This window comes from Gymnoscopelus braueri, assembly GCF_963280865.1.
Source record: "Gymnoscopelus braueri genome assembly, chromosome: 17".
NCBI lineage: Eukaryota > Metazoa > Chordata > Actinopteri > Myctophiformes > Myctophidae > Gymnoscopelus > Gymnoscopelus braueri.
Genome location: NC_137617.1, coordinates 5,922,513 through 5,994,601, shown reverse-complemented (window position 1 = coordinate 5,994,601; position 72,089 = coordinate 5,922,513). Strand labels below are relative to the sequence as shown.

General features: G+C 39.1%; 4 protein-coding genes across 4 annotated transcripts; 2 read left to right on the top strand and 2 right to left on the bottom strand.

Annotated features, from left to right (window-relative positions):
• Positions 1-20,096: 20,096 nt before the first annotated feature.
• LOC308104029 (myosin heavy chain, fast skeletal muscle-like) lies at positions 20,097-37,270 on the top strand (the record flags this gene model as incomplete). The annotated part of the gene is made up of 39 exons (XM_080454284.1): positions 20,097-20,303; positions 20,393-20,536; positions 20,808-20,964; positions 21,071-21,098; positions 21,189-21,291; positions 21,399-21,491; positions 21,575-21,638; positions 21,903-22,001; positions 22,085-22,188; positions 22,717-22,855; positions 23,126-23,244; positions 25,649-25,798; positions 25,892-26,062; positions 27,528-27,831; positions 29,233-29,297; positions 29,593-29,680; positions 29,787-29,904; positions 29,990-30,113; positions 30,210-30,346; positions 30,500-30,755; positions 30,935-31,177; positions 31,565-31,741; positions 31,834-31,979; positions 32,064-32,154; positions 32,242-32,631; positions 33,366-33,492; positions 33,644-33,762; positions 33,862-34,058; positions 34,519-34,702; positions 34,841-35,006; positions 35,167-35,291; positions 35,390-35,698; positions 35,807-36,010; positions 36,107-36,232; positions 36,323-36,493; positions 36,584-36,688; positions 36,797-36,892; positions 36,996-37,124; positions 37,230-37,270. The coding sequence occupies 39 exons, from the start codon at positions 20,097-20,099 to the stop codon at positions 37,248-37,250; spliced, it is 5,796 nt and encodes a 1,931-aa protein (XP_080310410.1). The 3' UTR covers positions 37,251-37,270.
• Positions 37,271-45,192: 7,922 nt separating this feature from the next.
• On the bottom strand, positions 45,193-47,438 carry LOC308104417 (P2Y purinoceptor 3-like; the record flags this gene model as incomplete). Its single annotated transcript, XM_080454824.1, has 3 exons — positions 45,193-45,544; positions 46,518-46,805; positions 47,428-47,438. The coding sequence occupies 3 exons, from the start codon at positions 47,436-47,438 to the stop codon at positions 45,193-45,195; spliced, it is 651 nt and encodes a 216-aa protein (XP_080310950.1).
• Positions 47,439-48,256: 818 nt separating this feature from the next.
• LOC308104416 (E3 ubiquitin-protein ligase TRIM39-like) lies at positions 48,257-49,579 on the top strand (the record flags this gene model as incomplete). The annotated part of the gene is made up of 1 exon (XM_080454823.1): positions 48,257-49,579. One exon carries the CDS (start codon positions 48,257-48,259, stop codon positions 49,577-49,579), a length of 1,323 nt encoding a protein of 440 aa, XP_080310949.1.
• Positions 49,580-55,331: 5,752 nt separating this feature from the next.
• On the bottom strand, positions 55,332-56,987 carry lrrc18b (leucine rich repeat containing 18b; the record flags this gene model as incomplete). The annotated part of the gene is made up of 2 exons (XM_080454822.1): positions 55,332-55,847; positions 56,724-56,987. 2 exons carry the CDS (start codon positions 56,985-56,987, stop codon positions 55,332-55,334), a joined length of 780 nt encoding a protein of 259 aa, XP_080310948.1.
• Between the last annotated feature and the right edge of the window lie 15,102 nt (positions 56,988-72,089).

The following is a 72,089-nucleotide window of genomic DNA, read 5'->3' as shown; positions in this document are numbered from 1 at the left end:
TGATGTCTGAGGTGGGCGGGTCCTTGGGTACCTTCAGGATGCTCACTGACGTCATAGAAGGTAGGTTTGTTTCCCTGCTCCTATCCCTGTTTTTTTCTACAGGCAGGTCTTTGGGTGAATTTAACCCAACGTTAGTGATAGAGGGTAGAAACAAATCCCATACTCTCACAATGGTCAGCTGATGCAATTAGACTGAGCCTTCACTGGACAAGGCTCACATGTCCCAGGAATGAGTGGATCAAAGGAAAAGTTCCAAGCTCCATGGAGTTAGTTCCATGGATCTAAGCCGGTACACATTTGATTGATTGATCATTACAATAAACATGCTCTGAAAATGCTTTCGAGCTTTTCAAGTGGGCCCTGATCCAGAAAAGGTTGAGAACTACTGCTTATAGGTATTAAAGGAGCCTCAATCAATGAATAGTTGTCCTCTTAAAATAGCAGTCACATAAAACCTTTAAATTGATTAACATTTTATCCAGGGATGCATTTTCATAGCGGGTAATCCCATGTGGTTAATAATTCAAGTTGGGATAGCTTTTATTTTGGTCTGAGAGACACAACAGTAGCCTATCACAACAAACCATAGTGAAATCTACTGGTATGGAATAAAGCTTTTACAGCAACATGTAGTGCCAAGGTTATTATTACAGTCATACATTTGCCATGTAGAATATAACTGCTGTTATTTTATGTTAACAAGCTGAACGTGTGAAGCTTGTTGCAGGCTGGTGATTAGTAACAATTAATAGATACCATGCTTAGTAATGCAATCCCTATAGGAATGTGCAAAGTCTTTAACTCAATGCATTCAAAATCAAAGTTCAGACAATTTACCAATATCTAGACTTTATTTATATGTGTAGACCATTGGTGTGTCAACATAGCATAGTTATTGTCCATCTTTAAATAAAGATATGAGAAAAGAAAATCCACTTCATCATGACTATGAATCAACTTCATAATTACCAGAATTACGTAATTTCAATGTGTTTGATCAATCACGTGCCTGGATTGAGTACCAGCCATGCAGTTGGTGATATGTTACAGTAATGAACTCCATATAGTTATGAAGAAGAACAAGAACAAGGTGCTGCTGTCAAAGAGCAACGTTTTCGATTTATCGAAATATCGAGAAGTGCCTTAAAATAAATATATACATGCATGCATACATACATAGCTATATTTTTAAATAACGCATCTATTAAGTATTACTTTATACTTCATTGTACAACAGTGTCATGGAAGAATAGTGAAAATAGCCGATCTACAAGATCACAATCACCACGTGTTAATTGGCTATTTTCACAGTTTTTCAAAGTTTATTTTTACTTTTAATGACATACCCAACCCAACATAGGGATTGATTATTAATCAATTATTTTACTAAATGATCGATTATCATATAAGCAGATATTGTAGCAGCATTAGTAATAGTAATAGTAATATAGACAAACAATTACTATGCAATTACAATGAATACAAATAATTTACATAGTAGTTTTCGTTCCCTACCTATGTTGAATGCACTTATTGTAAGTCGCTTTGGATAAAAGCGTCTGCTAAATGACTGTAATGTAATGTAATGTAATTTACATAAAAATAAGCAGCATTACACCAATCTTGCCAGTAGAGGGCAGTGTGATTCCACGCATAACTGTTAGCTCACTCTTTACACAAAGTGAGCAATGTGAGTCTAGACAAATTGTTTACTTTCAACACACTTCCTTTCTCCTATTTAGTGTTGACACCAGTATCCAAAAAAATTGCTAATGCTGCCTAAAATGCTGGTAATGCTATCGGCAAGTATGCCCGTTTATGCCAATCCAATACCATGTTATTTATCACATGATGATATTGAATTTACAGTAAACAATTATTTGTATTTTATTTTCAATGCTCCAGTTGATGTTGCACTCACTGTAATACCTGTTGTACTGTTTTAGAACTGCACCAAATTAATGCCCTCTATACCTTGTCTACTAGCTCTGGTCCATAGCTTTACTTTTCAGCCGTTGTCCGGCATGCCCGCACACGGCACACCCCCGGTTGTGCAGCCTCTTATCTCTAGTAAAAATAAAAAATACATTTTTGCTACTCACCAAAAAAATATATTGTTTTAAGATGTTGAAAGCCTACTCTTCTTTGTGGGAACCCTCGGAGCTGCTCACCTCACGTCTAAACTACACTTTCTGGACAGAAAAGAAAAAAACACCTGATAAAATGTTGACAGATCTTGTCAACAGAAAAATTCCATTGACTAAATCTGTAAGGGGCGCAGTGGAGTAACTAAATAATTTTTCCATCCGGTGGAATATTTTCTTTTCTGGCCAAATAGTGTTTGGCCAGAGTGTTCCCACTCTTTGTGTTGGTGAGTAGCGTTATGATCTATGGACCGTTTGTAAACACAAACAGTATCAGTGGCCGTCCCCCAGAGGGAAAAAAAATCATCAGCAATGGTGCCTTACCTTGTCCTGCAGCACGCCGAAAATAGCATCTTTATTGCCTGTCGAATCAGCGTCCGTGCATGTTAATTCACCGCACCTGAAAGAAGGGCTTTGATCAAACTAAAGAGGGAGAGAAAGAAAAGGAGAAGAATCCTCCGCAATCCTCCATTACAAACTAAAGAGTGTCCGTCCAGCACCAGCGACATCGTGCTGAAACACATCAAAAGAAGCAGCACTCGTGCAGCCATAAAAAGGTGGAGAGGCGGCCAGTGAGAGACAAACTGTTTGTTTAAGAGTCATAAAACTTGTTTATGGCGCACGTTAGAGCGTGCGTTCTAGTTCATGGTCATTTATTTGTTTGATGTCTTGAAGCGAAAGCAACACGATTGTTTGATTTAAAAAAACAAATGTGATTTATTTGTTGATCTCTAGATTGATAAAGAAATTGATAAAATTCAGTATTATATTTGCATTTCATATGAGACTGCATAGGTGAAAAACTGACATTAATAAGTAAAACAAAACATATTTACAAGTGTTAAAAAATATATGCAAAGCATGTATTTTTGTATTTTGTATTTCATGTGCATTTCATTTACAGTAGTCATTTAAACATTTTCATTGAAGGTTTTTCACCTTACAACCTTACTACTTACATACTGCAACAACAAAAACTAAAGTAAAGAATAACTAAAAAGAACCAAAGTTGTGGTCATTGCACAAGTGAAACCCAGTTAAAACCTCCTATACAGACACATGGGAACTACAAATTTCACGCCCACTTTTGAGACAGCGCTGCTACTCGAGGTCCCTGAGAACTATGAACTGCAGCTGCCAATGCATTCCCTATGAGAGGACATGAGAGTTAGCCTACTTTTAAAATATTCCTACATTAACTGGAGACGATATTGATGACTACACCATGAATTTAAAAAATCATAATAATATTTAATATCATATTGTTTATGTCCCTCAAACGTTTTTCAAAAGGTTTGAGCCTAAATCAAGCCTCAGATATAGGCTACTCATTCCAACTAACTTCTCTCTGGCTTATAAAGCACTTTCACCTGCAATACCACATTGTCCTGTTTGGCACGGGGCGCTATTGAGCCAGTTTGTATGCATGTTGTCTCCTGATTCTGTGTGTCAGTTTTTTTTTTTGGTTGGAACTGAAAAACGGGAGGGATTGTACCCTGACGTGACGTCACGTCAGGGACCAAATCAGTTTGGCCTGTTTTGAGACCAATTTACAGAAAACCCGAGATTTGCTGTGAAAGCCTGAGTGTTATGGTATTTTTGTGGATAGAAGAGAGGTAGGGGAGACCAAAAACACACAAAAAATATGAAAAAGTTCAAATTCATGGTGTAGACCCTTTAAATAAAAACATGTTTCCAAATGTATGGAGTGTCTTTGTCAACATATCTACTTGTTTTCACATTTAATTTGCCACTTTAATGGATTACTCATAATGTTAACACAGCAGAGGGTAGACGGCAGACAGACAAGTAGTCGCATTTCAGTGAAATCTTTACGAGCACCGAGCGCTGATTATGAATTCTCATCCAAATCCCGACTGACTTTGTTCATGTCTATATTTTGAACATCTCTTAGGCTTATATTAATTTTCTACCTACCGTGGAGCTCCGACGGTACATGAAAAATTAAAACGTGTGGGTTTACTGCTGTTGTATTAACTTGCCTGAATGTAAGTTACCTGAAATATCCCAACTAAATGGAGGAGTGACGTATCCCCGCGCCCACGTAGCGCATATCAGTGGCGTAGCGTCATGAGGGCCCTCTAGCGCGTCTGATATCTGGCATAGAGGGGCGGATTCTAAATCTCCAGAGAAAACATCCGTGGGCTCCCATTGGTTCACCGATCTGTGCGCCCCCTCTTCCTCCCCCAATGTGCAGTATTGAGAGCCCTGACGTCACAACATTTGGAGCGATGGCCACTGTACTCTGGTTGGTTGGGGTACACCTAGGGCCCAGGTAGAACCCACTTAAAGCCTGCATGGGCAAACCCAGTTAGGACCCGCCTCGGTCCCACATAAACTTGGCTAGTTGGGGCCCACCTAAGGGGCAGGTAGAACCTACTTATAGCCCACAAGGGCATCCCAGTTGGGACTCAAGTGGATCCCGCTGACATTGCCGACATGGGGTCCATATGGTTTAGCCCACCTTGAAACCATATGGGAACTACGTTGGCGTGCTGGCTGGAATGCAAACGCTGCGTCATAGCTGTAGTGTGTAGTTTAATGTGTGTGTAACAGACATACCTGCAGTGTGTAGATCGATGTCCATATGAAAGTCAATGTCCAGCAGTGTCTTTTGTTTCTCCAACAGAGTTTCTAGTGTCTCTATCTCTCTCTAGCCTGGGAAGCATACCTTTTCGGGTCTATGATCCGGTCGGGAGCGGAATTAAACCTACGTCACCAGGCGCGTCATCCGCGTCATCAGGTGGCTGGAACAGCAAATCCGGAAAGACTTCACCCCAAAATAGGTCCGTCCGCAGGCCTACCTAATAAAATCCCTGATGCGGCGTAGTTTAGCTTATTTTTTAAATATAAATGTGAGTGTACTTTCCGGAGACTATTTAGCATCTGTCTACCTTTGTTATCCCACAGGGAAATTATATTTCATTTAAATAGGGATTGGGGAACAAACAGGGAGAACCAAAACAAAGCGGCTCTGCCAAACCGGAACGGCATATTCCGGAAAGAGGAATTGCTTCTTTTTTTTTTCAGTAGGCGAGGCCTAGACCGGATCACACGGGGCAGATAAAGTCGTGATTATTTTTTTGGTTTAAACTTTGAAACTTAAAATCTTAATATAAACTAGAAAAAGTGCTCCTCGGAGCACAAGTCTCCGCCAGGTCAGGTAGGTTATTATGGCCTCCTGGTGGGGCTATAATAGGCCAATGTGAAAAGGGTGCCATTTATTCCTAGGCCGTGCACAGCAATCGGACACTGCATGCATGATTTGAGGCATTTTGTTCTAAAATGTGTTTTGCTAAATTTGACCTGCTGGTGGCGCTATAACAGGCCAATGTTAACACATACAGTGCCAAGATCGCATCGATGCGTTCTTTCAAATCCATCGCTTGAGTGCCAGGATTCCAAAGAACGCATTGATGCGTTCTTTTGAATTTTCATTGTTTAATCTGTGATCGCACGTCTGTGTTTATTTCTCATCAACACTTTCGTTTTCCACTTACGTCACACTTACCCGGAGCCGGATGTAAAAAAAATAATTAATTTCCGGGTCACGTTGTTTTTCTCCGGTGATTTTCGGCCAGAATAAGGAAAAACACGGTTTTTCACACGGTATAAAAAACGAACGGACAGCTCAACTTCTATTTTCTTTGGTCCGGGTGACTAACAGTCATCGTCGTAGTGTATCACATCGTTTTCAGGCCGATCAGCGGGACAGGGATTGTCGAAAACGTCACATCCTGTGAATGACCGGATATGACGTGGGCCTGTTTGGGAGGGGGCGAGCGAGGTGATCAATGTTTGGATTTGCTGCTCTCTACTGGTGGAACTGTCGTAGGTGCTTGACAACACAATCAGAGAATTTATTTGAATGAAAAATTACAAAACAAAAAAAATAAAAAACACGCAAATTGCTGGCACAGGGGTGAGTACATTATGAATAAACACTGGCAGTCAATGTGTTAAAAGGGTGGCATTTTTTCCTCAACGTAGTGCAAATATGCATTCAAAGTTTCACCGCAATCGGACGCTGCGTTCATGATTTGCTGCATTTTGTTCAAAACGGGCCACTCCTGCAAACATTACATGTCAATGTTAGCCAATCAGGATGGAATATGAAAAATCAAACAGATCCGTCTTGATCACATGACTATAGAGATCATGTGTACCGATTTGCGTGAAATTTGAATAAAATCTGAAGGCTTAATATCAAAAAATGTGTTTTACATAAGTCTGCCTCCTGGTGGCGCTATAAAAGGCAAATGTGAAAAATGCAGGGCAAAGGTTTTTCCTTGGCCTCTAAAGAGTGTGCATACAAAGTTTTACACTGATCGGTGCAGTTATAGGTAAAAACACAAATCGGCCTGTTACAGCGCCACCATGAGGCTGATTTGAACATTTTCAAATGGCATTTCTTCCCCGGCCTAATGGGAATGTGTGTGCAAAATTTCACGGAAATTGCATGCTGTGTTCATGATTTGAGGCATTTTGTTCGAAACGGAGTACTCCTGCAAACTTTGAGAGACAATTTTTGCCAATCAGGATGGAATATGAAAAATCTGAAATGAGCCGTTTCTTTTAATGACTATAGAGATACTGTGTACCGATTTGGGGGATTTTTGGCCAAAATCTGTAGGAGTACTGTTCAGAAATGTGTTTTGCACAAATCGGCCTCCTGGTGGCGCTATAAAAGGCCCATGTGAAAAAATTGGAGCAGAGGTTCTGCTCTGTTATCCAGGGAGTGTGTGTGCACAGTTTCGCTGCAATCAAGCCAACGGGGCCAGAGATTAGCTGTCCACAAAATGACAGAATGACGGACGGACACACACACACACGGACAGACGGACGGACAGGGGGTAAAACATACTCTCTCGCCATGCCTTTCGGCCTGGCGGAGACAATAATGTAAAATGAAAAACAGGGGGATATTTACTCATGATGACCCATAAAAATTGGTACACGACCCAAACATGGGTCCCGGCCCACTCATTGGGAAACTGTGATGTAGATGATGAGATCACTGCTTGGAAAGCTCTTTCTAATTGCAGCTTGGTTACAATGTAAACCGCTTCTGTTTCCATTTGTTAGCCTTGGTCATGTCCATAAGTAGTGGGGCGGGAAATTTATACGATAGTGCACTTGGTGATACAAGCGAGAAATTTGGCACAGATGACCTTCATATGACCCTAATTGATAATCAACCTCTGGCCACGCAGAATTCCTAACATTTCAAGATGGCCACCACCAGTTTTCAAAATGGCTGTAACTGGGCCAATATTTTGGACTATATCGCTTTGCTGGGGCTTATTTTAATATATGAGAATATGTTCTGAAGGTATTTCTACCAAGTAAGACAAAAAAATAACATTAGGTTCCAATATGGTGGCATGTTTTCCAATATGGCTGCCAATAAATTGCAGAAATGTGCATCTGCTTATGGTTTATCCACATGAGCTTGTAGTACATGTATTTGTATTAATTACCATACACAGAATCCATTTATGGAACATTTTAAAGTGATTTATTAGCTTGGTAAAGCTTAGTGCTTACTTTTTGTTTTGTTATTAAGTCATTATAAACACATTCTCATTTACAATGGTGGCTAGGCAAGTGACAGTCCAGTGTACTAGCAACTGCAACCACAGAGGGGTGTGCAGATAAGTCCAAACTTAAAGCATTTGCAGTGGCCAGAACATGCCTTTCTACATCCACATCGTGTCAGCTCTTGGCATGATTTGGCCACTGCCGGAAGATCTGTCCAGTGTGGAAGCCAGGTTCTGTCCTTCTGGTGCCATCCCCAGAGGATTGGACTTGGCAAAACTGCACAAGAGTGACTGGCCCCATATATGTCCTGCTTGGAATGCAGCTCTCTTGCAGTGTTCCTTCAGAGCAGCACTTGTTGGTGGAATGCAGTCATATGATTGCTGCTTTCTTGCAAACAAGTCCAGTCGTGCCTCATTCACTTCCTTGTAGGAACTACTTCTATCGTACATGAGTACTATGAACTCCTCAATGACTTGCATAGGTTAATCATTTACTGCAACAGGTGTTGAACCTAATTTGGAGAAGTCTGTCTGCCATGCTGACCTTTTTCCCTTTCCATGGAAGGACGAAACTGTATGGTATCCGCTGAATGCATGAAACAAGCAAAGACCTGATGACTTTGATTCAATAGCTGATTTCATGAAAGGGGATCCATCTGAGGTCCTTCCCTCCTTCCAAAGGCAATCCACAGCTAATTCAAGCCAAGTCTTTGAACAAGTAAAACTGTTATGTCAGCAATGCCAGTATCTGAGGCAGAGCTGCAGAGGATAGCATCTGATACACCATGATTCGCAGCTCAGATACTGACGTTGTTGTCATAGCAGTTACACTTATTCATATTAAGTAAGTCTGAGAGACTTATTGTCAGTATCAGCTGAGAACGCAGGAGTCTTATAGACCCCTGGTATTGCTGAGGTGGAGCGCCACACTCACCGTACCTACTCATACACTGAGTTGCCGGTGCCCAGGATCGAACCCATGACCATGTGATCCGAAGGTGCTACCGACTGAGCTACCCAGACACAAAGACTTGGCTTGAAAAAGCTGCCGAAGGACCTCAGATGGATTCCTGTTCATGAAATTGCATCAGCAATTGGATCAAAGTCATCAGGTCTTTGCTTCTTTCATGCATTCAGCAGATACCATACAGTTTTGTCCTTCCAGGGAAAGAGAAAAAGGTCAGCACCTGTTTGAGAAAATATCCATATATATCCAAGTTTTTGTATTTATTGGTGAACGTATTGAAAAGTCTGTTGCCCTAGGTCATTAAAAAACTACCAAATCACTTTAAAATGTGCTATAAATGGATTCTGTGTATGGTAATTAATACAAATACATGTGCTACAAGCTCATATGGATTAACCATCAGCAGATGTACATTTCTGCAATATATCGGCAGCCATATTGGAAAATATGCCGCCATATTGGAACCTAATGTAATTTCTTTATCTTACTTGGTAGAAATACCTCCAGAACGTATTCTCTTATATTAAAATAAGGGGGAAATCAAAGATTTTCAGCCCCAGCAAAGTGATATAGTCCAAAATATTGGCCCAGTTGCAGCCATTTTGAAAACTGGTGGTGGCCATCTTGAAATCTTAGGAATTCTGCGTGGCCAGAGGTTGATTATCAATTAGGGTCATATGAAGGTCATCTGTGCCAAATTTCTCGCTTGTATCACCAAGTGCACTATTGTGTATTGAAAACGGCAATTTCCCGCCCTGCTAAAGTGAGAACCCTGCATATTGCAGGAATGACCAAGCCAAGTGCTCAGTCGCCACATATGGAGGAGACGATGCTTCCTGTATCCTTGATCTGTATCCTGAAACACTTGTTGAGTTTCCCAAGCTTATGCATGACTGCACGTGCTATTGTTTGTGATCAAGAATATCTTGATAATGTGTGAATACACAAATAAAGATGTTGACTGACTGACAGTGTGACTGAGTTATTGTTGTCCTAGTCTAGTCTTCTTTGTCTTGTCCCATTTTTTCCCCCTTTCTCTTTTTTCGGACTGCGCCCCTTCAGGTGTCAAAGTGAGTCTCACAAAGCATTCCTCAGTCAGCAGTTGGAGGAGAGAGGACTATTTATATAGCACAGTATATTATTTGAGTTCATATTAAATGTTTACTTCTCAGAAATCCTCGACACCCCGGGCCAGTGTGGGTACACACCTACATTATATCAGTAAAGCAGATGTGGGGAGGGCTCATTCACTGGACCTTCTCAGGGGCCCAGCTAGTTCTGTGCTCAGCCCTTTTTGATTGAATACTTTATTAATACAATTATTAACAGTACGGTAGTACAGTCAGAGGTTATGCCTGACTATAGTCTATTCATTAAAGCCTCTAGATTTGTGTTTAGGCAATTTTAGTATCTGCTTGATTTGATAGGCAAGCTGTGACAATCTTGGACTGTATCAGCTGTGTGTGAGAGGCTGTGTGTGCAATAAATTACATAGTCTGTTAATGAATCATGTAATGCTCAAATGTAATGCGGAAATGAATACAAGGAATGAAAATAACATAATGTGAGCCACTTGTTTATTGGATGACATTGAAACCTTAATCCCAGCCAGACATGTCAGACATGCCTACATACAAAGTATGTATAAGTAGGCTATTAGCAGCAAATCATTTATTTGACAAGACATACTGTTGTCACCAAGTGAAGAAACCTGTCACCCTCCCAGTTATACAGAGTATTTGTATGCAGTCAACAGATATCAAATTTTATAGCCACTGGCAAATAGATACCACGAAGCAAAAGTTCACCTCAAATAGATCTACCAAGTATGGGGTTAATGTTGGAGGGAATGTAGGAATGTTTTAAATAGTTTTATGGCTAAAGGGATACTATTGCAATGTCATGGGGGGGGGTTCGGTTGAGGAGTGGTATGTTATGTAGGGGTGAAGGTTATTATTGTCATCAAAATATACTTTGAGTAGCGCAGTAAAAGTAAAGTGTTTTCAAAAACAGCAGATCTACAAGCTCACAACACGTCACAATGTATATCAGCTTTTTTCGAATTGCAAATTAACAAGTAACTAAACCTGTCAAATGCTGTAATTGTAGTGGAGTAGAAGTAACAAATGGAAAGTAAAGTAAAAGTACCTCAAAATTGTAGGATACTATGCATTGTCAGCACTGCACATTATTGTATAGTACTTGAGTAAATGTACTTAGTTACTTTGGACCACTTTGACAGGCTAAGCCAGGGGGGGGGTCTGTTGATTCAGTGACCCCAGCTAAGGCACACCACCCACTTGGCCACTTACACTAATGCAGACCAATGAAAAGCCATAGGTTTTGGGGTTTCCCTGGCTAGGTTAGTAGTATTGCATTGTGTAACAGGGGAGACCTCTTCAGGGTTCTGTGTCCTTGCCCCTTGATGACGTTTTCCCTTCACTACATGGTACTCAGTCAGTTGATCATATAATTGTCAGGCTCCTCTCTGCATTGGTGTGCATTAGCATCATGCAACAAGAACTGATAAAGGCTCTGTGCATAACTTTAGTCACAGTTCCTGAAGGTACCATACCCATTTCCTGTTTGGTTCATTTTACTGAACCAGTGCTATACTGAATTAATCAGTTTAGCACAGATATGTAATTATACATTACAACAGCAGATATTTGCAATATGGCCCAATTTTGTCAGTAAAACACTTGATTAAAACAATTCCTCATCACATTCAAATGATTGAAGTTACTGTGTTCATTGTGTCACACAAATGTTTCATTGTAGGTTTAAAAGTAAAACATGGAAATTTGGCCCGTATTCCTGTTTTTCTCACTTTTAATTTGAAGAGAAAAACTAATTATACATTACTACCCGGAGCATTCCTCCTGTGTCCTTCTCTCTCCCTTCTAGCAAACACCATTAGTGTGTATTGGAAAAGCTAAAAAGACTGAGATCCACATCTCTGCTTTGAAGTGAGATAGCTTCAAAAGTATAAAAGTGATCAAAAACTTAAACACACCAATCAAACTTTATTTTTATCAAATCAAACTTTATTTATAAAGCACATTTAAAACAACAGAAGCTGACCAAAGTGCTGTACAAGGTTGAGACAAACAAAGCATCAATAAGCGCCCATTGGCGCACAGACAAATACAGTACATTGTTAAGATACAGTAGCGGCTCAAGTGCAATTAAAAGCCAAATACGATAGGTGGGTTTAAGTAGGGATCTGAAAACCCCAATGGACTGGGCAGATCGGATGGGGAGAGGGAGGTCCTTCCAGAGCAGCAAAAGCCCCTGGTCCTTTTACTGGTCTGGCAATGGAAGTCATAATAAGTACACCACTGATTATGACTTCCATTGCTGTGTTTAACTATTTGAAAGTAACCAAGTACATTTACTCAAGTACTGGAGTATTTCCAATGTTCTGTACTTAACTCCTAAATATAAAAAAAACTACAAAACATTTCAAAACTAGAAAAAATGTTCCTCGGAGCACAGGTCTCCGCCAGGTCAGGTAGGTTATTGTGGCCTCCTGCTGGCGCTATAATAGGCCAATTTGAAAAGGGTGCCATTTCTTCTTAGGCCGTGCACGGCAATCGGACATCGCATTCATGATTTGAGGCATTTTGTTAAAAGAAAAAGTTTTTCTAAATAAGACCTGCTGGTGGCGCTATAACAGGCTAATTTTAAAAGGGTGGCATTTGTTCCTCGGCCAATGTTAAAAGGGTGGCATTTTTTCCTCAACATAGTGTGAATGTGCGTGCAAAGTTTGACAGCAATCAGACGCTGCGTTCATGATTTGCAGCATTTTGTTCAAAACAAGCCACTACTGCAAACTTTAGATGTGAATCTTAGCCAATGAGGATGGAATAATTATGAAAAATCAAACAGATCCGTCTTGATCACATGACTATAGAGATCATGTGTACAGATTTACGTGAAATTTGGATAAAATCTGAAGGCTTAATATAACATTTTTTTTTAACATAAGTAGGCCTCCAGGTGGCGCTATAAAAGGCAGATGTGAAAAATGTAGTTTTACACAGATCAGTTATAGGTAAAAACACGAATCGCACTGTTATAGCGCCACCATGAGGCTGATTTGAACATTTTCAAGTGGCATTTCTTCCTCGGCATAGTGGAAATGTGAGTGCAAAATGTCACGGAAATTGCATGCTGTGTTTATGATTTGAGGCATTTTGTTCAAAACGGAGCATTCCTGCAAACTTTGGAAGCCATTTTTAGCCAATCAGGATGGAATATGAAAAATCTGAAAGACCCGTTTTGTTTAATGACTAATAGAGATACTGTATACCGTGATGTTTGGACAAAATCTATTAGGAGCACTGTCAAAAAAATCCGCCTGGCCTCCTGGTGGCGCTATATCAGGCCCATGTGAAAGATTTGGGCCAGAGGTTCTGAATTGGCATCCAGGGAGTGTGTGTGCTCAGTTTCGCTGCGATCAAGCCAGCGGTGCTGGAGATTAACTGTCCACAGACATAATGACACACACACGGACGGACAGACAGGGTGCAAAACATATATTGTACTCTCGCCATGCCTTTCTGCCTGGCGGAGACAATGACATGAACAAGAGCAAGATTCCACAGTAAGCTGATTTTGTTTACAGTTTGAATGGAGTTTCTAGGTGGATAGTCAGGGAATATTATCAGAATAATGTCAAAACCTGGAATCAATTCCTTACCAAGAAATTTCGGTAGCACTTGCTATGCATCCTATGTGTATAATGCATCATGAACATACTTATAAGGCATTATAATCTGCCCATAACCCTGTATAATCTGATTTATAAGAGCTCATAAATACTCATAAAGCTTTATAACTATAACCATAACACATTATAAGGCCTTTTACAATGACTTATAAGTATTTAGTGTTATAATACTTCATAATTGCTGCCAAATTGGTAACCAATTGCCATGCAACCCAAATTCATTCTCATAGTTATAATCCATTATAATCAATTGATAATGCTTTATTATCACTGTTATAATGTGTCATAACCATTATAATGCATTATTATAATGCATTATACTATGATTATTAGTTATTATAAGTGGTCATTTGTTACTTTATGATCATTTTATAAGGCTTTGTATCACGTTTATAATGCCTTATTAACACTTATAAGGCGTTATACTGTGATTATAAGTAATTATAAAGTTAACATTTGTGACATTATGATCATTTTATAAGGTGTTATTATCACATTTGTATCGCCTTTGAGTCACTGTTATAATGCATTATAATTACTGTTATAATGCATTACACTATGATCATAAGTTATTATAAGTGGCCATGTGTTACTTTATGATCATTTAATGATGCTGTATTATAACGTATATAATGCCTTATACAGTTATAATGCATTAGAAGTGATAATAAGGCATTTTAACAGTGATTATAATGCATTATAGCAGTGATAATAAAGGATTGATTATAATGGATTATAACTACCAGAATATATTTTGGGTTGTATAGCAAGTGTTACCAAGTGGGTTGCAATTATGAAGTATTATAATACTTAACATTATAAGTCATTATAACATGCTGTATAGTGTGTTATGATTGCATTATGCGTTGTTATGAATATTTATAACTGTAATCATCACGTGTTATAAGCATAATACAATGCATTTATACTTGAACTTATAAGTCATTATAACCAGCTTTATAATGTGTTATGGTTATGGTTATAAAGCATTATGATTATTTATAAGTATGAATATATATATATAACATTTTATAATCATATAAATGATTATAAAAGATTATGATCAGCATTACAATGCCTTATAAGTATGTGTATAATACGTTATACACATGGGATGCATAGACATTTATTCACCAATGTGTTTGTAAAGGTGTCTCTAGTAACACATCTCATAAAGATTGCAATGCAATTTCCCTAGGGGAATTTGTGACAGCTGCTGAAAGTTGGGGTACCCTTAACCTTATGCAGGAAATAAATAAATAATACAATTCTGCTTTAAGTAGCATGTGAGCATTAGTGAGGACCAATTATATCAAGATAGGTTGAAAATGGGTGAAGTCGTCCTTTAAGTAGCATGTGAGGGGTCAAACTAGTTTTTTTTTATGATTCTGAATCCATTGCAAGCATTTGTTTTGCACCAAAACCACTATTGGCAGAACATATGATTTGTGTGATGTTTGGACAAAATTTGTAGGAGTGATATCAAATAATGTTTTGCAAAAAAAAAGCCTCCTTGTGGTGCTGCTATGACAGGCCAATGCAGAGGTTCTGCTCTGGCATCCAAGGAGTGTGCGTGCACAGTTTCACGCCTAGAGACCGACTTGCCTCACTAATCCTGCCCGCCTATGAGCACTCATCCTGGGCATAGAACCCACTAAAAAAAACTGATCTACAAACCGACCACGTGTGGCCCTTAACTAATGATATGTTAACGTTGGTTAAAGTTGTACAATGCAGAATCCCAAATAACGATTTTTAGCAACCTCTGCTGGTCACTACCGTCACTGCATACAATTTCCGTAATCCTAGATTACCCAGAATTCCATTCGTTTTCACCGGAAGCCGGAAGCGTTTCAAAAAGCGATCTTTTAATTGTTTTATACTATCTACGGATCGTTTCTCTTAGCCAGTGGAGCATTAGTTACCATGAGCTGTGCTTTCTTTTTCTGTTCTTTTTCGATCTTCCAATCCTACATTCTCTTAACATCAGCGTGAGGTTCCTTTTTGCTATTACCGCGGTAGTTCCTGGCCAAACAGGAAACCGTTGCGGTAGTTCCTGGGGACGTCGGCCACGACGTCATGACGTTGGCCAGGAACGTCATTTTCCCGGGAAAGTCCCCCCCTTCACCGTTCAATAGAAAATATATAAATAAAAGGCTTCCGGGGGTGAAATTCATGGAGTGGGTGTTGTGAAACTTTTGCCACTGACAAAAGATATACAATTTAACTTTAGTTTTGTTGAAAACGTTACCTAGTATTACTTTAAGTCGTATAGTGACTTAACCATTAATTGAATGATTCAATGAATGATCAATTAATGATGAACTTGTGATTAATTAATGTAGTTAATCATTAATTAAGCGTTAATTACGTGTATGAATGTGATCAGGAATGCGACAAAAACACAACAATCTCCATGAATTCTATAGCTTCATGGGGTGAGTGTTTTTTTTTTTTTTAAAGGCATTGTTTTGGGTGAACTACCCCTTAGCGGTAGGGATCATTCACTTTTCACCTTTTTAGGGGCTCAGCTAGATGTGTGCTCAGCCCTGACAGTCTATTTCAGTGGATCTCAAACTTTTCAGGCCGCGACCCCCTCCCAAAATAATAATTTTGAACTGGGGACCCCCCACCCTGACACTTTGGAATTGTGGCATTACATTTAGTTTGACTCGGTTCCGCATATATATTGTGAACATAGCCGATCTACACAATTGTTGCCTCTTTATATTTGGCTATTTGGCTAATGTTTTTAATTTTTCTATTTTTTTAAGTAGGCCTATAGTTAGTTTTTTTACTTGATGCAGTAAGGGCCTTTTTTTCATTTTTTTCATTTTTAATTTAGAGGTATTAAAATGGTCTTAAAATACCTTACATTGCAGATGTAAGGTATTTGTGTTTACAGTACAGAACCTGTACTGTAAACACTTAAAGTATACTGTAGGCTATGTTTGTTTTTCTCACTCGAAAACAATGTTGCACATTAAGCTGGAGCTGTTAACAACTCACAGACATCTAAACTGTGACCCTGACTACAAAAACATCAAAACCCCCTGCTGAAATGGATGACGAAAATGACGCGCACGTCGCTTAACACCTACACTACAGGTCACACAATGGACAATTGATATGCATCTAGGCTCATTCCTATGTAAATTCACCTGGTGTGAGTCGGGAGCCTTTGTAAACTTTGTTGAGGTGTGAATTTAAAGTTGTTTTAAATCTATGCATGTGCCTGCGCGTGCTCCTGTTCAAATAGGTTCCTGCACGGCGTGCAAGGCCGTCCCATGAGCAATGCAACCCTGGAAATACCAGTGGTGTAAAGTAACTAATTACATTTACTCAAATACTGTACTTAAGCACAATTGTGAAGTACTGTTACTTTAGTGGAGTATTTCCAATTTTCAATACTTTATACTTCTACTCCACTACATCTCAGAGGCAAATATTGTATTTTTACTCCACTACAATTATTTGACAGATTTAGTTTGTTACTTTGTAGATTTAGATGATTCGTTACAAAACATACATTAACCACTTCATCCCTATATATTCTACAAAAAAATTTAATAAAAATAATGTTTTACTTTTGGTACTTTTGAAGTCAATACTTTTGTACTTTTACTTGAGTAAATTTTGATTACCGGACTTTTACTTGTAAGGGCATGGTCACATCGAAGTTTAATTCTACCTATGAGGGTGGATTCTGCCAGTGCTGATTTCTTGCCATTAGCGGATTTCTGCAAAAAAATAAAAACGCTCCGTTCCCATTGAAAAGCATTGCCAGAATCCACCCTCATAGGTGGAATTAAACTTCGGTGTGACCATGATCTTGCAGATTTTTTCCAAGAATCCACGCATTTGCATTGACAAAGCATTGGCAGATTCTGCCCCAGAGGTAAAATAAAAGTGCGGTGGGAGCACACCCTAAACAGTGTATTCCTACATTGTGGTATTGATACATTTACTTAAGTAAAAGATGTGAATACTTCTTCCACTGGGAAATACTCAAGTAAAATTACAACTTTCTCAAATTTATCTGACAAAACATGCTGTGATAATACCAAACCCAGCACCCCACCACCCTTGTTAGTGGGGTGCTTGTTATGCTATTTTTATACCATAGCCACTGACATGATCATAAAACACCTTGCCAAGAAGCACTATCAAGTTTCATGGGAATATTTTGGCTACAAGGATGCTATTGGAATGATCTCTTAAGTCCTTTAAAGGACATTCCTACTTTTACTTTCTGCATAGCTTGCAATTAACAGCCAATATAAGCATGCAGAGACGGTTAACGCGGAACCCATTGCAGAGGAGTTCAGAGTTCCATTCAGGGGTGAGTGAGACTTCATCTGTCCTTCATGGTCATATAAATGTCTTAGAGATGTCAGTTATTCGTAGTCATAAAGGTTTTAGAGGTGTTAGCTATTCATATAGTCATATAAATCTATTAGACATGTTTTTTTAACATGACTCCGTACATAGTGCCACATAGCTACACACATGACCCGAGGTTACACACAATGAGTGGGCAGCATAATTGATGTTATATTGTACAGATTGAAATGATTGATTGTGTGTTATTTTATTTATAATGATATGGTTTGGGCCGGATTGGAATGTCCTTTTGTTAATTCATTTCTATTTAGACATTTAAATTATGTTATGATTATATAAATAATAATTTGCATTGCATGTACTTTTGAATCTACTAGTTAATATTATTTTAAAGTAGCAATATGTTTTACTTGAGTAGCTACAGTTTGGCTGGTTTACCCACCTCTGACTGTAACCTTAATTCATACAATGGAATCAAAGTGTATTAGACAGAAGAAGACAATATAGCAGTACTTCAGTACTAAAAAACAAAACAAGAAACATGACTGTAATGACAAAAAATTACTTGTGAAATTAGGAATAAGCTAATAACAAACACGCAAATGAAAAGAACTGAATGGGCAAGCATCATGTCATTTCATTGCATGTAATAAAGCTAATAATATCAAAATGGATCACTCTTTTTATATGTGTAACTAATAAGAACTTATGCAGTGGTGTGTGGCAAGAATGAACAATAGGATTCAAATAATCTAATTTAATTCATGAATATGAATTGTATTGAACCATTCAACTCATGTTAATGTCCAAAAAATGATGTGTTTCTTTCACACTTAGGGGTTGAACACAAGGTTCCACTGCTACTGGTAGAGGGAAAAAGTGAGTGTTCATAATTTTTCTATTAAACCTACACTAAGCTTAGCCCAGGTCCAGGGCGTCTCGAACACCCTGCCAGGCGCTCTGCTCTGCTCATAGACCGAAAATTCCACTGCCGTGCGAGGTCTCCGTCTTTAGTAAAAAATAATCATAACTACTTTGCTACTCACCGAAACAAAGGCAGTGTTGTTGAACGTCTATTCTCCAGGGTGGGGAGCCTCTCAGGACCCCACCTTCTCTGTGTAATACACTTTTTGGGCAGAAAATAAAATATGTCAGATGGAAATTATTTATTTACTCCACTGCGCCCTCTACAAATCTGGTCAATATAAATTACCATTGACCAAATCTGTAGAGGGCGCAGTGGAGTAAATAATATAATTTCCGTCTGGTGGACATGTTTTATTTTCTGCTCAAAAAGTGTATTATACAGAGGAGGTGGGGTCCTGAGCGGCTTCCCACCCTGGAAAATTAGACGTTCAAAAACACAAAACAGCCTTTGTTTCGGTGAGTGGCAAAGTAGTTTTGTTTATTTTTACTAAAGATGGAGACCTTGCACGGCAGTAGAATTTTCGGTCTATGAGCAGAGCAGAGCGCCTGGCAGGGCAGGGCGTTGGAGAGAACACACTAACGCTCTGGACCTGGGATACACTTAAACAATATCACACGAGAGGGTGTGCTTTACCGTCATTATTGGCACGCCAGTGATGCGGTCAGGAACGAGGCGGAGCCGAGTTCCGCGAGCATCACTGAAGTGCCAATAATGTAAGGTAAAGCACACCCTCGAGTGTAATATTGCGATTATACAACAGTTACCAACAAAACACATCCAAATGTATTCATATTGTGGGGCAATTCATAATAAAAATGTTTCGCTATTAACCGTTTCCCTGTAAAGAGAAGAATTTATTTGACTGTGACATTAAATAGTCCCTGTAGCAGCGCTCTAAGGCACCGTCTCATCAACACAGCTGAGCTATCAATGCTTGTGCAGTGGAATGAATTCCAGTAGGCTATATGCTCCGTCGTACGATCGTGTCACGTGGCCAAAATAACTTAATATCTACAAGCTGACAACGCGTCACGATGGCGACACGTTGTGAACTTGTAGATCGGCTATTTTCGCCGTGCGATACCTGGCGACGCGTTGTGAACTTGTAGATCGGCTATTTTCGCCGTGCTGTTTGTTTTCCTACCGTGGGACAGCGTGGCGTCACAGCACAGCTGTGCCATATTTGGTCTAATCAGGTGCGGACTGCAGTGCGGAGTGATTTATTAATGTGATTAGGCCCGTGCTATCATGCTGGTTTGAAGCACGGCTAGATAGCTATTTCAACCAATCAGATTGCTTGGTCGGAACTACCTGTTGTATAATAAGCTATAACCATAAGAATAGTCCTACAATTATCTGCTCAGATCAGCAAAGGCATCAACACCATCTATTTGTCTGTCTACAGAAAGCCGCCACCATGAGTACGGACGCAGAGATGGAGCAGTATGGCCCGGCCGCCATTTACCTCCGTAAGCCAGAGAAGGAGAGAATGGAGGCTCAAAGTTCGCCCTTTGATGCCAAATCTGCAGCATTTGTAACTGATGTTAAGGAGCTGTACGTCAAGTGTAAAATCCTAAAGAAGGACGGTGGCAAAGTCACTGTGGAAACGCTCATTACGAAGGAGGTACGTAGGTAGAGGTGGATCTGAAATAAAATAGTGACACAGTACAACTGTAATTGCAAGACATTCTAAAGTTGTGTTTTTATTTTTAGGAAAAAACTGTGCCTGAGGCTGATGTCACCCCTATGAACCCTCCCAAGTATGATAAAATTGAGGATATGGCCATGATGACCCACCTCACTGAAGCCACTGTCCTGTATAACCTCAAAGAGCGTTATGCAGCATGGATGATCTATGTAAGGTTTTCTACATGCTGAGAACAGTACAGTATTGCACCTGTCGATAGCAAAGAAAGAAAAATACAGAGCACACGTTATATCATGAAGTGAAATCCATAAAATGACAGATTCAAACAAACTCATGGTTCTGAAGTTAACTTGCTCATTAGTTGATGCCACTTGCAACTCGTGACTGTAATCCCTGCTCTAGTGATCCGTTGTCCCAGATATGTGGCATGGTCAGTGCTATGTTGTATGATGTTAATGTTCTCTCTCTTCTCCCCTTCAGACATACTCTGGCTTGTTTTGTGCAACTGTGAACCCCTACAAGTGGCTCCCAGTGTATGACCAGGAGGTTGTAAATGCCTACAGAGGCAAGAAGCGTATTGAGGCTCCACCCCACATCTACTCTGTCTCTGACAACGCTTATCAGTTCATGCTGATGGGTACGTACTAGTCAGGACAATGTAAAACAAAAATATATATATATATATATAACTATAATGGTTTTGTGCTGTATCCATGACTAAAAGTTTGCTTTACATTCTACAGATAAAGAGAACCAGTCTGTCCTGATCACGTAAGTTTCCCATCTAATAGGCATTAAAAAAGCAACATTGACAACAAATTCACTAACTGCATTTCTCTAAATGTATGCATTTATAAACAGTGGAGAATCCGGTGCTGGAAAGACTGTGAACACCAAGCGTGTCATCCAGTACTTTGCAACAGCTAGTTCTGGTGGAGATAAATCGGCGGCCGGTAAAATCAAGGTATGTGTACAGGTTTTTAACAAAAAAAAAAAATATTTGAACATAAAGCATTTATATGCGATATAGCAATTCAAATTTTAAATTGGGCGATGTGTAAAACATTCTAGGGGTCACTGGAGGATCAGATTATTGCAGCCAATCCCTTGCTGGAGTCCTATGGTAATGCCAAGACTGTGAGGAATGACAACTCCTCTCGCTTTGTAAGTATAAATAATGACATTTTATGAGAAAACCTGCAATAATTCCACAGTGTAGATGCAACTAATTGTTGTATATCAAACAGGGTAAATTCATCAGAATCCATTTCGGCTCAACGGGTAAACTGGCCAGTGCTGATATTGAGACATGTAAGTATGAAGTTCATGGATGATAAATTATATATGCGTTAATTTGAGGATTACATTTTATGTACAACCCATATAGATTATTATTGTTTTATAATAATTGTAATTGTAATTGTAATTGTAATTGTAATTGTAATTATATTTATTATTATTATTACTATTACTATTATTATTATTATTATTATTATTATTATTATTATTATTATTATTATTATTTATTTATAAATTATTATTATCATTAGTATGAGTTATGTACAACCCATATAGATCTGCTGGAGAAGTCTAGAGTGACCTATCAGCTTCCTGCAGAGAGAGGTTACCACATATTTTTCCAGATGATGACCAACCACAAACCTGAGATTATTGGTAAGTGGAATTACTGATGATGCAGTGAGAACATAAATGAATGAATAAAAACACATGTTCACCCTTTTTTAATCCCTTTTAAGAAATGTGTCTGATCTCCTCCAACCCCTACGACTTCCCGTTGATCAGCATGGGTCAGATCACTGTGGCCAGCATTAACGACAAGGAGGAGCTGGAAGCTACTGATGTCAGTGAACATATTTGTTTCTTTCTAATACTCACTAGTGTGGACTGCAGTCAGTTGCTCTGCAAAATGCATTTTATAAAGCAGTGGTTCTCAAAGCTTTCAGGCAGTGACCCCCCAAAATAATCCTATTTGAACTGGGGACCCCCCCATCCTGACAAGCACTTGGAATTGTAGCAGTTGAGGCATTACATTTAGTTTGACTCGGTTCTACAGATAAATATTGTGAAAATAGCCGATCTACATTTTTTCACATTCTTTGACTCTTTCTAATATTCGACAATTTGGCCAATGTTTGACAATTTGTATAGTATAGTTTGTTGATAACTTATTTGTTTTATTTCAACTTATTTATTGTATAGGTCTTAAAAGTCCTTAAATTGTCACTTTAGAAATGTGCAGATACCATGTATATATACTTATACTGTATGTTGGTTTGTTAACTGTTGAGTTGTACACAGTTCTAAATGATGTTTGTTAATCAATGCTTAATCTTAATCTTTTGAATACATCTCTGCTTATCGACATCAGGATGCTATTGACGTCCTGGGCTTCAACGGTGAGGAAAAACAGATGATCTACAAGTTCACCGGTGCAGTGATGCATCATGGTGTCATGAGGTTCAAACAGAAGCAGCGTGAAGAACAGGCAGAACCTGACGGCACGGAGGGTGAGCTAATCTTTATTATTATTATTATTATTATTATTATTATTATTATTATTATTATTATTATTATTATTATTATTATATTCTAAATGGACTAAGCTAAATATATTGTCAATATATTTCCATTATTTTATTTTTTTATATTTTACCGTTTACGGTGGCACGGTGGCGCAGTCGGTAGCGCTGTCGCCTCACAGTGAGAAGTCGCTCTCTGGATTAAGAGCGTCTGCTAAATGCCTAAGTTGTAAATTGCAAATTGTATGAACATTTCAGAGGCTGACAAGATTGGCTACCTGTTGGGTATAAACTCAGCAGAGATGCTTAAGGCGTATTGCTACCCCAGAGTGAAAGTCGGAAACGAGTATGTCACTAAGGGACAAACTGTGCCACAGGTGAGTAAATTACATTAATTCCATGTTCTGATTTCATATACACCTTATATTCTCAACACAGCATACCATAAGAACTCTAATATCTTTTTGAGTTGTGTCTTAAATCAGCTTCTGTAGATAAAATGATCCTCCAACATTATTCAAAGTCATTTCTATTTATTTATTAAATATATGAAGAGCACTCTGCAGAAACATGTGCAGTTCAATGCACCTCTGATGTATTATTTTAACAGTATTGTTATACCTTATATATCATTATAAAAAAAAACACTACACCATACAACCCCACTCAGATCAGCTAACACAGGGAAGCTGTTAGAACCTTCCCGAAAACACCCGGGACAGACTCTTCTCCCTTCTGGCTTCCAAACTGTGGAACGAACTCCCATTGCAGTTAGAACTGAAGACTCACTCCCAATCTTCTGCCGTAATCTCACATCTGAAGACTCACCTCTTCAGACTTCACCTTAGCCCGTATCAGTTGCCTTAGCTTTGACGACCTTGCAGGCTTATGCAAAGGCTAAAATGTGATTTAGATAGCACTAGTCCATACACGTAGGAGGATATGCGCACGTAGGAGGATAATACTAATTAGTAGAAAGGCCTATCTACAGCGCGGAGGAATTACTATTATAATTAGCCAAGTTACTTGCCGCGTTGCCGACCAGGGCAGGGTCCCATCGTCCCGTTTTGAACCAATATGGGACGCACTGAATGTAGCAGTAATGAACAAAATAAAACACAAGTGGCCGTGATGCCCCCTGCCTGCCCTGCGCACGCTGATTTCACCGTTTCCTCTGCTGTCAATACGGTAGACACCAGTTGACTAGTTGAGATTCAACATCAAGTGAAACGCTGCATAAACAGTGGGTAGGTTTGATTTCGAGCCTATATTCCAGCTTAAATGCGCGCAAGCCAAGCAATGCTTTGATATAGAGAGTGAGAGAGGAGAGACTGCCTGGAGAGCTGGAGAGAGAGCTGGAGAGAGAGAGAGCAAGAGAGAGCGTTTGCGAGAGAGAGAGAGAGGGAGAGAGAGAGAGAAAGTATCAAACCGATGTGGTCCGATTTTTTTATCATCATTAATGTAGCCTACCCTACCTACACTTGCATTTTAGAACGTTCAAACTACCATTTTAGTAGAACTACCCAGTAGAACAAGTGAACTGCACAACAGCTGTCTGTCTCATTGATTGTCAGTGGCAGCGCATGCATGTGCACATCAAAATCACACTACAAAACCCGACATTTGATCAACAACAAAATATAGATTAATACATTTGACAACATACAGCCAACATCCCAAAATTTAGTCTTAATATCCAGCAAGTAGCCTAATATAAATTAATAACTGCAAACAAATTACAAGTTTAGGCTATCAATATCCTACAAAAGTAGAGATAAGCTATGACCTCACCGGCGCTCTGATGGACAATAAATAAATAATCATTTTGCAAACAACATCCATGTTCTGTTCTCTTGTCAATAATGATACAAATGGAACGTTTATTTCAGCAGCTAGAATGTGATAGTTTTTTTTACATTGTTTGAGTGCGTTTTGGGTGCACAGCGCAGCTCCTCATTTAAGTTAATCGTCTTCACCTGCTGCTGTGCTGCTGCAACAGGGCAGATCTCTCATAATTAAGAAATACTATTTATTGATTTTAAAAATCAACTTAAGTCATTATTAGTGCAAGTTCATAGGTGGACACAATAGGGACATTTGGGCACCTCGATATCAAATTGGCTAATTAAGTATCTACATATAAATGCATTTTAGTGGGCACTTATTTTTCTTTTTTTTTACCCTTTAACGGGAAAAGGTCTGAAAATTCCCGGGAATTAAAATTAGCTATTTCCCCGAAAATGTTAAACCCTAGTCCCATAGCTCCCGGGGCCATACCACTGCTGGGCAGCCGTAACCATGGCGACATTGTTTGACACAAAAACGCTAATATACAGCTGAGATTTGGTGAAATCGAAAAATGGGCTTCGCTGTTCCGTGCACATGGTAATGGTCAATGGCTACGTGCAAATTCAGATGAACTGCTCCAGCCACTGAGGAGAACCAGGCAGAACCAATTTTGGCCTCACCACTACACCACCAGTTTGTCAAATTATATATTGATGTTATGTAGACAGATGCCAGGTTCATTTGTAGACCTGGCATCCTATAGTGTGTATAGTTTCAATGTATCCTACAGATTATTGATTGTTTTGATATTATACTGTTTAGACTGATGATGATGGTTCTTGGTTTATCTATGATCCTAGATTGCTATGCATTTGATGTATTACCTCGTATTTTCCTTGCTTACTGTAAATCGCTCTGGATTAAGAGCGTCTGCTAAATGCCTGAATTCCTCATTGTAAATTGTGTAATTCACACCCCTACCTATGTCCTTAGGTAATGAACTCAGTCGGTGCCTTGGCCAAGTCCCTCTATGAGAAGGAGTTCTTCTGGATGGTCATCAGGATCAACGAGATGCTGGACACCAAGCAGCAGAGAAACTCCTACATTGGTGTGCTGGACATCGCTGGTTTTGAAATCTTTGATGTAAGCATGGACTTTTTTTAAGTGGGAGACTAATTATTTTTGTCACAATTAAACAATTACAAGATATTGGGCTAATGATATTTCCACTTACAGTTCAACACCCTGGAGCAGCTGTGCATCAACTTCACCAATGAGAAACTGCAACAGTTTTTCAACCACACCATGTTTGTTCTGGAACAAGAAGAGTACAAAAAAGAAGGCATCCCCTGGGATCTCATTGACTTCGGCATGGACCTGGCTATCTGCATTGAGCTCATTGAGAAGGTATGTACATGGACTTGGCTGTCTGCATTGAGCTCATTGAGAGGGTATACTATTATTATTGTGGGCTCGGCGAGCACACTATAGATATCTTCACAATTTATTTATTCTCCCCCAAAAGTATGGCACCTAACTACTCCCACATACTTTCACTTAGAAACTCCATTCAAACTTTAGAAAATCCAACTTACTGTGGACACGTGTGCTTCGGTACTTTTATTTTTGAAATTATTTGTAGTTTTGGAAATATTTAACTTAAGCACCCAATGCATTTCCAATGGGTTTTGCTAGTGGGGAGAGAGAAGGACAGAGGAGAAATGCCCAGTGTTTTCGTAAAGTCACTGTGGCCGCATTGTTTACACTACAGACATGCTTTTTACATCACCAAGATCGCACAGGTCTGCTCTCCAATTTAATCCAAAGATCTAAGCTGTGCGATGTACACATTTTGATAAGACCATTAATGTAAACCCATGCACCTACACACTCTAGCAATCAGTAGCAGCTGGTGCTACCTAATCTGTCAGTCATTGGCTGTCAGGCAGTGGTGCTGCAAAGTAACTAAGTATATTTACTCAAGTACTATGCAAGTGCTTACCATGCATGGTTTAATTTTGAGGTACTTTTACTTTCCTTTCCTTTTTTGTTACTTCTACTCCACTACAATGACAGCATTTGACAGCTTTAGTTACTTGTTACTTTGCAGAATTTATTATGAATACAAAACCTACAGTAACCACACACAGCCGATCTACAATGTGACGCGTTATGAGCTTGTAGATCTGCTATTTTCTGAACATTGAGTACTTTGACTTTGGTACTCAAAGTATATTTTGATGCTAAAACGTTTGTACACTGTAAGCTCCGACCCCCCCCCCCCCACTCACACACACCCCATATACTCCACTGCCACTCCACCAGGCGCTCCCAATCTGATCAACCGGAGGCCAGTCTGCACCCACACACAACGCAAAGACAGAGATACAGAGTAAAACTGAATTTGTACGTTTTATAACTAATTTTTTTTGTCTTTAATGCGAGCCCACATTGTTTCTTTATAGGAACAATATTTTCTATGTTTATATTATATTATTATATATTATCATGGACCTGGCTATCTGCATTGAGCTCATTGAGAAGGTATGTACATGGACTTCGCTGTCTGCATTGAGCTCGTTGAGAAGGTATACTTTTATTATTATATTATATTATTATATTTTATCATGGACCTGGCTGTCTGCATTGAGCTCATTGAGAAAGTATACTACTATTATTATTATTGTTATTATTATTATTATTATTATTATTATTATTATTATTATTATTATTATTATTATATTATTGTATATTATCATGGACTTGGCTGTCTGCATTGAGCTAATTGAGAAGGTATTCAATTATTTTGTCCGTTAATGGACATGATGTTAATATTGTTTTTGTCATTTTCTCTTTTGTCTCCTTTACAAAGCCCTTGGGCATCTTCTCCATCCTTGAAGAGCAGTGCATGTTCCCAAAGTCTTCGGACAAATCTTTCGCCGAAAAGTTGATTGACCAGCATCTTGGGAAGAACAAGGCCTTTGAGAAGCCCAAGCCTGCCAAAGGCAAGGGTGAGGCCCACTTCTCCCTGGTCCACTACGCTGGAACTGTGGACTACAGCATCACAGGCTGGCTTGAGAAGAACAAGGACCCCCTGAACGACTCTGTCATTCAGCTGTTCCAGAAGTCTTCAGTTAAACTGCTGGCTGTGTTCTATCCCCCACCTGAGCCTGAAGGTATGTTTATTAATCTCTGTGACACCAAACAATGACTCGACAAGGACTGACTGAGGAACAAGACTAATATACACATGAGGACTGATTAGGGGAGACCCAGGACAAAAGTAACAGGGGGCAAAAGTAACACACTCAATAACTCTAATTAGAAATAAGCTAGAGGGGTGAGACTTCTTGTGCACATGCTCAGTATGGTCCTCTCTCTGCCTATGGAAGGATATAATTATCATTTCATCTCAGCAGAAGTTTTCAACAAAAAACTGATTTTGAGGTGTAAATGTACATTTTTGAGTGTACGGTATGTTCCTTCTGCTGTCTAAAGATAAGATGTCAGCTAATTTAAACTTGGATGAATTGTATCTCTATGTTATTGGTCGCAAATTAACGTCAGCAGCCTATGCTTGTATAGGTGTTTCTAGATAGAATAATGGGATTTTATCATGGTTGCCCCATCGGGGGCAATTGTAACAAAGTGACCGGGGTCAATTGTAACAATGTGTTTTCAATGCAAGCAGATTTTTTGTCTGGGATTTCATACTTTTGTGTTAGTAAAACAAATTTCACTAAATGTCACTACATTTCAAAGTAAAAATACATTTAAATAAAAAATAGACATACATAGCAGATTTACAAGCTCACAATGCGTCGCGATGCGACATTTGAAAAAAAACAAAATTGAAAAATAAAATCATTTTAATAAAAATACAAAATAATTGTAATTATGTATATAAAACATTCGTAAGTAAAACTGTTAAATTATAAAAAATACATATGACTTAGTGATGTGCTTTTATTTGAGATAAAGTGTATTAATATGACTTATTTTTTTACAGTGTTACAATTGCCCCCAACCACTGTTACAACTGCCCCCGTCACGGGGGCAATTGTAACACTGTGACTTATTGCATTCAAATTAATATTTTAGTCTAGTCCTTATTAGTGAAAGCTTAAAAATTGTATTATTAATTAGGGCACATATATATGTTTCTTATAGCAAAAGATGACTAGGATATTTCAAGTAGTCTGTGAATTATGAAGGCAAATACAAAAAGTGTTACTTTTGTCCCGGGTCTCCCTACACATGAGATACAGCTTGTGGAGACATGGACATAGAACCATGAAAACTAGAACAAGAAGATAACACATAGAAATACAAGACCTAGACAAGACAGGCAAAGTCTGTGACTGTGACAGAACCCCCCCTCAGCCCCTTTCCCTGCCTTCCCAAATGTACCTGTGCTCTCAAGCTCTTGTTCCCTCTATACATTCCTCTCGTCTCCCTTTTATCATGGACATTGTGTGACGTTTTTTTTTATTTGTTCTTGTCCAGGACTTTAGTTCGACCTTGGTCGTTGAAAATTGGTTTTGATTTGATTTAATGTTTCTAACAAATATAAACAGATAACACAAAGAAGGGAGGCAAGAAGAAGGGTGGTTCCATGCAGACTGTGTCTAGTGCTTTCAGGGTAAGAATATTTATTCATTATTATCAACATTATATTCCTGTAAGAATTAAGCATTATTATTAACAACATTATATCCAAATAAGAAATAAGCACGTCTTTTCATGTTGGAATCAAACAATTTCTTTATCAAAGTTATGAGCTTGTAGATCAGCTATATTTGAATAGCTGAAGTATAACATAGGGCTTAAGTAGTTAATGTATGTTTTAGGACAATCTATATCTGTAAAGTAACTAGTATCTAAAGGAGAACGTTTTACTAATAATAAACCTACTTGGTTCTTTTATGTCTCAATAGGCGAACTTGGGGATGCTGATGACGAACTTGAGGGCAACTCATCCTCACTTTGTGCGTTGCCTGATTCCCAACGAGTCCAAGACTCCAGGTAAACACAGAAAATACAAACGTAAACAATTGTGAGGTGGTCATTTAATGCTTTGGCCAGTGTGTAACTATTTTGTCCTAATAATAATGGAGCAACATCTTTACAGGCCTGATGGAGAATTTCCTGGTCATCCATCAGCTAAGGTGTAACGGTGTGCTGGAGGGCATCAGAATCTGTAGAAAGGGCTTCCCAAGCAGAATCCCATATGCTGACTTCAAGCAGAGGTATTCATTCCTTTTCCTAGCAGCTTTTAGTTCCAAACCCATTAACGGGAGGCACGCAAAATGACCATGAACTTCTGCAAAACAGGTACAAAGTACTGAATGCCAGCGCATGTCCCGATGGTGCGTTCATGGACAACAAGAAAGCCTCTGAGAAGCTGCTTGGATCCATTGACGTTCCCGTTGATGAGTACAAGTTTGGACACACCAAGGTAAACACACTGTGAACCTGGTTTAACATTATAAAGAGAGGACTAAAAGTTGATGTTACAGTTGTTTAGTTACAGTGTTTGTAATATTGTGTTCAGGTGTTCTTCAAAGCTGGTCTGCTGGGTACGCTGGAGGAGATGCGAGATGAAAAGCTGTTTTCTCTGGTCACCATGACTCAGGCTCTCGCACGAGCTTACCTCATGAGGAAGCAGTTTGTTAAGATGATGGCTATCAGGTACTTTGAAAACATCATTTATTCAATATTTAGTATGTAAGTACACTTACTGTTCAATACAATTTTGTTATAGTGTAAAATCACTATAATAAAAGCGTATACTTCTTCTATCACTGTCCAAAATCATGACACACTTCAACCGTTTTTCCACAGAGAGGCCGCTTTCACGATCCAGTTCAACCTCCGCTCGTTCGTCGCTGTGAAACACTGGCCATGGATGAAGGTCTACTACAAGATCAAGCCTCTTCTGCAGAGCGCTGAGACTGAGAAGGAACTGGCCAACATGAAGGAGAACTACGAGAAGATGACGACTGACCTCTCTACTGCCCTGGCCAAGAAGAAGGAACTAGAGGAGAAGCTGGTAGCTCTGACACAGGAGAAAAATAACCTTGTGCTGTCAGCATCATCAGTAAGTACTGAGTACACTGGACATTTTACAATTCCCACCCTCAGATCACAAAGCTGTGCTTTCTCACACTATGCTCCCTAAGAGTTTGTACTCCCTAACAGGCAACTGCAAAAGTATGTCTTGACCAGAACAAATGCTGACATGCTTGTGTTTTTTTTTTCTTTTTCATTGACCAAAAGGGAGATGAAGCATTGAATGATGCTGAGGAGAGATGTGAGGGTCTTATTAAAAGTAAGATCCAGTTGGAGGCAAAGCTCAAAGAGACGACCGAGAGACTGGAGGACGAGGAGGAGATCAACGCTGAACTGACCGCCAAGAAGAGGAAGCTGGAGGATGAATGCTCTGAGCTCAAGAAGGACATTGATGACCTGGAGCTCACCTTGGCCAAAGTGGAGAAGGAGAAGCACGCCACTGAAAACAAGGTATATATTATACACTCTCTGGGGTTTTATCAAGTTAGTAGTCGTTGCTATCGGGCAGAAACCTCCTATCTACATATTTAAACCTTTTGTGTTTTTCGTAAATTAACTACAGCGTCACACACACACACACACACACACACACACACACACACACACACACACACACACACACACACACACACACACACACACACACACACAAAAGTAGCAGATCTGCAAGCTTGTAACTGTTTTGGACACATGAGGTTTCCGCCCGACCAAGTGCAATAATGATCTATTCCATGACAACAAATTCTGTTCTGCTTATATCAGGTGAAGAACCTGACCGAGGAGATGGCCTCTCAGGATAAGGGACTTATTAAAACTGTTCATGTTGGGTTCATCTAGGTGAAGAACCTGACCGAGGAGATGGCCTCTCAGGATGAGGGACTTGCTAAGCTGACCAAGGAGAAAAAGGCCCTCCAAGAGGCACATCAGCAGACCCTGGATGACCTGCAGGCAGAGGAAGACAAAGTCAACACTCTGACCAAGGCCAAGACCAAGCTGGAGCAACAAGTTGATGATGTGAGTTTTACCAAAGCAAATTGGATGTTTGGAACACATTATGTTTATTGTTTCAATGGATGATGATATACAAATCATTTATCATTGTGCAGCTGGAGGGTTCTCTTGAACAAGAGAAGAAGCTCCGCATGGACCTGGAGAGAACCAAGAGAAAGCTGGAGGGTGATCTGAAACTGGCCCAGGAATCCATAATGGACCTGGAAAATGACAAGCAGCAGTCTGACGAGAAGATAAAGAAGTAATGTGGACCAACAATATGAAATGTCATGGAGAGAAACCACCTGCAGAATGACACTAAAATATGATGTGCTGTGTTCCACAGGAAGGACTTTGAAGTAAGCCAGCTTCTGAGTAAGATTGAGGATGAACAATCTATGGGGGCTCAGCTACAGAAGAAGATCAAAGAACTCCAGGTATTTTTATGTTCTGTAAAATCATTAATAATAAGTAAGAGTAAATTATTACTTTCAGATGTTAATCTAACATCATTAACTTAAAAGGCTCGTATTGAAGAACTGGAAGAAGAGATCGAGGCGGAGCGTGCCGCTCGTGCCAAGGTGGAGAAGCAGAGAGCTGATCTCTCCAGGGAACTTGAGGAGATCAGTGAGAGGCTTGAGGAGGCTGGAGGAGCCACCGCTGCTCAGATAGAGATGAATAAGAAGCGTGAGGCTGAGTTCCAGAAGCTGCGTCGTGACCTTGAAGAGTCCACCCTGCAGCATGAAGCCACTGCCTCTGCTCTCCGTAAGAAACAGGCTGACAGCGTGGCTGAACTGGGTGAACAGATCGACAACCTCCAGAGAGTCAAGCAGAAACTGGAGAAGGAGAAGAGTGAATACAAGATGGAGATCGATGACCTGTCCAGCAACATGGAGGCTGTTGCTAAGGCAAAGGTATGATGGAACGCCTTTGCATAATATAATTATTGAGATTAATTTTCATTTTGCCTTTATTTATTCAGAAATGTCAATTGAGGGCAAGCTCTCTTTTCCAATGACACCCTTGACATAGCATAACATTAAAGAAAATAAATGACAAGATAACAGACATTTCAGATATTCAAAGAATATGAAAGTACAAACAGATCTCAGAGTATTTCTCACAAACTGTTTAAAGCGATCGAGTGAAATGAAATTCTCTAATTTTAAAACAGTTCAACGTGTGGGGCATAGTAGTGAAAGGCAGTCTTACCCAGCTCAGAATGTTTAAAACCAAGTAATCTTGTTTGCAAACTCTAAATGTTAATGCGCTGTTAAGATAATTAGGCAATTTCTGAACGACTTAAAGCCCAGCATCCGTATTGTGGGAATGCGTCGCTTTGAGCTTGTCGGTTTTTCAGCAAAGGCTTTCCCAACAATAACAGAAAACGGAAAAGACACTAGTCCTGAGGGACTCCGCTCAACCATATGGGGTTTAAGTGGTTAAGTAAGGTTTTGTAGATAAAAACAGTGCAGTGATGTTCTCTCCTCATAGCTAATGATGGCCAACCCAGTGATGAGTAAGGAAACCATCTCAAGTTATAAACAGGAGGGCTGAATGATAGACTGCATCAAGTGGCTTTACTGTTCAAATCAAAACAATGAACCAATCAGAAAAAAGGATGAATATGTCCAATGTTCATTTACAGGGAAATCTTGAGAAGATGTGCCGCACCCTTGAGGATCAACTTAGTGAAATCAAAGCCAAGAGTGATGAGAACGTTCGCCAGATCAATGATGTTGGAGCTCAGAGAGCAAGACTGTTGACAGAGAACGGTAAATGTTCATCTTAAAGTCTACTTTGTCGACATGGTTTGTCGATGGTACTTGAGCAAATAATTATAGATGATGCTTTATTCAACAGTTATCCTGTGATCTTGATGATTTGTTTGAAATGTTTGAAACGAATATTCAAATTTCCAATTAGGTGAGTTTGGTCGTCAACTGGAGGAGAAAGAAGCTCTGGTCTCACAGCTCACCAGAGGCAAGCAGGCCTTCACCCAGCAGATTGAGGAATTGAAGAGACTCAATGAGGAGGAGGTTAAGGTGAGGAACATATTCTTCCCCCTTTTTTTAGGCCTAGTTTTATATATTTTTTAGTAATTTCATTCAGCTGACATTTTTTTGTCCATTTTCTATTGACAGGCAAAGAATGCCCTTGCTCATGCTGTGCAATCAGCTCGCCATGACTGTGACCTTCTGAGGGAGCAGTTTGAGGAGGAACAGGAAGCCAAGGCGGAGCTTCAGCGTGGAATGTCCAAGGCCAACGCTGAGGTGTGTCAGTGGAGGAGCAAGTATGAGACTGATGCTGTCCAACGCACTGAGGAGCTGGAGGAAGCTAAGTAAGTCATCAGTGTTTTAAACCAGGGTTTCTCAAACCTTTTGATGTGAAGGACCCCCAAATTGTTACCTGTGGCTGCGTACCACCCTCTGCAAAAGTTTTGTGCCAGGGACCCCCAGAAGATAAGATTTATATTAAAATAAATTCCAAATTACTAAAAATTTCCAAATATTTTCCGTAAAAATAGCAGATGTACAAGATCGCAGCATGGCAAAAAGTAACGTGCTCTGAAGCTTGTAGATCTGCTATTTATGAATAGCCAACATATAAATGGAAAAAGTGGTTAAAATGATTTTGATGCTACATTAACTACTCTTGCTGGGGACCCCCTGGATCCCCCCCAAGGACTCCTGTGGTCACCGGACCGCACTTTGAGAACCAATGTTTTACACTGTTGGGCACCACTCACTATGCAAAATATTGCCCACATTAATTTGATTCCATTCAACACTGATCAACAGGAAGAAGCTAGCCCAGCGTCTTCAGGAGGCTGAAGAGCAAATCGAGGCTGTGAATTCCAAGTGCGCCTCTCTGGAGAAAACCAAACAGAGACTCCAGGGTGAAGTGGAAGACCTCATGATTGATGTGGAGAGGGCCAATGGTCTGGCTGCCAACCTTGACAAGAAACAGAGGAACTTCGATAAGGTGCTTTGACACTCATTATTTTGAAACAAAATTAATTCTTGTCTCCTTAAAGTTGGGTAAATGGCACATTTTATTACAAATCATGTGCAGGTCCTTAAAGTGGGGTAAATGACACATTTCATTACAAATGCTGTGCAGGTCTTGGCAGAATGGAAGCAGAAGCATGAAGAGGGTCAGGCAGAACTGGAAGGAGCTCAGAAAGAGGCTCGTTCTCTCAGCACTGAGTTGTTTAAGATGAAGAACTCCTACGAGGAGTCTCTGGACCAACTGGAGACCATGAAGCGTGAGAATAAGAACCTGCAACGTGAGTCTTTCTCTACATCATTCTTTTAATAACAGTGAGAAAAAAACATCATTAAATGTTCAAGATCAGTTGTGGATCAGGCTACAACTTTATTCAAATTTAAATACAAAATAGTTGCTGATTGGAAAGTTCCTCATTGATTATTTCCAATCAACTGCAGAGGAGATCTCAGACCTGACTGAACAGATTGGTGAGACTGGAAAGAGTATCCATGAGCTGGAGAAATCCAAGAAACAGGTGGAGACAGAGAAGTCAGAGATGCAGACAGCCCTGGAGGAAGCTGAGGTAAAACTTTTATCAATTGTCTTAGATTTATTTCAATAAGTTGTATATTCAAACCGTGTAGCTGTATATGATGTTTCATTTTGATCCTTACATTTTAGGGTACTCTGGAGCACGAGGAGTCCAAGATTCTTCGTGTCCAGCTGGAGCTCAACCAGATCAAGGGTGAGGTCGACAGGAAGCTGGCAGAGAAGGATGAAGAGATGGAACAGATCAAGAGGAACAGCCAGAGGGTGATTGATTCCATGCAGGGCACTCTGGACTCTGAGGTCAGGAGCAGAAATGATGCCATGAGGATCAAGAAGAAGATGGAGGGAGACCTGAACGAGATGGAGGTTCAGCTGAGCCACTCCAACCGCCAGGCTGCTGAGGCCCAGAAGCAGCTGAGGAACGTCCAGGGACAGCTTAAGGTGCAAAACATATTAGTTAGACACATATTCAAACAATGGAACTGCACTGAACTAGTCACATTCTGATGTTTCTCTTAATGTGACCACCTCAAATGTGATTTCTTTAAGGATGCCCAACTGCACCTTGACGATGCTCTCAGAGGCCAAGAAGATGTGAAGGAGCAAGGTGCCATGGTGGAGCGTAGGAATGGCCTCATGGTTGCTGAGATTGATGAGCTGAGAGTGGCTCTGGAACAGACAGAGAGAGGCCGCAAAGTGGCTGAGCAAGAACTGGTAGATGCTAGTGAGCGCGCTGGACTGTTGCACTCTCAGGTACGCAAGTGAAAAAAAAGAAAAAATCAATATTCAGAATTTAAAACATATTTACATCATGCTTACTTACATTGTTCAACTGAATCTTTATTTTAGAACACAAGCTTTTTGAACACCAAGAAGAAGCTTGAGGCTGACCTGATCCAGGTCCAAGGTGAAGTGGACGACAGTGTTCAAGAAGCAAGGAATGCTGAGGAGAAGGCCAAGAAAGCCATCACTGATGTAAGTTAGGACGCCCTATCCTTATCTATTAGATATCCTCATGTTATGCTTCATATTAACATACGATACAATGCAAACATGACTTTCCAGGCTGCTATGATGGCCGAGGAGCTGAAGAAGGAGCAGGACACTAGTTCTCACCTGGAGAGGATGAAGAAGAACCTGGAGGTCACAGTCAAGGACCTGCAGCACCGTCTAGATGAGGCTGAGAACCTGGCTATGAAGGGAGGCAAGAAGCAGCTCCAGAAACTGGAGGGCAGGGTAAGATGTAGTTTACCTCAACACAGCTTATAGTCTATAGATGATGAAACGAGAAGAAATAACCTCATAATGTACAATTCAATTGTGAAGGTGCGTGAACTGGAGGGAGAGGTTGAAGGTGCCCAGAGAGGCGGAGCAGACGCTATTAAAGGTGTCCGCAAGTACGAGAGGAGAGTGAAAGAGCTGACATACCAGGTACTGTATACCATGTTCACTTTAATGACCATCATGCATCTGACAAAATGAATAGATTGCATGAGCATACATACAACTATGAATGTTATGAATTCACTCTGACTTTAGACTGAAGAGGACAAGAAGAATCTTGGCAGGCTTCAGGATCTGGTAGACAAGCTGCAGATGAAGGTGAAGGGCTACAAGAGACAAGCTGAGGAAGCGGTAAGACAAATATACATGGTGATGAATTTTCACTTGTGGCTGCCATAATTGCAAGACGCTCTTTTCAAATATTGAGGCTTTGAACCATCTCTATCATTTGTAGGAGGAAGCAGCGAACACTCACCTGTCCAAGTGCAGAAAGGTTCAGAATGAGCTGGAGGAGGCTGAAGAGCGTGCTGACATTGCTGAATCCCAGGTTAACAAGATGAGAGCTAAAGGTCGTGACGCCAAGGTAAATACATGTGCAATATGAAGGTTTGTTAGGATGATTATCTTTAAGTAAGATTTAACTAAAGATTAGTGTTGAATATCTAATAGTATATTCCTATTTTTACAGGGAAAAGATGCTGCTGAATAAGTTCTCCAATTCAAGTCACCATAAAAAGTCATAAAATATGACCCCATTGTATTCAATAAAGGTGGCAACAAAATAATGTTGTTGTTTCTTGTATTAATTGTCTCGTAAATCACTTTTTATTGTCAGGTTTGTCAGATTGTTCTGGTTCCAACTCACAGGTCCGCTATATACTATTTTGTAAACCCATTGCAAAGATAAATAAATGTGTATTAATCTTAGATGTTTTCAATGCAAATCAGAGGCTGGTTTTCAAGTGCCAAGACCTCGTCAGCAGGCTCATAAAATGCTGCTCCTTAGACACTTGCCTTTTAGCGACAACACCAGGAGGCTGAGTTACAGTATACTCATATTAAGATGAAAATAACACAATATAAACATTTTCAGAACATAGATATCAGTAGAACTATGTTAAGTAACAAAAATATAATTCTATTCTCAATTATATTCTATAGTACAGCATGTTACAAAAATAAGAATGTTGCTATATAATACTAACAGGAATATGTTTGAATATAGTAGGGCTGTCCTCGACTGGAATTGTTAGTCGTCTAATATTCATAGGAATATGTCTGCATGCTGTTTTCTGCATACAAACTTTTCAGGATGATGAGGTTGAGAACTGAACATTACAAATGTAATTTCACAATGGCTACTACTGCTATTGAAAGTTTTGGAAATGCGCAATGAAAGGGTTATATAGAGTTTACAAGAGATGTGCATGGGGGGAAAAAGCATAAGAAACTAGCAAAGTCTTTGTCAAGACCAAACTGACCGATTAATTGACTATGAGGGGCCAGCCCTAGAAAATGTTTACACACACGCACGCACAAGTGTATTCCATATGAAAAAACAAATATCACACATATTTAACCAATACTAACATAAACAGTTTTTTTCCTGCCACTGTGCGATTAGTAGCCGAGGACATTAAGGACGATAGTCAATATGACAGATGAACTAAATCATGACAGATCATGATAAGATGAATTGCACTATTATTGTCTCCGCCAGGCCGAAAGGCATGGCGAGAGAGTATGTTTTGCGTGTGTGTATGTGTCTGTGTGTCCTTCTGTCTGTGTACAGCTAATCCCCGGCACCGCTGACTTGATCGCAGCAAAAGTGTGCACACACTCCCTGGATGTCAATTCAGAACCTCTGCCCAAAATCTTTCATGGGCCTGTTATAGCGCCACCAGGAGGCCGCTTTTTGCAAAACACATTTTTTGACAATACTCCTGTCCAAACATCACGAAAATCGATACACAGTATCTCTATAGTCATAAAACAAAAATTTTCTTTCTGATTTTTCATATTCCATCCTGATTGGTTAAGAATGGCTTCCAAAGTTTGCAGGAGTGCTCCGTTTTGAACAAAATGCCTCAAATCATGAATACAGCGTGCGACTTCCGTGAAATTTTTCATGCACATTCTCACTAGGCCGAGGAAGAAATGTCACTTGAACATTTTCAAATCAGCCTCATGGTGGCGCTATAACAGGCCGATTTGTGTTTTTACCTATAACTGCACCGATCTGTGTAAAACTTTGTATGTGCACTCCCTAGAGGCCAAGGAAAAACCTATTCCCTGCAATTTTTACATCTGCCTTTTATAGCGCCACCAGGAGGCAGACTTATGTAAAACTATGTTTTTTGGGCGGTGTAGCCGCCCCTATAAGTGGGGTTGGGACACCTCATTAGTATTAGTTTCCTGCACTGTGATTGGCCCACTTGGCCCACTTTCCTGTACTGTGATTGGCTGACTCTATTGGCTGACTCTATTCAGCACTGTGATTGGCTAGCGAGACACATGATGACATTAATAACCTATAAATAGGATTATGCACTTCCAAAAATCTTTTTTTTTTGGAAGTGAGCTTCCATCACTATGTAGTCCAGTAATATTGGCATTTGACCTCCCACTAATTGCAACAAAAACAAACTCAACTGATTTTGTGTCCTAAATATGTCCTGAATGAGAGGAAAAAAGTTGCAAGGAATTGCATGTAGGGAAATTTCAAAATGGCCGCCATCCACACTGTTATTACACATACAATTATATATCTTGAAAACCGAACACTGTATGAAGTCGACATTTGGCAGGTGTGTTGCTGAGGACCCAGAGAAATGCAGTATCAAGTTTGAACTTGTTTGGATGAGCGGTTCTTAAGAAAGCTGCAATTAAGTGGCCCATTCTAAACAGGCATATTAAGTATAGGCATTCTATGGATAATAAGGGGTTAACCTAGGACAAATTGCAACAGAAACTCTTTCAACTTTTTTTGTTTCATAAAAGTTATAACATATCAAAAGTCCTAAGAAATCCCAGTGGTGGAACATATTGAAAAATGCTTAAATAGGTGATGTGCTGATGTCACAATTTCCCATTGACGCCCATGTTAAAAAAGATTTAAGCATGTTTCCTTGTCTAATTTCCACACAAAAGGTTCAATACTGTCCACTATCAACCAGAAACTGTGTTGGATGCATTACAGTGCTTGTTAAAAAAAAAAGAAGAAGAAACTGATCTTAACCCTTCAAGTGCCATTTCTGTATGTTATGCATTATGCATTTGTATGCACTCGGTTTTCATGTTCATTTCATATACATTCTTATGTGAAGCACTGCGCATGTGATTTTGTTGATGTAAAGCACTGCATTTTGTTGTGAAGATACCATCTTCTCTGTTGCGAAGATGGTATGCCGCCGACACTGTCTTGCCAATGCTGAGCTACAAACGCCACCTGCGGATGGTGCCCATGTCTTGGTTGAGACCGTCTTCCATCACCTTCAATTATAATTAGACCTATTTGATCCCGTGGGAGAAATTAAGTTTCAGAAGTGTTCAGTGTATTGTCATCGGGACACATCAACAACTTGGCAGGGCCAGGAATCGAACTCGAGACCTTCTGCTTCTGAGGCTGGCTCTCTACCCATTCAGCTATGGCCACCCTGTTGGTCTTTGCTTCCATGTTAGTCATCTCAGCATGATGGCTAGGTCGTCCACATAACCATATTTTTTTCATGTTGTAAATGGTAAACGGTAAATGGTGCATTTGTATAGCGCTTTTATCCAAAGCGCTTTACATAGATTGTGCATTACATTCACCCATTCACACACACATTCATACACCGATGGCGGAGGAAACCATGCAAGGCACCAACCTGCTCATGGGGAGTAATTAGGGGTTCAGCGTCTTGCTCAAGGACACTTCGACACTAACTCTGGGGGAGCCCCCCAGCCCGGGATCGAACTGGGAACCTTGCGGTTTCCAGTTCACTCTACCGTGGCCACTCTACCCCTGAGCCACTGCCGCCCCATGTTGTATCTGGTAGGTCATAGATGTAGATGTTACAGCATTGAGGAGAGAACACACCCTTACGGAATACCATTCCTCAGTCATCTGAGCCAGCTGTGCTGGCCATTACTGGTCTGTAGAGTGAAGCTGCGGTTTGACAGCATCTCCATGATGAAGTTCACCATATTTCGATCAGGGATTGTCCTCCGAAACCTCAGGTGGAATTTACAGTGCCAGACAGTGCCAGACTATTTTCGGATTTAGTAATACAAAAAAGAAATCAAAGTTCTGATTTCTAAAAAAAAAATTATTCACTTCATAATAATAATATTAATAATATTAATAATAATAACAATAATAACTTTATTTCCTTTTTTGTGGAAATTAGACAAGAAAACATGCTCAAATCCTTTTATAACGTGGGCGTCAATGGGAAATTGTGACATCACCTATTTAAGCATTTTGACATTTTGTAGTGTGATATTGTGTGTGCATAATTTAATTTAGTTGTTTGATCAGTACTTGATCAGTTGTGTGATTATGTGATCATAATAAATTCTTGTCACTGATATTCTGTTTCCTTGTTTTGCTACAAGGAACAAATACAGCATAGTCAAATCTAGCAGAAAGGGCCAAAAAGCGTTATACTTACAGGTAATTTTCTAAACTTTCCCTTCATCCGATTCCTTGCAACTTTTTTTCTGTGATTCAGGACATATTGAGGATACAAAATCAGCTGAGTTTGGTTTTGTTGCAATTAGTGGGAGGTTGACCCCTTTTTTGACCTTAAATGCCTGGACTAATATGATGACCACTGTGATGACCACACCGCCCACTTCACACTGGGTGTGATTTTTATATTACTCCCTCCCATTTTATCCAAATGTCATGCAAATCGGTACACATGATCTCTATAGGCATGTGATCAACACAGATCTGTTCGATTTTTTCATATTCCATCCTGATTGGTTAAGATTGACATCTAAAGTTTGCAGGAGTGGCCCGTTTTCAACAAAATGCCGCAAATCATGAACGCAGCGGTGAAACTTTGCACGCACATTCGCGCTAGGTTGAGGAACAAATACCACCCTTTTAACATTGCCCTATTATAGTGCCACCACAAGGCCAAATGTTGCACAACTTTTGTCCAAACATCACGCAAATCGGTACACATTATGTCTATAGTCAAGTGATCAGGACGGTTCTGTCCAATTTTTCATATTCCATCTTGTTTGACGAATTCCGAACATTGCTGGCCCACAATAACCTACCTGACCTGGCGGAGACCTGTGCTCCGAGGAGCACTTTTTCTACATGGTTTAGTATTACCATGAGGGATTGCATCCTCCGAAGTACTCGTGGGGTGTCAGTAGCTCAGTAGGTACAGTATAGCAGCAGTCTTGGAATCAGAAGGTTCCTGGTTCAACACTTGGCAACCTAGCCTCCCTAATTTGGGCATTTTGGCAATATTTTCAGAATGTTTAAATATTTTCAGAATGTTTCATCATTTTTCTAAAATTGCTAAAATATCTCAATCTGGCCTCCCTATTTTGGGCATTATTTTTTATTTTATTTCTCAAACTGCCCAAAAGTAGCAAATTTGTACGCTCACTCAAATTTGCCCTACAATGCAATTGTCTTGTGACCTTTGAGATCAGCACATTTTGACACTGTTATATGACAATATGGACATACATGGTTTCTGCCTGACAGCGATGCTATATGTCCCCTGGCTCCATATGGCCAAGATGGAAGATACTGACAGAAAACAGTTCTAACGCAAGTCCATGATGCTGTGAGCACATGAAACGCCCCCAGAAAAAAAGAAAAGAAAAAAAAACAGAATCTCTTATGAGAACTAGAAATATTGTTCCTGAAGAAACAATGTGGGCTCACTTTAAAGCCGAAAACCTGCAGTTATAAAAAGTAAAAATTTAGTTTGACTTGGTATCTCTGTCTTTGTGTTGTGTGTTGGTGCAGACTTGCCTCCGGTTGATCAGATCGGGAGCACCTGTTATCATTCTCCTAATTGTCATCAGTTAAACACCTGCTTGAATAGCTGATGGTAGTAAGGGGATGGAGGGGTATAGGGGGCAGGAGTGATGTGTGCGGGGTGCTTCCCCCTGGTTCCAGTGAGCTTGTAGATTAGCTATTTACTATGGTTTAAAGTGTGTGTGTGTGTGTGTGTGTGTGTGTGTGTGTGTGTGTGTGTGTGTGTGTGTGTGTGTGTGTGTGTGTGTGTGTGTGTGTGTGTGTGTGTGTGTGTGTGTGTGTGTGTGTGTGTGTGTGTGAGTGAGTGAGTGAGTGAGTGAGTGAGTGTGAGAGAGAGGGTGTGGGGGTGGAGGGAGTTGTGTGGGGTTATGTTGACCAATACACACCATTAGTGTTAAATTGGATCTTGAAATTTACAAAATTATTGCCATCAAAATTTCACCAATTTACACACCGATGGCAGAGGAAACCATGCAAGGCACCTGATCATCGGGAGCAATTAGGGGTTCAGCATCTTGCTCAAGGACACTTCTACATTAATTCTGGGGGAGCCCCGGGATCGAACTGTGAACCTCACAGTTGCCATCCGGCCATTCTACCCCTGAGCCACTGCCGCCACCTCTACTCACACTTTCCAAAGACTGTCAAGCTTTTTCCAAAATAGCAGATCTAAGCTCATCACGCATCACATTGTAGATCGTCTTTTCTTTTGTATAGTTTGTATGACAGATAGGGGTATGTCATGTGATGTGGCGGTGGAGTATGGGGTGTATGTGTGTGTGTGTGTGTGTGTGTGGGGGGGGGGGAGTTTTGGAGCTTGCAGTGTACAAACGTTGTAGCATCAAAATATACTTTGAGTACCAACGTAAAAGTACTCAAACTTTCAGAAAATAGCCAATCTACAAGCTCATAGCGCGTCACATTGTAGATTGGCTGTATGTGGTTACTGTAGGTTTTGTATTAATAATAAAATCTGCAAAGTAACAAGTAACTAAAGCTGTCAAATGCTGTCATTGTAGTGGAGTAGAAGTAACAAAAATGGAAAGGAACCTCAAAATTAATTTGTGCATGGTAAGCACTTGCATAGTACTTGAGTAAATATACTTAGTTACTTTGCAGAACCACTGAGCAGCCAATGACTGACAGATTAGGTAGCACCAGCTGCTACTGATTGCTAGAGTGTATAGGTACATGGGTTTATATAAATGGTCTTAACTAAAAATGTACATCACACAGCTTAGATCTTTGGATTAAATCGGAGAGCAGACCTGTGCGCACTTGGTGATGTGAAATAAATATCTGTAGTAGTGTAAAAAATGTGGCCACAGTGACTTTACGAAAACACAGCTAGGGCATTTCTCCTCTGTCCTTCTCTCTCCCCACTAGCAAAACCCATTGGAAATGCATAGTGTGCTCGCTGCTGCTGCAGCGAGCCCACAACTACAAATCACACATATTGAGGGATCTATCTCATCCATATATCTAAAGTGTTCAGTTCCATTTTAAGCATAGGCGGCGGGTAATGAAGGCTAGGGCAGGCTAAGCCTTCCCAAATGTTATGCTTGGGATTGTGCAAATTATATATAATATATTCTGCGCAGCATTATATTATTATTTGTTTACAAACATTGAGACTGGACGCACAGCAGGTGACTGTTTCATGTAAGCAATTCCCAACAGATCCCCAAACCTGTTGTTTAGGTGATCGCTGGTTTCAGTTCATTCAACCTCCTCTGTGTGTTGCCAGTGAGGTGCGCCCTAGTGAGACATATACTTTATCGCGCAATGGTATTATGCGCCGAGAATAGTTGACATACAAGCTCACAACCGCGTTGCAGATTTGACCGTTTGGAGCTTGGAGGTCTGCTGTTCTCAGCCGTTCTCTGCGCGCCACACCTTCGTGGGACGGAGCATAAGTTAGGCTTGACGGGCTGCAGCTGCGCCAGCCAGAGCAGGCTCTGTGCCGTGATCATAGAGCGCTCCCTCCGTTCTTATGACAGCCACTGGAGGTGGAGTTTGGAGGACAACTGCTTTGAATTGCTATTATTGTTCACACACAACAGAAACCAAGGATTATATATTTCAAGAGTGAGAGATCTTGAAATATATATTCCTACGCACCGCCCGCGGCCCGCAACTACTGATTCGCAAATTGCAAAGATAATTCATATTTCATTATCCAGTAGTAACATATGGTCTTAATAAATGTCCTCCCTTTTGATTTTGAAACAGAAACCTTGTTGTGTTGTTATTATCTATCCTTTATGATACTATTGCATAGTTATTATTAGTTAATATTACATGATCAGTCGTTTCATTTCATCCTGGCGCTGTGTATATATTGGTCAATATAGCCTTCCCAATTGTCAGGCTGACCCGCCGCCTATGATTTTAAGGTTACGTAAGGTCTAGCTAGATTAGGCCTATACATACTAGTATGACTCAATGTATGTATCCTCCAAATGTCTCAACCTAGGCGCCAGGCTCGGCTTCCTGCTACGGTTACAGATCAGGTCATACAGGTTGCAGATTACAAACCTACATCCAGAGTTGTGTATCCAAGGCTTAAGTCAACTGTGGAATAGTGCAAATAAAACAAACCCACTCTAAGGAATTGTTGTAGATATTCCTTCTTTTGTGGCTTTAAGCTAACTTGTCAGTATACAACATTCCGGGGCGCACCGCACGGGTCCGAAGCAAACGTAAATGAAAGTTGTGTGATCTCAGAGAAAAAACCTTTTGAGTGCTTCTTCTGTAGCACGGCTGGAATGGGGTCCAGAACATTGTTCATGCTGGCAAACGGCCTGCTGCTTTTATAGATGATCGAGAACAAGTTCCTGGTCTCACAGGGCGCATTGGGCAGCGTTCGCACCAGCAGGTACATGGTCTTGGTCAGGTGGAACGGCAGGAAGCTGATGGCGAACACTGCCACAATGATCGATACACACAGCCCTGTCCCGTTTCTCACTGCCCGCCATGGAGCACTCACGCCAGCAGGGGGCAGATGCCTACGTAGCACTGCATGCTGATGCAGGTGAGAAACAGGATGCTGCCATGTAGGTTACAGTGAGGGAAAACAACAGGAAACGAATCACTGTCCCTGCAATTGTACTGGATTGTTTTATATACAGTATATTGTTGCTTTTGGGCAGAAACCTCTTATCTCCATGTTTTTACTTTTTGTGTTTTTTCGTAAATTAATGCCTTACTTGATCATACCACAGCTTCATACAAAAAGCATCAAAAGTAGCGCTGCATTTTGAGCTTGTAGATCTGCTACTTTTGCTACTTTTGTGCATTCATTTACGAAACAACATAAACAGTTGAAATATGCCCAACAGTGACGATATGGTGTCATATTGAATCAAATACCAGCTGTGAAATGAGAGAGTGGTGTTTGTGGTTGCTAAATCTTTCCTCCATCCAGTTTCTAATTATAGTTTTTAATTTGAATCCTGAAGAGTAATGAGGTTTCCACCCGACAGAGGAAATACAGTATATCGTCGTTGTCGGGCAGAAACCTTGTATGACCAAAACCATTATTTTTCAGGAAATTTAAAAAATAACCTGTGTTACAAATAATGTAATTATTATTTAGTCACAAGCTCTTGTTAATACTTCTCATTGGTTCAATATTTATTAAAAAAAACACACAACCACTTTCATGTAATCTTTTTTCCCCTTTCTATCAAAAATAGCAGATCTACAAGCTCACAAGGCATCGTGATACGTTGTGAGCTTGGGAATGGGATAGTTCCCGGTTCGATCCCTGGGCCCTTCTGTGTTGGTGTCTGTGTCCTTGAGCAAGGCACCGTACATCCAACTGCTCCCGATGAGCCGGTTGGTGCCTTGTATGGTTTCCTCCATCATCGGTGGGTGAATGGACTGCACATTGTAAAGAGTTTTGGATAAAGGCACTATATAAATGAGCCATTTACCATTTGTAAAGATATATAACCGGTAATAAGTCAGATCCCTCACCTGTAGAACTGCAAGTGCACCAGTTTGCAGGCCAGCTCGCCGAACGGCCAGTAGTCGTGGATGCCGTAGTTATAGATGAGCAGAGGAAGTGACATCACGTATATGAAGTCGGCAGTGGCCAGGTTGAGCTTGTAGATGTTTCTCTTGGACAGTTCGGGTCGTGACCTCCATGTCTTCAGGATGACGGAAGCGTCGAGAGGAAGGCCCAGCAGGAAGACGGAGCTGTAGACGGCCAGAAGCAAGATGCACTTTAAGTCCTCCTTGTAGGTGCAGCGCCGACCACCCGACCTGAAGGCAAGGCAAATTAATTGTATAGCACATTTCAACAACAAGGCAATTAACTGTGCTTTACACATAACATCAAGCAAATTAAAGAAAACACATTATAAAAAGACCTTTGAAATTCAGTAAAAAGAAAATAAAGAAAAAACACAATATCAAATAGTAAGATAAGATCAATCAGAATCAGAATCAACCACATCACTGGTTTAAAGGTTTAAAGAAGTGGGTGACATTAGTTTTTGTGCAAGCTCCATTATTTTGTTGTTTTCCAGAAAGGGAGAAGAAGACACTAGGAAAACCACACACACACACACACACACACGCACACACACACGCACACGCACACGCACACGCACACGCACACGCACACTCACACGCACACGCACACGCACACACACACACACACACACACACACACACACACACACACACACACACACACACACGAAAGGCAAAAAAAAAACATGCCTGGAAGATGGTGCCCCCCTGAGGTTGGTGCCCTGTGTTGCAGCACCTAACGCCCTTCCATTAAGCCCCCACTGCTCAATGACGTATCAGAACTGAAAGTAGAATCCACTGCAGTGTGATGACAGAGCACAACATTCTCTAAAAGCTTCACATACTGTACAAATGTCTCATGAACCGAAAAGACTTAAAGGCGTTGACAGGTGAGTAGTGTACTAGATATTTGATTTATTTTCTGTTCTGTTTCAGTGAGGTTTAGTCTAAGTGTGTCTGCATTGTTACTCAATACAATATCATTACTCACTCGAGGGTGTCATGCAAAATAGTTAAAATAGCAGATCTACAAGCTCACAACGCATCACATCGAGATGCATTGTGAGTTTGTAGATCAGCTGTTTTAACTATTTTGGATTGTTTAATTAAACTCGCATTTAAACTTATATATTTGCCTATAATGACATGGGATCGATTATTCATTGATCATATTATGATAAAAATGATTGTTTATTGATTTTTTTAATAATGGATTAAACTGATTGTTTTACTGTTGCACCCCAATTGTGTTTTGCCTTGTTTTGCTTGCACAGCTCCGTTCTGATAAACCACACCATAAGTGTGGGTTGGTGGCTGCACTTTGTGTATACCGGTAATTATTATATATATTTTTTTTTAATGTGAAACACACTGAGTATGCCTTTCTTTCTTTCTGTCTGTCTTTCTTTCTTTCTTTAGACAGGACAATGCACATTAATTAACATTCCGTACATGGAAGTGAAATGAATCAGCTGATCATTATGATCTCATGTTAACATGCCGGATTTCCGTCTGTAGTCCTCACAAAAAAAAACATAAAAATACAAACATAACAGAATACTGAAGAAAACAAACTAAATAGTTGATTTAAGAATACCATACCTATTTTAAGCCAGTTGAACTGTTCTGGTATAAAATCAAATTGACTTAACTTTCTCTTTTGTTCTCAGTGTGTAGAAATGGCGTCTGCCAGCAGTCTCCTGTCTGAAGAGCAGTTCCTGTGTTCTATCTGTCTGGATGTGTTCTCCGATCCAATCAGCACTCCATGTGGACACAACTACTGCAAAACCTGTATCACACAATACTGGGACACTAATGTAGTGTGTCAATGTCCACTATGTAAAAGAATCTTCCGTAAGAGACCAGAATTCTTTGTCAATACATTTATATCTGAGCTGGTTAATCAGTTCAGGAGTCACAAGTTACATCAAACTGTATCTCTGAAAGAGGAATACGGAGGAAACAAGTCTGAGCTGGGAAAGACTGAAGTTCAGCAGATGATCCAGGAGAGACAAATGAAGATTCACGAGGTGAAACATTCAGTAGAGCTCAGTAAGAAAGACGCAGACAGAGAGATAGCAGACAGTGTGCAGGTCTTCACTGCTCTGATGAGCTGCATGGAGAATATCCAGGCTGAGCTCATTGATGTGATTGAAGAGAAGCAGAAAGCAACAGAGAAACAGGCTGAAGGCTTCATTAAAGAGCTGCAACAGGAAATCACTGACTTAAAGAAGAGAAGCTCTGAGCTACAGCAGCTCTCACACACTGAAGACCAGAACTTCACATCCATCAACACCCCTCCACGCACCAAGGACTGGAGAAAGGTCAGTGTCCCTCAGTCTCCACATGTGGGGACTGTGAGGACAGCTGTGGCTCAGCTGGAGAAGACACTCCGTATAGAGCTGGTGAAACTGTGTGACGCTGAGCTGAGGAGGATCCAGCAATATGCTATGGATTTAACTCTGGACCCTGATACAGCAAATCCCTACCTCATCCTGTCTGAGGATAGAAAACAAGTCAAAGATGGAGATAAAATAGCGAATGTCCCAGACAACACAGAGAGATTCTCTGAAAGTCTCTCTCTCTTAGGAAAACAAAGCTTCTCTTCTGGAAGGTTTTACTATGAGGTTCAAGTTAAATGGAAGACTAGGTGGGGTTTAGGAGTGGCCAGAGAGTCCATCAACAGGAAAGGAGTAACCACAGTGAGACCTGATAATGGATATTGGACTATATGTCTTAATAAAGGAAATGAGTATGCAGCTCTTGATTGCACTCCCGTCCTCCTCCCTGTAAGAGAGAAGCTCCAGAAAGTGGGAGTGTTTGTGGATTATGAGGAGGGTCTGGTCTCCTTTTATGATGTGGAGGCCAGAGTCCATCTCTACTCTTTCACTGGATGCACCTTCACTGAGAAGCTATATCCAGTCTTCTGTCCAGCTGCCAACAATGGTGGGAACAACTCTGCTCCTCTGATCATCTCTCCTGTCAATCCTCAGTTTACATGAAAAGACAACTGTGCATATTCAAGGTTCTTGTTAGCTTTTTATCTTCGCCAGGCTGAAGGCCTGTTTCTTATGAACTCACAACACATTGCATTGTAGTGTGTTGTGAGCTTTTCAAAATATTAGTCTACAGTAGTTTTAAAAAAATGCATGTATATAATTGAGAATGACTAGAAGCAGGGATAAAACATATCTCCATGCACCAACCATACAAAGGAATGACCATAGGGGGATATCAAAAGTAGAGGCATGGATCCCCCTCTCCCCACAGCAAATTTAACCCCTCATAGCCTGGTTGTCTCCGCCAGGCCGAAGGCATGGCGAGAGAGTATGTTTTACCCCTTGTCCGTCCGTCCGTGTGTCCGTGTGTCCGTCTGTCACCAGCTAATCTCCGGCACCGTTGGCCCGATCGCTCCGAAACTGTGCACACACACTCCCTGGATGCCAATTCAGAACCTCTGCCCCAAATCTTTCACATGGGCCTGTTATAGCGCCACCAGGAGGCCGATTTGTGCAAAACCCATTTTTTTATATTACTCCTACAAATTTTATCCAAACGTCATGCAAATCGGTACACAGTATCACTATAGTCATGTGATCAACACGGATCTGTCCGATTTCCCATATTCCATCCTCATTGCCTAAGGTTGGCTTCCAAAGTTTGCAGGATTGGTCCGTTTTGAACAAAAAGCCTCAAAGTATACACACAGCTTGGGATTTCCGTGAAATTTCACACGCACATTCCCACTAGGCCGAGGAAGAAATGCCACCCTTCTCACATTGGCCTGTTATAGCGCCACCAGCAGGTCTAATTTAGCAAAACACATTTTTGGAACAAAATGCCTCAAATCATGAATGCAGTGTCAATGCAAGAATAAATGGCACGGTTGGCACACTTTTCACATTGGCCTATTATAGCGCCACCAGGAGGCCAGAATAACGTACCTGACCTGGCGGAGACCTGTGCTCCGAGGAGCACTTTTTCTAGTTTTGTGACTTTTACTTTGCACATAGATATATTTAATATGGACTGATCTCAGGATAACAGTCTTATACTGTATGTAGATAGCTAGATGTGTTTTATGTGCTGAAGGATTTATTGTCTCCGCCAGGCCGAAAGGCATGGCGAGAGAGTATGTTTTACCCTCCGTCCGTCCGTCCGTGTGTCCGTGTGTCCGTGTGTGTGTGTGTCCGTCTGTCACCAGCTAATCTCCGCCACCGTTGGCTTGATCGCAGCGAAACTGTGCACACACACTTCCTGGATGCCAATTCCGAACTTCTGCTCCAAATTTTTCACATGGGCCTTTTATAGCGCCACCAGGAGGCCGATTTGTGCAAAACATATTTTTTGACAGTACTCCTACAGATTTTGTCCAAAAATCGGTACACTGTATCTCTATAGTCATTAAACAAAACTTGTCTTTCAGATTTTTCATATTCCATCCTGATTGGCTAAAAATGGCTTCCAAAGTTTGCAGGAGTGCTCCATTTTCAACAAAATGCCTCAAATCATGAACACAGCATGCAATTTCTGTGAAATTTTGCAAGCATATTTCCACTATGCCGAGGAAGAAATACCACTTGAAAATTTTCAAATCAGCCTCATGGTGGCGCTATAACAGGCCGATTCATGTTTTACCTATAACTGCACCGATCTGTGTAAAACTTTGTATGCGCACTCCCTAGAGGTCAAGGAAAAACCTTTGCCCTGCATTTTTCCCATCTGCCTTTTATTGCGCCACCAGGAGGCCGACTTATGTAAAACACATTTCTTTATATTACTCCTTCCGATTTTATCCAAATGTCACGCAAATCGGTACACATGATCTCCATAGTCATGTGATCAAGACGTGTGTGTGTTTGATTTTTCATATTCCATCCTCATTGGCTAAGATTGACATCTAAAGTTTGCAGTAGTGGCTTGTTTTGAACAAAATTCTGCAAATCATGAACGCACCGTCCGATTGCGGTCAAACTTTGCACGTACATTCACACTATGTTGAGGAACAAATGCCACCCTTTTAACATTGGCCTGTTATAGCGCCACCAGCAGGTCTAATTTAGCAAAAAAGAATGTTGCACAAAATGCCTCAAACCATGAATGCAGTGTCCGATTGCCGTGCAAGGCCTAAGAACAAATGGTACCCTTTTAACATTGGCCTATTATAGCGCCACCAGGAGGCCACAATAACCTACCTGACCTGGCGGAGACCTCTGCTCCGAGGAGCACTTTTTATAGTTGCTACTGTTTTGGGATTTTGTGCCAACCGAACCAATACATCTATTCAACTGAATTGAACTTAATTGACTTTCAGTGTTTCTATTAGTAAACTTAGGAAGACCAACAGAAACATGTTTGTACTTTGCATGAGAAGAGATGTGTACACTAAAATACATAATACAAAATGGACAGCAGATGGCGCAGTAATCCATTCCCCATACAAAAACAAATCTAATGCAAATCTGATACATCTGATATAATCTGATATAGTATGTACATGATCATACATGTCAGTTTCATTTAAAAATAGCATGTACTGTACTCATACTGAAAAAAATAAAAATGTTGCCAGTGAGTATTTTTCAAAACTAATATTGCGCTTTGTGTTCAAACCATCATTTGAATGATTTTTTAAACCACATTTCAGTATAATTTATTGTACAGTAGATAGACCTTTAGTTTTATTCTTTATTTTTGGGCGGTGTAGCCGCCCCTATAAGTGGGGTTGGGACACCTCATTAGTACACATTTGCTGTACTGTGATTGGCTCATTAGTACACCCCTAGCTGTACTGTGATTGGCTGACTCTATTGGCTGACACTATCCAGCACTGTGATTGGCTAGCGAGACACACGATGACATTAATAACCTATAAATAGGACTATGCACTTCAAAAAAACATTCAACAAGTGAGCTTCCATCACTGTGATGACCACTGTGATGACCACACCGCCCACTTCACAGTGGGTGTGATTTTTTAGATATAATAACATTGAAGAGTGAGAGGATGGCTGCATGACACAGGTCATGACCCAGATACAACGATCAAATAAAAACTACAGGTTCATTAAAATAACAGAACCTAAATCTCATCGGTCATGTATTCATAAAACTAATTTTCATCAACAAACATTACATGCTGACTCTCCCAACACACGTGTGGTCTTCCAATGGTTCCGGAGTCCCCTCCTGGCTCACAACACGTCACAACACAATGTGTTTTGGGCTTGCTTATCTGCATTTTTACATTTAACATTTAACATTTGTGCTTGTGTGGAGTCCTGGGAAGTGATGTCTACATGTAACATGAGTGAGGTTACGATCAAGTATGTTGGACTTCCGTTGTCGCCACTCTCCCTTTTACACCAGTGTTTCCCAAACAATGGGTTGGTACCCATTTTGGGGCCACAGACCAATTTTTATGGGCTGTGAGATTATCCCCACTTGTCTTCTTTTTACATTTCCTTTTATTATCGCATTATTATGTCAAAATATTGTTTTCCACACAAAAAAACTAATGTCAGGAAAAAATGCAAACATTTTTCAAAAAGAATTTCAGGCAGAAAGAAAAAGATAACGTATAAGAAATAATGAAAATAGCAGATCTACAAGCTCACAACGCATCACATCGCGAGAGATACAAGTTCACACGTCGTGAGAGTGTAGCGGCTATTTTCACTATTTCTGGAAAAAAAGGCCGTAACCCATTAAAACCGGTAAAAGCATCTGTGTCATTCTAGATTTTAGCATTGGCTATTCAGAAATAGCAGATCTACAAGCTCACATCGCGGAACATTTTTGAAAAATCTCAAAGGTGTGAGAACTACTGATTTAGAAGGCATGTGCAGAATCGACATCAGGTCTTAATTGTTAAGTGGTTCATTCATCATGTGTTTCGGTCCCGGGGGGGCGAGGCACCAAATGTCTCTGATGGGTTATTCTTTTTCTTGGAAACCCATAGACCGGAAGAAAGATGTTGTAGAGTATGGAACCCGATAAAAGTTGTTTCACTCAAAGTCAAAAAGTGTTTTACGACAAGAATTAAGACTCAGGCGGTTGGAATTAATAACAATAATGATTAATTCATTCAAAGAGAGAAAATGGTACGAGGTTACAGTAGGCGTTCTCCTGGATGGTAAAAGCTTTCTCCAGCAAACAATGGAATGACAGGGCATTATATCCCAGCACGATATCAGATGTTATAATGCATCACGTAATAGGCAGGGCAGGCCCAGTACATTCACCGGCCCTGACCAATGACAAGACAAAATACATAATCGTGGAATATCAGTTGATTAGATCGTCTCCGGGTCCAGTAGGTTGTCAGCTTTGGTGGTGTTTATCAGCGTGTTGTTTAGAGAGGCGCCTGTATGTTCAAAACCAGTGGTGGAAAAAGTACTCAAATGTTTTACTTAAGTAAAAGGATCAATACTGCAATGTAGAAGTACTATGTTACAAGTAAAAGTCCGGAATTCTAAATTTACTTGAGTAAAAGTACAAAAGTATTGGTATCAAAATGTACTTAAAAGTACCAAAAGTAAAAGTACTAAAATGTTTGAAAGTAGCAGATCTACAAGCTCACAACGCGTCGCGATGCAAGGCGCATTATTTTCAAATAGCCTAGGTATAAAATAGGTTAAAGTAGTTAATGTATGTTTTATAATGTAATACTTTATATCTGCAACGTAACTAGCAACTAAAGTGTTCAAATAATTGTAGTGGAGTAAAAGTACAATATTTTCCTCTGAGATGTACAGTAGTGGAGTAGAAGTAAAAGTACAGAAAATTTGAAATACACTAAAGTAAAAAAATACCTCAAAATTGTACTTAAGTACAGTACTTGAGTAAATGTACTTAGTTACTTTACACCACTATTAAAAACATTATTCTGGCCCTAACACTTCTTTCTGTGTCAAAGTGTGTTATTTGACATGGGGAAGTCAGTGTCTTCAATACCTGCAACATTAATTTGACGCTTATACAAAATGGTTCACAACCAGAATCTAATGTACTAAAAACTAGATCTAGTTAGGGAATTTTAGCAATATGTGTGGACCATCTGTGAAAAAATGTACTACCAATAGCTTTCTTCACCAATGTGTTCTTATAGGTGTCTAGAATCACCTCTCAATTAATATAAACCCAAATCCTCGTGGAAAATCCTGGAGAGCCAATCAAAGTTAAGGAGCCCAGAGGGCTTGGGTGAAAAATATGTAAGTCTAAAATGAACTTGTGAGGTGTCTAACTAGGGGTTTTCAGGGGTGCTGAATCCATTCCAACCATTATTTTTGAGTAAAAATGTCCCCCTGGCCATCTAATATTGGTATATTGGTATTATTATTAATAATAATTATTATTATTATTATATTATTGTTAGTGTATAATCAGTGTATAATCAGTCTCTTTTGGGTCTCAAACTGAAAGAAACTTTGGGAACGATGCAAAAAAAAAAAAACGATGCAAAAACGTAATCCATTCATTAATCTCCCCAGCTAGCGACAATAGGGTAGCGACAAGTAGCCAGTAATTAAATAAAATAGCCAATGTATAGGTTTCCACTGGTTACACTGATTTTGATGCTAAACAAAAAATGCTGTGGACCCTCTGGAACCCCCTCAAGGACCCCTGGGGGTCCCCAGACCCCAGTTTGACCACTGCTATAGAGCATTTTATAAACAACTGGGAAGGGCTATGGGCAGTCCTTTCATGAGGACACATGCTTTACAGCCCTCTGGGTCCACCTTTCCCTTTTTTTCATCTCCACGTCTCTTGGTCCAGCTGGGCCACCGAGTTGGGCGACACCAGCCCGGCGAATGTCACCCTGGACCTGGACGACACCGGCTCGCCGTTCCCCCTGCTGTCCAGCCTCTGCCTCTCCGTCTGCACCCTCTCCAGGCATTCCTCACAGAGGCAGCTTTCCTTCACCAGGTAGAGGCTCTCCACCCGGCGGACTGAGTCCACGTCCCGGGGCCCGCGCTCCGCCGAGATCGGGTTGTTGTCCAGGTTCATGCGCTCCAGGCGCGGGAGGTTCCGGAGGTGGTCCGGGTAGCGCGTCAGCTGGTTGTCGAAGAGGCCGACGTGCCGGAGCTCCTTCAGGGCGGCGAAGGAGGACGGCACCAGGTGGATGCGGTTGAGGCCCAGGTTGAGCTTGCGGAGCTTGCGCAGGAGTCCCAGCTCGCTGGGGAGAGAGCCGCTGGTCAGCCGGTTGTTGCACAGGTTCAGCGTCACCAGGTTCTGGAGACGGCCGATGGACTCCGGGATGTGCTCCAGCTGAGGAGAGGAGAGGTGTTAATGCATGCCTCTGCTTGCGATACCCCACCCCCCCTGTCATTCATTGTTATGGCCAGTGGGGATATAATTTAAACACATCAGTGAATGGAGTCTGATATTTATTTGACCATTGTTAAACTGTGATAATGGTCAGACTGAATTAAACACATGCATTGTTCTAACCCTAGACTAACCCTAGGCACCCCTGTAAATAACTTTTTTCATCCACGGCATCCCTGTTACATTGTTACTTTATAGCACATTACATTTATGTCATATTGTAGTACTTAATATGTGAATCTTTCCCCCAAGATACACTATGTCACGAGGAAAACTTGAGAGAATATCCGTTTACATTTAGGACCGATTAAAAATAACGTAATACTTTGCGTTTAACCACTTGGATCCCAGGATCCCTATTCTGGTGGCAACAACCAAAAATTGCCGATATACAGAGGCTTAGGGTTAAAGTGGTTAAACTGAAGTGATATAGATCAATTCCGAATATTATCAAAGTATTCTGTGGCACCCCTGGACTTGTGTCACAGCACCCTAGGGTCCACCCACTTTGAGAAACCTTGCCCTAGACAGTGAATATAGTCTGATATTTAATTAATTTAATTTGATAATATTACAGTTTAACAATTTACAAAGAAAATAAGTTAACCTTTTTGTTTCTTTATTTAATAACAAAAAAATTGAGCTTGTAGGTTTGCTATTTTATTTATGTTTTTGCCTATAATGACATGCCCAAAATGGGGATCAATTGTTGATTATTTTATTAAATTATCGATTTCTTTTTAATGATTAATTAGTTCGATTAGCTGTTGCCATACCCACAACCCCCCTCCTTTGAAAAAATAAATACAAACTCACATGGTTGCTGTGCAGATCCAAGGAGCGGAGGTTGGCGAACCTGTCTATGAAATCTGGGAGCTTCTGGAGCAGGTTCCTGCTCAGGTCCAGCTCCTCCACATCACACAGCTTCATAATGCACTTTGGCACGGTGGACAGGCCCTGGTTACTGAGGTCCAGACACCTGGACCCGTCCGCCGTAGACTTCAGGCAGCTTTTAGCCATCTTCAGGGTCATCTTCTTCCCTTTTGACTCCACTGTTTTCTTCTTCTTCCCTTTGGCCATGTTGCTGGCAGGGGTTGGAACAACAACATTTCAGGAAGAGGTTTTATAAAGTGTACTGAGCGTGTATGTGTGTGTGTGCACGCACACACGCATGCACACGCACACGCACGCGCACACACACACACACACACACACACACACACACACACACACACACACACACACACACACACACACACACACACAAAATAGCCGATCTACAAGCTCATTATGGCATGCCCAGAATAGGCTCTGTGCATATAACTGTAGATCTTCAGGTGGTATACCAATGTCTTGTTCCGGTTAATTTTCCTAGCTTTGTTTGATTGACTGCAGCAATCAATCAAACAAACAAGGCAATCAAACAAAGCTAAGGGAAAATAAACCGGAATGGGTATGTCACCTTCAGCCAACACAGGACTCCAGTTTTGCACAGAGCCATACTCATGTGGTGAAGTGCCTTGCTCAGTGGTGGCTTGATAGTGAAGAAAGACAGAGCATTTCTTTCACACTCAACCTTTGACCTGATGGACGCAGGGCCCTATCTTGCACGCCACTCACCCCTTATCCCTAAACTTTTTTTCCCCATTTTTTACTATTTTGAAAAACATTTTAAAGTAGTTCAAATAGCCAATCTACAAGCTCAGAACGTGTCGATGTAGATCGTCTCAAAAAGTTTAGGGATAACACTTGCTCATAAGGTACACGTAATTAACGCTTAATTTATGATTTCTTGATACCTTATTTAAGCGTTAATTAAGCATAAATTCATCATGAATTCATGTATTAAGTAACTTTGCTTAACTAATGATTAACTAATGATGTTAATTAATGATGAATTCAAAGGAATTCATGATGAATTTATGCTTAATTAACTCTTAATTAAAGCTTAAATAAAGTATTAAGTAATCATAAATCAAGCGTTAATTACGGGTACCTTATGAGCAAGTGTTACCATTTTAGGCATAAGGGGTAAGGCGGAAAGATAGCTTCTAACCTTTAGGCCGGTCAGTGGGTCCTCAAGGACACAGAACACTGCTGGTGTTCATTATGTGTCTAATCGGTGACTCATTAAGAACTGGGACACCAGGTGAGCACAATCAATTATTTGGGAGAGTAGATGAGCAGGAGATGGAGTGGTCACGGTCCCCAGGACAAGAGCTAGGAACAACAGCTCTAAAGCTTAGGGAATAGGGCCTGACGCCTGTCATTTCTTTGTCATGGTCTTTGGTTACTGGTCAGTGAGATCAGGTTAGAACTTGTTCCACATATAGGTTAAGTGATCCACTGGGACAAAGGAACTGACAGGGGGACGACATCGTTAAAGGGCAACACCACTTTGGTAGAGGTTTGGGTTGTGTTGTTACCTTGCCATGATGTAACTCCAAAGGTGGACAAGATATCAAAAAAAAATTTCCATTGATTAGAAATGGATGATTCAAAATATGCTCCTCATTGACTTACATTGTACGGTGAAACAGTGAAACAGAAACTCAAAGTCACTCTTTTAGCACATAAACGAACGCAAACAAAGTTGATTCCGACGATATAGAACATACAGTACTGTTTTTTTTATATAAAAATGTTAACTTCCTGTTGATTTAGCTATTTTTATTAGGAAGAAACCCCAGACTGGATCCGCGGATCCGGATCTTCAAATAGTAAAATCAACAGGAAGTTGACATTTTTATTAAAACAAAAAAAAAACAGTACTGGGTTTGGTGATGTTCTATATTGTCTGAATCAGCTTTGTTTGTGTTCGTTTACGTGCTAAAAGAGTGACTTTGAGAGCTGTTTCAGCGTACAATGTAAGTCTTTGAGGAGCATATTTTGAATTATCAATTTCTAAACAATGGAGCAATTATTTTTGATTTCTTGTCCACCTTTGGAGTTACATCATGGCAAGGAAACTAACACAACCCAAAAGCCCTTTAAACACATGGACATCCAGGAGAGATTAATAAGGACTATTTTAGATATGTATGTTTACTTTGATTACAAAATAAATAGTTGTCTACAGCCCAGAATCTTACATAATAAAGTCAGTCCTCAATGTTAATTTATCCATTTGTAACTCAGAGAGGGCACAAATGTTACATTGTTACCCTCTCTAATGGTTGTATTTGTACACTCTCTGAGTAAAATTAACACAGAGGATTTCACTGTGAAGACATTCAAGTCACTCTCACTTACCTTTGGATGCAGTAGACAGAAAAGCTGATATGAGGACAGAATACTTGGTACCTTACAATAGATTCAATCAGTCTCTGACAGATGGAGTCCCTCTCTCTCTCTCTCTCTCTCTCTCTCTCTCTCTCTCTCTCTCTCTCTCTCTCTCTCTCTCTCTCTCTCTCTCTCTCTCTCTCTAAACCCGTGAATTATACATGAAGAGACGAAACTGAAGTGAAGAGCAGTGTAAATAAAACCCAGGAAGCGCCTGGCGGATTAGCCCTGTTCCGAATGGAAATGCTATAGAGCTTGTTCAGTCAACCAGTCAGTCAACACACACACGCTAGGGATTGTTGTGGTACGGTCTCTAGGCAACGTGACATTTGGTCTTTAAGCTCTGTCACAGAGGGAAGAAGCTAGGTCAAGTGTGTCGCTGTGTTCAGTGTAACACAATAGGCCTGAAATCACTTAAAGATTGGGAAATACAATACTATGGTCTTGTTCATGAATTGACCAAAAATAGTGATAGTGACCATGGTAGCAGCCATAAAAAAAAAAGGAAAACAAAGAAAATCACAACATTAAAATGCAACATGCAGCATTGCAGTATATAAAAACACAATCCACAATAAAACACACAAATTGCTATTCCTAAATAGTGGCCTCACAGATGCAAATTTACATTTACATGCCTCCCTCACCATATAAATGTATCTTATTTTTGATATTTTTGTAGATTATTCCATGCCTATAGGTGCAAAGTAGGAAACTACAATAAAACATTTTTCACCAGATCTGCTCTAACTTGGGGTACATTAAAAAGCAACCACTTGGATGAGCTATTAATTATTATTTATTTTGCATTGTAGTGCCTTTCAACATTGTATACTGTGTTTGGTCTCTGCTGTTCACAGTAATACAACTCTGCATTATTTGTGTTATTGCTCCTCCTGCTGTTGAAGTTTGGTAACTGTTGGCTGACCACAGTTCAACTGGACAGATATTAAAAGGCACAGATTAATGAATCATGACCTTTCAACTTTAAACCCCTGCTGCAACGTTTTTAAATTGCTTTCTGACCAGCACTTGACCTTGATAGCCTATATAATTCATTTTTCTAAATTCTATTTTGTTATATTGACGAATAAACACAGTTGTTCGCAGAGAAATGTGCCCAGTTAGGGGATCCTTGGCCAAATATCTATCCATGCACAAACTTACATGTCTGATATCCATGTTTACTGTTTGATCTTATAGCGATGATATCTGAAAATGTATTAAAAGGATGGAGGGGGAATGTCTGTCTGTCTCTATTGCTAGTTGTTAATATTGTTTTTCTTCTTTTTTTCTTTAGAGCACTCCCTGTTAAAAGCATGGTTACGCAATGATGTTTTATAATACATTGACATTACTGTCTGCCTCTCTCTCACTGTCTGCCTGTCTGTCTGTCTGTCTGTCTGTCTGTCTGCCTGTCTGCCTCTCTCTCACTGTCTGTCTGTCTGTCTGTCTGTCTGTCTGTCTGTCTGTCTGTCTGTCTGTCTGTCTGTCTGTCTGTCTGTCTGTCTCTCTCTCTCACTGTCTGCCTGTCTGTCTGTCTGTCTGCCTGTCTGCCTCTCTCTCACTGTCTGTCTGTCTGTCTGTCTGTCTGTCTGTCTGTCTGTCTGTCTGTCTGTCTGTCTGTCTGTCTGTCTGTCTGTCTGTCTGTCTGTCTGTCTGTCTGTCTGTCTGTCTGTCTGTCTGTCTGTCTGTCTGTCTGTCTGTATGTCTGCCTGTCTGTCTCTCTCTCACTCACTCACTGTCTGTCTGTCTGTCTGTCTGCCTGTCTGTCTCTCTCTCACTGTCTGTCTGTCTGTCTGTCTGTCTGTCTGTCTGTCTGTCTGTCTGTCTGTCTGTCTGTCTGTCTGCCTGTCTGTCTCTCTCTCACTGTCTGCCTGTCTGTCTGTCTGTCTGCCTGTCTGTCTCTCTCTCACTGTCTGCCTGTCTGTCTCTCTCTCACTGTCTGCCTGTCTGTCTGTCTACCTGTCTGTCTGTCTGTCTCTCTCTCACTGTCTTCCTGTCTGCCTGCCTCTTCCTGTCTCTGCCTTATCCCTCGAAACCGCTTATTGCTGCTTGCAGCTGTATTTATTATTATTATTATTATTATTATTATTATTATTATTATTATTATTATTATTATTATTATTATTATTATTGTCATTAAATTGCTAAACAATCCATTTCGACGCACATCGGCCCAAATACATGTCATGGTCCAGGTCCATGGACAGTTCATTCGCGATCATTACAAAAAGAGTGTAGCAGTGTACCTTCAAATAGGTAGTATTTTAACATTAGTATTTATCTGATGAAGGTGGCTGGTGTTTGGGCTATTTCAATGGAATTCGTCCTGGGTTGTCAAATAGAATGATCACAACACCGTCACCAAGTCCAAGACAAATAGAGTTTACTGGCCAGCTCAATAACAGACATATATGCTATATGGTATATCTATATATATGCTATTCCTTCTGTAAATGGGGTGTGGTTGGTTGGTCAAAGATGCACACAGGAATGAGTAGGAAAGTTGTCAGTGTTAAAAGGTCATATCAGTCCAGTCGCTGTATAGGTCTTATACCATAAGAAGCGCACACCTCTCTCTCTCATCTGATTAGGTAAAAATAACGGGTAAAAATAACGGCTTGATCCAGTTGATCCAGTTGTCACTGTGCCTGCTATGTTATTTGTTATATGATGGTTGCAGTGACGTGTAATTGCGCATGACACATGCGTGCCACACATGTCTGTTTGGTTAATATTTTGATTATTATGATGATAATGATTATAATACAATACACATGGGACGTTATACAAGCATTATATGATTTAGTTTTGATATAATTTCAACGGGGCATCATTCAAGAAGGCTTTCTGTCCGTCAGACATTCACTGTTTGTCATAATAATAATAATAATAATAATAACCATCTTATTGACTATATGCGCGGACTTTCGATTGACTCTCTGTCCGTCAATGATTCACTGTTTGTCAGGATAATAATGATTGAATCCGTTGAAATCATATTCAGATGTGCATGCTGCCTGCATATAGATAGATAGATGGACAGAAAGACATATATTCAGATGTGCGTGCTGCGTGCAGATAGATTGATGGACAGACGGACGGACGGACGGACGGACGGACGGACGGACCACCCACCCTGTAATAGATACAGGAATGCTTGCTGTTAACACTGCTATTATATCTGATAAGCCTAACCAGCATTTATTTATAACAATCCCTGCACTTCTATGGTAATACAAATAATTGAAACTGCATCTAAGGCTAAAAGCAGCTCCAAAGTGGTTGAGTTACAGGGTGATTAACATTAGAAACTTAATTAGAAAATTATTTTACATTAATTAATTATACGCCGTGCCGTGCCGTACGTGTGGGAGGAACTAGGGGGGGAATAGTTATAGTATACCCTCCAAAAAAATCTAGAACACACCACAGATAGATAGATAGATAGATAGATAGATAGATAGATAGGTGTGTGTGTGTGTGTGTGTGTGTGTGTGTGTGTGTGTGTGTGTGTGTGTGTGTGTGTGTGTGTGTGTGTGTGTGTGTGTGTGTGTGTGTGTAGAGGGGAAAAAAAGAGCAGACCACGTGCGTAATTACGCACGGAAAACTCCGGCTTGATATCGTTTGACATTATAATAAATTATAAAATAAAATATAGCTGCAAGCAGCGATAAGCGTTTTCGAGGGATAAGGCAGAGAGAGGAAGAGTCCCTCCCTCTCTCTCTCTCTCCCCCTCTCCCCCTCTCTCCCTCTCCCCCTCTCTCCCTCTCCCCCTCTCTCCCTCTCTCCCTCTCCCCCCCTCTCTCTCTCCCCATCTCTCCCTCTCCCCCTCTGTCTCTCTCTCCCTCTCCCCCTCTGTCTGTCTCTCTCTCCCTCTCCCCTCTCTCCCTCTTAAAATGCTTAAAATGCATAAAATACTTAAAATGCATAACATGCTTACAATGGATACAATGCATAAAATGCTTACAATGCATAAAATGCATACAATGCATACAATGCTTAAAATGCTTAAAATGCTTAAAATGCATAAAATGCATAAAATAGATAAAAGGCATAAAATGCTTAAAATGCATAAAATGTATAAAATGCATAAAATGCTAAAAATGCATAAAATGCTTAAAATGCATAAGATACTTAAAATGCAAAAAATGCATAAAATACTTAAAATGCATAAAATGATTACAATGCTTAAAATGCATAAAATACTTAAAATGCAAAAAATGCATAAAATACTTAAAATGCATAAAATGATTACAATGCATAAAATGCATACAATGCATAAAATGCATACAATGCTTAAAATGCATAAAATGCTTAAAATGCATCAAATGCATCAAATGCTTAAAATGTATAAAATGCATAAAATCCATAAAATGCATAAAATGCTTAAAATGCTTAAAATGCTTAAAATGTATAAAATGCTTAAAATGTATAAAATGCAAAAAATGCATAAAATACTTAAAATGCTTACAATGCATACAATGCATAAAATGCTTACAATGCATAAAATACTTAAAAAGCATGCAATGCATACAATGCCTACAATGCATAAAATGCATACAATGCTTAAAATGCATAAAATGCATAAAATGCTTAAAATGCATAAAATGCTTAAAATGCATAAAATGCTTAAAATGCATGAAATAGATAAAATGCATAAAATGCTTATAATGCTTAAAATAAATAAAATGTATAAAATGCAAAAAATGCATAAAATGCTTAAAATATATAATATGCAAATAAATCATAAAATACTTAAAATACATAAAATGTATAAAATGCATTATCCATAAAATGCTTAAAATGCATAAAATGTATAAAATGCATGAAATGTATAAAATGCATAAAATGCATAAAATGTATAAAATGCATAAAATGCATAAAATGTATAATATGCATAAAATGCATAAAATGCTTACAATGCATAAAATGCATGAAACGCATAAAATGCATACAATGCTTAAAATGCATCAAATGCAAAAAATGCTTAAAATGCATAAAATGCTTAAAATTTATAAAATAGATCAAATGCATGCTTAAAATGCATAGAATGCTTAAAATCCATAAAATACTTAAAATGCATAAAATAGATAAAATGCTTAAAATGCTTAAAATGCATAAAATGCATAAAATGCATACAATGCTTAAAATGCTTAAAATGCATCAAATGCTTAAAATGCATAAAATGCATTAAATGCTTAAAATGCATACAATGCTTTAAATGCATAAAATGTATAAAATGCTTAAAATGCATAAAATGTATAAAATGCAAAAAATGTATAAAATGCAAAAAATGCAGAAAATGCTTAAAATGCTTAAAATGCTTAAAATGCATAAAATGCATACAATGCATAAAATGCATACAATGCTTTAAATGCATAAAGTGCATAAAATGTATAAAATGCATAAAATGCATAAAATGCTTAAAATGCATAAAATGCAAAAAATGTATAAAATGCTTAAAATGCCTAAAATGCAAAAAATGCATAAAAAACTTAAAATGCATAATATGATTACGATGCATGAAATAGATAAAATGCATAAAATGCTTATAATGCTTAAAATAAATAAAATGTATAAAATGCAAAAAATGCATAAAATGCTTAAAATGCATAAAATGCATAAAATGTATAAAATGCATAAAATGCATAAAATGCTTAAAATATATAATATGCAAAAAAAATCATAAAATACTTAAAATACATAAAATGTATAAAATGCATAATATCCATAAAATGCTTAAAATGCATAAAATGTATAAAATGCATAAAATGCATAAAATGCTTAAAATGCATAAAATGCAAAAAATGCATAAAATACTTAAAATGCATAAAATGATTACAATGCATAAAATGCATAAAATGCTTACAATGCATAAAATGCATGAAACGCATAAAATGCATACAATGCTTAAAATGCATCAAATGCATCAAATGCAAAAAATGCTTAAAATGCATAAAATGCTTAAAATTTATAAAATAGATCAAATGCATGCTTAAAATGCATAGAATGCTTAAAATCCATAAAATACTTAAAATGCATAAAATAGATAAAATGCTTAAAATGCATCAAATGCTTAAAATGCATAAAATGCATAAAATGCATTAAATGCTTAAAATGCATTAAATGCTTTAAATGCATAAAATGTATAAAATGCATAAAATGCTTAAAATGTATAAAATGCAAAAAATGTATAAAATGCAAAAAATGCATAAAATACTTAAAATGCATAAAATGATTAAAATGCATGAAATGCATAAAATGCATAAAATGCTTAAAATGCATAAAATGCTTAAAATGCATACAATGCTTTAAATGCATAAAGTTCATGAAATGTATAAAATGCATAAAATGCTTAAAATGCTTAAAATGCATAAAATGTATAAAATGCATAAAATGCTTACAATGCGTAAAATGCATAAAATGCAAAAAATGCATAAAAAACTTAAAATGCATAATATGATTACGATGCTTAAAATGCATAAAATGCATGAAATGCATAAAATGCATGAAATGCATAAAATGCATACAATGCTTAAAATGCATAAAATGCTTAAAATGCTTAAAATGCATCAAATGCTTAAAATGCATCAAATGCTTAAAATGCTTAAAATGCATAAAATGCATACAATGCTTTAAATGCATAAAGTGCATAAAATGTATAAAATGCATAAAATGCTTAAAATGCATAAAATGTATAAAATGCAAAAAATGTATAAAATGCTTAAAATGCATAAAATGCAAAAAATGCATAAAAAACTTAAAATGCATAATATGATTACGATGCATAAAATGCATAAAATGCTTACAATGCATAAATGCATGAAATGCATAAAATGCATACAATGCTTAAAATGCTTAAAATGCATCAAATGCATAAAATGCATAAAATGCTTAAAATGTATAAAATGCATAAAATGCTTAAAATGCATAAAATGCATAAAATGCTTAAAATATATTATATATAAAAAATGCATAACATTTATAAAATGCATAAAATTTATAAAATGCATAAAATGCTTAAAATGCATAAAATGTATAAAATGCATAAATGTATAAAATGCATAAAATGCATAAAATGCTTAAAATGCATAAAATGCATAAAATACATAAAATACTTAAAATGCATAAAATGATTACAATGCATAAAATGCTTACAATGCATAAAATGCATGAAACGCATAAAATGCATAAAATGCATAAAATGCATAAAATGCTTAAAATGCATAAAATAGATAAAATGCATGCTTAAAATGCATAAAATACAAAAATGCATAAAATAGATAAAATGCATAAAATGCATAAAATGCTTAAAATGCATCCAATGCTTAAAATGCATAAAATGCATACAATGCTTTAAATGCATAAAGTGCATAAAATGTATAGAATGCAAAAAATGCATAAAATGCATAAAATACATAAAATACATAAAATACTTAAAATGCATAAATGATTACAATGCATAAAATGCTTACAATGCATAAAATGCATGAAACGCATAAAATGCATAAAATGCATCAAATGCAAAAAATGCTTAAAATGCTTAAAATGCATAAAATGCATAAAATGAATAAAATGCATAAAATGCTTAAAATGCTTAAAATGCATAAAATGCATAAAATGCTTAAAATGCATAAAATAGATAAAATGCATGCTTAAAATGCATAAAATACAAAAATGCATAAAATAGATAAAATGCATAAAATGCATAAAATGCATAAAATGCATAAAATGCATAAAATGCATCCAATGCTTAAAATGCATAAAATGCATAAAATGCATACAATGCTTTAAATGCATAAAGTGCATAAAATGTATAGAATGCAAAAAATGTATAAAATGCTTAAAATGCATAAAATGCTAAAAATGCATAAAATACTTAAAATGCATAATATGATTACAATGCATAAAATGCATACAATGCTTAAAATGCATAAAATGCATCAAATGCATCAAATGCATCAAATGCATCAAATGCTTAAAATGCATAAAATGCATACAATGCTTTAAATGCATAAAGTGCATAAAATGTATAGAATGCAAAAAATGTATAAAATGCTTAAAATGCATAAAATGCATAAAATACTTAAAATGCATAATATGATTACAATGCATAAAATGCATGAAATGCATAAAATGCATACAATGCTTAAAATGCATCAAATGCATAAAATGCATAAAATGCATCAAATGCATAAAATGCTTAAAATGTATTAAATGCATAAAATGCTTAAAACGCATAAAATGCTTAAAATGCATAAAATGCTTCAAATGAAAAAATAGATAAAATGCTTAAAATTAATAAAATGCAAAAAATAGATAAAATGCATAAAATGCTTACAATGCATACAATGCATGAAATGCTTACAATGCATAAAATACTTATAATGCATGCAATGCATACAATGCATACAATGCATAAAATGCCTACAATGCATAAAATGCATACAATGCTTAAAATGCATAAAATGCTTAAAATGCTTAAAATGCTTAAAATGCATAAAATGCATAAAATGCATAAAATGCTTAAAATGCTTAAAATGCATGAAATAGATAAAATGCATAAAAGGCTTAAAATGCATAAAATGTATAAAATGCAAAAAATGCATAAAATGCTTAAAATGCATAAAATGTATAAAATGTATAAAATGCATAAAATGCATAAAATGCATAAAATGCAAAAAATGCATTAAATACTTAAAATGTATAAAATGCATGAAACGCATAAAATGCATAAAATGCATACAATGCTTAAAATGCATAAAATGCTTAAAATGCATCAAATGCATCAAATGCAAAAAATGCTTAAAATGCATAAAATGCTTAAAATGCATAAAATGCATAAAATGCATAAAATGCTTAAAATGCTTAAAATGCTTAAAATGCATAAAATAGATCAAATGCATGCTTAAAATGCATAAAATGCTTAAAATGCATAAAATACTTAAAATGCATAAAATAGATAAAATGCATAAAATGCTTAAAATGCTTAAAATGCATACAATGCTTAAAATGCATACAATGCTTTAAATGCATAAAGTGCATAAAATGCATGCAAAAATGCTTAAAATGCTTAAAATGCATAAAATGCTTAAAAAGGGGCCCCCAGAAATATGTTTCCTTTCAAAACGATGCGTAGCTATGGCCGCAGTACTGATTGAGCTATTGGATAGACAGGACGCTAACTACTCTAGATCACTGGTTCACAAAACATTTACCAATAAAGATTTTTTTTGTGTGTCCTCGGAATGGAAACTAGTGAATATAGTCGATCTACAAGTCATACATTGAAAATAACTACTCTCAATAAGCGTTTCATTTAACAATTGCACGTTTATTCATTGATACAGTCATGTTGTGTGCAATGCAATTGAGATGAAGTCTGCATGAGGTGGGATTTGAACCGGCAACCCTGTGGTTTCAAGGTAGATGATTAAGCCATTGGACCAACAGACCTGAATTGGTGAAAAGGAGCTCACAGATTTGGCTTAAAATGCATAAAATACATAAAATACTTAAAATGCATAAAATGATTACAATGCATAAAATGCTTACAATGCATAAAATGCATGAAATGCATAAAATGCATAAAATGCATGAAACGCATAAAATGCATAAAATGCATCAAATGCAAAAAATGCTTAAAATGCATAAAATGAATAAAATGCATAAAATGCATAAAATGCATAAAATGCATAAAATGCTTAAAATGCTTAAAATGCATAAAATGCTTAAAATGTATAAAATGCATACAATGCTTAAAATGCATAAAATGCATACAATGCTTAAAATGCATAAAATGCATCAAATGCATCAAATGCATCAAATGCTTAAAATGCATAAAATGCATACAATGCTTTAAATGCATAAAGTGCATAAAATGTATAGAATGCAAAAAATGTATAAAATGCTTAAAATGCATAAAATGCAAAAAATGCATAAAATACTTAAAATGCATAATATGATTACAATGCATAAAATGCATGAAATGCATAAAATGCATACAATGCTTAAAATGCATCAAATGCTTAAAATGCATCAAATGCATAAAATGCTTAAAATGTATTAAATGCATAAAATGCTTAAAACGCATAAAATGCTTAAAATGCATAAAATGCTTCAAATGAAAAAATAGATAAAATGCTTAAAATTAATAAAATGCAAAAAATAGATAAAATGCATAAAATGCTTACAATGCATACAATGCATGAAATGCTTACAATGCATAAAATACTTATAATGCATGCAATGCATACAATGCATACAATGCATAAAATGCCTACAATGCATAAAATGCATACAATGCTTAAAATGCAAAAAATGCATAAAATGCTTAAAATGCATAAAATGTATAAAATGCATAAAATGTATAAAATGCAAAAAATGCATTAAATACTTAAAATTTATAAAATGCATGAAACGCATAAAATGCATAAAATGCATACAATGCTTAAAATGCATAAAATGCTTAAAATGCATCAAATGCATCAAATGCAAAAAATGCTTAAAATGCATAAAATGCTTAAAATGCATAAAATGCATAAAATGCTTAAAATGCATAAAATGCTTAAAATGCATAAAATAGATCAAATGCATGCTTAAAATGCATAAAATGCTTAAAATGCATAAAATACTTAAAATGCATAAAATAGATAAAATAGATAAAATGCATAAAATGCTTAAAATGCTTAAAATGCTTAAAATGCTTAAAATGCATACAATGCTTAAAATGCATACAATGCTTTAAATGCATAAAATGCATGCAAAAATGCTTAAAATGCTTAAAATGCTTAAAATGCATAAAATGCATAAAATGCATAAAATGCTTAAAAAGGGGCCCCCAGAAATATGTTTCCTTTCAAAACGATGCGTAGCTATGGCCGCAGTACTGATTGAGCTATTGGATAGACAGTACGCTAACTACTCTAGATCACTGGTTCACAAAACATTTACCAATAAAGATTTTTTTTGTGTGTCCTCGGAATGGAAACTAGTGAATATAGTCGATCTACAAGTCATACATTGAAAATAACTACTCTCAATAAGCGTTTCATTTAACAATTGCACGTTTATTCATTGATACAGTCATGTTGTGTGCAATGCAATTGAGATGAAGTCTGCATGAGGTGGGATTTGAACCGGCAACCCTGTGGTTTCAAGGTAGATGATTAAGCCATTGGACCAACAGACCTGAATTGGTGAAAAGGAGCTCACAGATTTGGCAGACTTTCACGCAAATTGCTCAGAAATCCTGGGTTAAAATGTTTTTCAAACTGGTTAAATTGGGGTTTGAACCAGGGACCTACAGACTTACGGTTAGACAGTGTAAAGGATAAGGATAATTCCTTTAACAGGTCCGTTCATGAAAGTCCTTGCGGCCTTGTTTCCAATGAGGGCCTGTGAGCAATTAGGGGTTAAGAGTTTTGCTCAGGGACACATTTCATTTCATCAACACATTTGCTGGCCTGGCCTGGAATCGTACCTGGGGCAACCAGGGCCTATGGCACTCTAGGCGGGCTCACTAACCACTCAGCTATGGCCGCAGTACTGACTGAGCTATTGGATAGACAGGACGCTAACTACTCTAGATCACTGGTTCACAAAACATTTACCAATAAATATAATGTCTGAAAACGGCACTTTTCTGACCTCTGACCTCACTGGACGGTCCGCCACACTTTTTTTTACACCTCTCGGGCTTATCCGAGAGTGTGGCGTTGTAGGGGAGGTGTCCCCGCACGCGTGCGTATGTCAGAAGTGTCGGCAGTGTCCGCCGGCGCCTGTCCAGTGTCCACTGTTGTCTGAAAACGGCACTTTTCTGACCTCTGACCTCACTGGAAGGTCCGCCACACTTTTTTTTACACCTCTCGGGCTTATCCGAGAGTATGGCGTTGTAGGGGAGGTGTCCCCGCACGCGTGCGTATGTCAGAAGTGTCGGCAGTGTCCGCCGGCGCCGGTCCAGTGTCCACTGTTGTCTGAAAACGGCACTTTTCTGACCTCTGACCTCACTGGACGGTCCGCCACACTTTTTTTTACACCTCTCTGGCTTATCCGAGAGTGTGGCGTTGTAGGGGAGGTGTCCCCGCACGCGTGCGTATGTCAGAAGTGTCGGCAGTGTCCGCCGGCGCCGGTCCAGTGTCCACCGTTGTCTGAAAACGGCACTTTTCTGACCTCTGACCTCACTGGACGGTCCGCCACACTTTTCTTTACACCTCTCGGGCTTATCCGAGAGTCTGGCGTTGTAGGGGAGGTGTCCCCGCACGCGTGCGTATGTCAGAAGTGTCGGCAGTGTCCGCCGGCGCCGGTCCAGTGTCCACCGTTGTCTGAAAACTTCACTTTTCTGACCTCTGACCTCACTGGACGGTCCGCCACACTTTTCTTTACACCTCTCGGGCTTATCCGAGAGTGTGGCGTTGTAGGGGAGGTGTCCCCGCACGCGTGCGTATGTCAGAAGTGTCGGCAGTGTCCGCCGGCGCCGGTCCAGTGTCCACCGTTGTCTGAAAACTGCACTTTTCTGACCTCTGACCTCACTGGACGGTCCGCCACACTTTTTTTTACACCTCTCGGGCTTATCCGAGAGTGTGGCGTTGTAGGGGAGGTGTCCCCACATGCGTGCGTATGTCAGAAGTGTCGGCAGTGTCCGCCTGGCGCCGGTCCAGTGTCCACCGTTGTCTGAAAACTGCACTTTTCTGACCTCTGACCTCACTGGACGGTCCGCCACACTTTTCTTTACACCTCTCGGGCTTATCCGAGAGTGTGGCGTTGTAGGGGAGGTGTCCCCGCACGCGTGCGTATGTCAGAAGTGTCGGCAGTGTCCACCGGCGCCGGTCCAGTGTCCACTGTTGTCTGAAAACGGCACTTTTCTGACCTCTGACCTCACAGGACGGTCCGCCA